Here is a 71,937-nt window from a genome sequence, read left to right as displayed (position 1 = left end):
TAAACATTAAAACAATGAAGTAGCAAGATATTAAAAGAATATAAACTCTGTGTACATCGTGGTTCACGGTTCTAAAATTACACAGAGACAAAGACTGGAATGGAAGGGGGATAGGTTTACAGATACATTTTTTATTTTTAGTTTTTTAATTTTAAATATTACTTCTCTAATGTATGATTTGACTAACCAGATAATTCGAGCAAAAAAAAAATCAATTATGCCTATAGATAAATATGCACATAATCCTTCTCTCTGATGCCAATGGAATTAGTTTGGATCTGGCCCACAGTCTTCAATCTTTTAATTAAGACACAAAAACCAGGGCCGGGCGCGGTGGCTCAAGCCTGTAATCCCAGCACTTTGGGAGGCCGAGACGGGCGGATCACGAGGTCAGGAGATCGAGACCATCCTGGCTAACACAGTGAAACCCCGTCTCTACTAAAAAATACAAAAAAAATAGCCGGGCGAGGTGGCGGGCGCCTGTAGTCCCAGCTACTCGGGAGACTGAGGCAGGAGAATGGCGTAAACCCGGGAGGCGGAGCTTGCAGTGAGCTGAGATCTGGCCACTGCATTCCAGCCCGGGAGGCAGAGCCAGACTCCGTCTCAAAAAAAAAAAAAAAAAAAAAAAAAAAAAAAAGACACAAAAACCATCTGTCAGGCTAATAGAAAAAAAAAAAGATTTATAACCAGGAGCCCAGAAGAAAAGGACCTGCTATGTATCACAGCGTCTCTCCACGCCTCTCCACCCCGGACAGTGCTCCCTCTTTCCCCATTTTCATACCTACAGCACAAAGCACTTAGTAAAGAACTATCTCAATTCACGAGTCGCACAGCACAAAGGTCCGATGTCGCTGTCAAACATACCCTGCAGCCCCAAAACGAAGCGGCAACCCCCAGTGAAGGAAGAATGAGAGGCTGCTGGTTGTAATTTTAAATCTCGCAACTCAATGTCTGTGCACTTTCCTGCTTTGTTGGTTTCAAGGACTTATTAAAATTAACCCCCCTACTGGATATTGAAGAAAGAAAGCAGGATGGTTGTGCAGGCTCTGAAGGGGCAGAGACCTCGCTCCGCGGCCACCACTGTCTTTCTACCCACAGCAGACGGGTTGACCAATTAGTCTCCCTTAGAGGGCGCTGTTTATGATCATCGCGAACAAATGGATGCAATTGCTTCTTTTGAGATGTAGCAAGTTCTGGGACCTCCGCAGAAAAAAATAAAAAATAAAAGGCACTGGCGCGAGAGTCGTAACCTCTGCGTGACACACACACAGAAGGAAAATTAAAGCCCTTGAGGCGGAGGCGTTCGGAAAGGGAAGGTGGAAGCAGGAAGGACGCCCACAGAATAGAGTGGTCAGAAACCGACCACGTCACTAAAGGGCGCCTTAGACGGTCCAGAGGACAAAATGTCCCTCTTTCCAGGGTAAACACCCATTTGCCAAACAGCCAGTGACGGCAAGCAGGAGTTTGCTTTTTTTTTTAAGGCGTCGAAGAGCAAGAAATGAGCTTAATAATGGGACTGACAGGGCCCTGGACTGGTGACTCAGCTGATGTGCACAGCATCAAAACCCAGGTTCCTCAGTGCGCTCCCTCTGCAGTTCAGGACAGCACTACAACTCACCCCAAAAACCACTGCTTAAAAAAGCAGTTCTAAAAAAAGAGACGACCCATTTGAAAGCAGCTGGAGGAGGAAGACAGAGAGCGACTCGCAGAATCCAACCGCTTGTAGCTTCGGAACCATAACAAGAATATGAAACTAGCCGGTCCAGTGTGAGGCAGAACAGAGACGCCGTCACGGCTCTCAAGTGGCTGAACGGGAAGCCCATGGCTCAGGCCCCGCAACGCCCTAATGGTGCCTGGAGCAGCCCACAGGTCTGTGTCCTTCGTGTGGGTTCACCTTCCTAGTTTCCTGGGTAAATTCAATGTACAGCATTTATTCGCCAAGAAAAGAACATTCAAATCAAACTACTGTCATAACTCTGAAGGACTCTTAACACTCCAGTCCACACGTTCAAAAGCCCACAAATATCAGTGCTGCCACTGTGCAGGTAACAATGTTTTGGATGCATCATGCACGTAACCAGTAAGGATGTTTTCATGTTTTCCGTAGCCATCTCATTCAGGATACATAAATATCTGTGACGACTTGACACTTAGTTATCTGTGACTTTCAGATAGATTTAACAAGTCTACCTGACGGAGAAGGCCTCACCCTCCTGATCCCGGGCACAGGCGACCCTACGTGCCCCCTGTGCCTGGGGCGCGCACTCTCCATCACCTCCCGCTCTTCAATGTTAAATGCCCTCCCGGCGCGCCCGCGTCGTGGCCCCAGGCTCGGGCCCCTCCTGGAGAGCCGCTTCCACATTGCAGGGCAGGGGAAGCCCAGAGCCCGCGCCGCGGCGCCGCTGACGTCCCGGAGTCCCCGCTTCCTGGTCCTTCCGGTCCGCGGAGGCTGGCGGGGGGGGGGCCTGGGACCCACTTTCGTTTTCAGTTTTGTCACGAGCCGGAAGGCGACAGCACATGCGAGCACAAGAAACCCTTTTTGTAAATCTTCCAGCGGGAACGCGAGGGGCTGCCGGACCGCCTCCGAGACGACAGGCGGGAACCCAGAGCACCCCTGCCGCGTCCTGCATTGCAGCAGCCGGGACCCCGCCCACACCGCGCGGGGCACGAGGCTACAGGAGGCGTGCGGGGACCCGGCCTTTTCTTCCTCGACATGCTGGGTGGTGGCGTGGGGCGGAGTTGGGGGGCGGGGGACCACTTAGGAAGTGATCGCGCTGTACCCTCGCTTCGGAGGGGAAGCCCGGCCCAGTCCTACAGCTCAGAGGCAGAACCACCCCCGAGGGCGCTCCAGGCGACCCCTCTGCCAGGTTCAATTTAAAACATAAACCGGACGGGATGGAAAGCTCACTATCTTTCGGATGGAGGTTCCTACCGCCATGTCCCTTCCTCCTCCGCCCCACCCGGCAAGGACCCCGGGGCTGCCTTGACGGTTCACGCTGCCCCGCAGGTACCCCTGCCCTGCCGCCCCCGGGCACCGGCTTCGACCCAGTTCTCCCGATCGCTTCCCCGCTCTTCTCCCCGGTTCTTCCCATCGCTTCCCCATCTTTCGCCGGGTCCTCCCATCGCTCCCCCCCTCTTCTGCCCTATCCCCCCATCCCCTTCGCCCTGTTCTCCCTCTCTCCGTCCGTCCCGACCTCGCCGCCTGGAGGAGGGCGCGCACCTTGAGCATCCCCGCCACTGGTCAGCACGCCGATGGCCTTGCCGGCCCCGGAGAGGTGCTCCAGGAACTTCCGCAAAGAGCCCTTGGGGGCCCGGGAGTCGTCCGCGTCCATGGCGAGGAGTCCGAGGGTAGTCGCTAGTCCGGGTGCGCGGCAGGCAATGGGGACCCTACCAGCGCGCGCCGGACTCGGAACTGCTGCCCCGCCCGCGCCCCCGCCTGGCGCCAGCGCCAATGGGCAGTGACGGGCGGGGCCCGATCGCACCGGAGGGCCTGCGGGGGCGGGGTCGCGGCTAGGGGCAGGAGCAGGGAAAGGGGCAGGGAAAGGGCAGGGGCTGGCGGGGAGGGGGCGTGTGTAGGCAGGAGCACCTAGGCGGGGGTCGTCGTAGGTAGGGGCCGCGCTAGCGATGGGGGAGGTCGCAGATGCGGGGGTACCGCCACAGGTGGGCGGGGTCCCTGTGGGTGGGGTCGCGTTGCTGGTGCGCGAGCCTCGCGGGTGGGTTGGAGGACTCTGGTTGGGGGCTTTAGAGATGCCCGGAGCGCCACAGGTGGGGGCAGGGGCAGCGTCCGGGGAGGGGGAGACCGCAGGGGGGCGAGGTCATAACGTTTGCTGGGCGCCCCAAGGCCGGGCGGAATAGAACGCGGGGAGCATCTCCCAGGGGGGCAAGGGAGACCGTGAGTGGGCGCGAACGCCGGGGCGGGTGGAAACCCCGCACTTGCTGGGAGCGCCGATGGCGGGGCGGGATAGCATAGGGGCGCGGAGACCGTACCTGGACGCGGAGGCTCGCAGCAGGCCCGGCCGCTCCTGCTGTTGTCGGCGCCTAGCCCGGCCGCTCGCACAGCTTCTTGTTGCCCGCAGGATTCCTCTGGGGGCTGCGCTGGGAGCCCCGGGACGCGGCTTCCTCGACCCCCGCCCCCAAGTTTTCTCTGCAGCCTGAGGTCGGGAAGGACGCACGGAGAGTGGATCATTCAGGTGGCGAGAAAAGCTGAGCGCGGCGGGCTTAGCTATGACGAAGCTGCGATTTCCCGGGCCCACGGGGGCTGTGGCGCTCCTGAGCCACCAGTCCGGCCCTTTGGGAGAAGAAGCCTTAGGGTGGAGGAAGGTATCGGGGCGCTACCCTCAGAGACGCCTGGGCGCGCGGATGTCAGAGTGGGGCAGGAGGAGGCGCAACAGGACTGGCCTGAAGGGGAGGCGGGACGACCCTTCCTCCACACGGACACGCGCGCTGCTGTACGCTGTGCTGACCTCGGCTGACTTCACTGGCCAACTCCACGTACTGAAATACGCACACCCGATGGGATGTGCGGTTGTCCATGCACAGCTTAACAGCCTGGTGCCGGTTACCCTGCGACGGCAGAGGGGGCAGCCCCCACAAAAGCACGGGCTTATGGGGCCCCGGTTCCTTCAGTGCTCACCCCACGAAGTAGGGCTGCCAAACGGCCCCACTCGAGGGCTTACCGAAGGATGGTCCTGCGCAGTGGGTGTTTGTTGAACAGATAAGAGACAACAAAAGAGACTAAGAAGAGGTTTGTTCTATGAACCGGGGAATACGAAGCAATCGCAAAGGAGAGTCTCGCCAAAGGGCAATCCTGGGGAACAGATGGAGAGGCATGGATTTTTCTTGGATGTGTGTCTCATCCTGGGGCTCATCCCGCTGAGCATCAAATATTCATTGCAAAAGAGGAAAAAAAAAATATGCTGCGGACAATGCTGGATGGTCTGATCTCTCCCTTGGCCAGAATGAACGGGGAAATTCCTAACCCCTCGTGGTCCTCAGAATCACCTGTCCTATGCACACCCCCACTAAACCACTGAAATCCAGTTTCTGCCAGCGCAGCCAGGGAATGTATATTTTTAAACAAACCACCTAGGTTACTCTGATGAATGCAAAGTCAGAGAGCGCTGCTCTCATGCACTGAGCCTGAGCATTATTCTATTAATAAAAAACGAAAGGAGAATCCAGGCTGTCTTCAGGTGGCAGTTGAGTGGCCTTTGCCTTCTGGCGGGCAGAAGAGCAGACCGAGGCTCTGAGCACCTGCACCCACCGCTGGGCTCAGGATCTGTGCTGGAGAATAGAAGGGCTAATTTAATTATTCATGCCTTTTTAGAGCATATTACATGTGGAGAAGGTGGGGCACACTGAATTTTATTTCAGCCAAATACCCCTTATCTCCTTATACAATTGATATTTTTATATTGAACATTAGGGGATGGGTCATTTGTCATCAAATTGTCTATAACACAGAAAACCATAGACACAACCTAACAGTTCAAACATGGTGAGTTAAATAAATGATGGTAAAAATAGACGCTGCAATAATATTTAGTTGCTGTTACCGCTACGAAGATAAGTGTCTACTGACACGGAAATATGTTCAGGACATACAAATAAGTGAAAAGGCAGGCCTAGACACAGTGCGAGCCTGTGCGTGCGAGTGTGCGAGTGTGTGTGTGTGTCTGCATATATATGTAAATGTTTCTGAGGATTTTATTTCCTTTCTTTTGCTTAGTATAGGTAATGCCATTTTTTCTCTCCGATGAACAGGTATTGCTTAGGGAATAGAAATAGTTAATTAAACATAATAAAATTTAGAGTGTCAAGACCCCCAAGGCTACAGATTATGTTCAAAAGTTTGTCTGTGTATAAGGGCTGGGGTCAGGGTGGTCACTGACGGTCCTCACACATCTGTTCTTATGAGTTTGGCCCATTGCTCAGTCAGTCAGGGAATTAACATATATTAATATATACCTGTAGGTAAGATGGAAAAGAATGGCTATGGCTCTTTTTTTTCTTTTTTTTTTTTTTTTTTTTTTGCAAGTCATGTATTTTAATGGTGCTACAATTAGAGGTTCTCTTTTTTTAAAAAATCTTTGGCCTTAACAATGAATCTTCTAATTCAACTGGAAGATATTGTCATGCTCGTCCCTGCGAAGAGACCACCAAAGAGGTTTTGTGTGAGCAACATGGCTGTTTATTTCACCAGGGCGCAGGTGGGCTGAGTCCGAAAAGAGAGTCAGCAAAGGGAGATAAGGGTGGGACCGTTTTATAGGATTTGGGTAAGTAAAGGAAAATTACAGTCAAAGGGGGGTTGTTCTCTGGCTGGCAGGAGTGGGGGTCACAAGGTGCTCAGTGGGGAAGCTTTTTGAACCAGGATGAGCCAGGAAAAGGAATTTCACAAGATAATATCATGGCTTAAGGCAAGGACCGGCCATTTTCACTTCTTTTGTGGTGGAATGTCATCGGTTAAGGCGAGGCAGACCATTTGCACTTCTTTTGTGATTCTTCAGTTACTTCAGGCCATCTGGGCCTATACCTGCAAGTCACAGGGGATGCGATGGCTTGGCTTGGGCTCAGAGGCCTGACAGATATTACATGCCATGCTGACCGTACAGCTTCCACCCAGTAGGACCTGAGGTGTGTGTTTGTTCTTCATTGTCCCTTGACAGGTTACTCCAAACGGTGGCCCACACCAGCACACAGTTATACCCCAGGAATGATTACTCCTTGGGCAGGGAGTTCAGGCTTCACTGGGCCCTCTGCCCCAGGGGCTCTCCGCGGCTGCAGCAGATGTCTGCCCAGGGCTGCTGTGTCTTCTGAAGGCTCAGGCTCATCAGGGAAGGAGCTGCTTCCACGCTCGCTTCTGTGTTGCTGGCAGGATTCTATTGCTTGCAGGCTGTTGGACTGAAGGCCCCAGTCTCTCCGTGGCATCAGCTTAAGGCCTCCCTCTGCCCTGGGCAGGTGACTGGCTATGCCAGAAGTAGCACCTATGAAGACCCAGGGGGAGAGTACCAGTGGATGGAACCTGCAGCCCTCCCAATCCAATCTCAGGAGAGATCGCCATCTCTTTTGCCTGGTTCTATTCATTAGAAGTGAGCCGCTGAGTCCAGCCCTCTTCGAGGGTCTGGCTGTGAACACTAGAGGCAGGGGCCAAGGTGAGCCACTTGGGAGGGGAGGTGCTGCCTGGGACCTGCCTAGGACCAGGTGAAGGAGAACATGCATAGGGACAGATGTCCTTCCCGCTTCCCCTCTGTGGTGAGCGCAGGAGATGCCGATGTGCTCTAAAGGAGTTGTGGCATCCCAGGAGGGAAGCAGCTCCCAGCCATGAGGGCACCATGACCCAGTGCCCCAGGATGTCGGGCTGCACGTTCCAGGGCTACCTGAGCTGCAGCCTCTTCCCCTTCCCTGCCGTCTCCGCCTGTGCATGGAGTGGGCATGTCAAATCTGCAGGGGCCAAACTGAGCTCAGGCCTCTGCACCCCCGCACAACCCCCCACCACTCAGTCTTCCTCACCTCAGCTCCTGGTGACTCCATCCTCCCAGGGACTCAGGCTGAAGCCTTGCAGTGCTCCTCCGCCCCGGCATCTAAGTCCCTCAGGAAAGTCCCTCTTGGCTCTTCATTGAATCTGGAGCCACTGGGGCCAAGTCACTTCCTCTGACCTGGACCGGAACAGGCTCCCTCCCCATCCCCTGCTCTGCCCTCACATCCACCCCACCTCCATGCCTCGGGTGTGCTCAACTTCAAAGTCATGGTGCACCTATCAGGAGGTAATTCAGGCATCTTCTCTGCTGACTTGGAGTCACAGGCCCCACACATGGCACACTGGCCTGTCCTCTGGTCCCTTCAGATCCTGGTGTTGCCCAGAGGCCGATGCAGGCACCCGACAACCTCAGGCCCAGCCTGCTCTTTCCTCAGCCCAGGCCCTCCTCTCCCTACCCACTCTGCCCACCTTCCTCAGGTCTGTCCTGCAAGGTCTCCTGCATGGTGAGGCGTCCCCAGATCACCCTCTTCGAAATTCTGGGCTCCATGCACACTCCTGTTCCCTCCCTGCTTCTCTTAAAACATCCTCATCAGTGTCACACATGGGGCATTTCACCTATCTACTGGGCTTTTCCAGAGGTCCCCCTGCTGAACTCTGAATGCTGTGGATTCGGAGATCTTTGACTATTCCCTGCTGCAGGCCCAGGGCAACAGCAGAGCCCACGACAGAGTGAACCTGTCATGGATGCTGCTGAATGAATGAATGAAGGAGTGAGTGAGTGAGTGAAGGAGTAAATGAGAGAGTAAATGAGTGGATGGGTGAGTGAGTCAGTCAGTCAGTGAATGAGTGAGTGAGTGGATGAGGGAAGGAGTAAATGAGTGAGTGAGTGGGTACATGAGTGAATGAGTGAACGTGAGTGAGTGAGTGAATTGCTAAGTGAGTGAATGAGTGAAAGAGTGAGTGAGTGAATGGGTGAGTGAATAAGTAAGTGAATGAATGAGCGACTTAGTGAATGAGTGAGTGAATGAGTGAGTGACTGAGGGAATGAGTGATGAGCGAGTGAGTGAGTGAATGAATGAGTGAGTGAATGGGTGAGTGGGTGAATGAGTGAGTGAACAAACGAGTGGGTGAGTGAGTGAATGGGTGAGGGAAAGAGTGAGTGAATGAGTCAGTGAGTGAACAAGTGAATGAGTGAGTGAGTGAATGAACGAATGAGTGAGTGAATGAGTCAGTAAATGAGTGAGTGTGTGAGTAAAGGGTGAGTGAATGAGTGAGTGAGTGAGTGAATGAATGAAGAGGTGAATGAGTGAGTGAATGATTGAGTGAGTGAATGATTGAGTGAATGAATGAGGAAATGAGTGATTAAATGAATGAGTGAGCGAATGAGTGAATGGCTGAGTGAGTGAATGAGGGTATGAATGAGTGAGTGAATGGGTGAGTGAATGAGTGAGTGATTGGCTTAGTGAATGAGTGAATGAGTGAGTGAATGGATTAGTGAATAAGTGAATGAGTGAGTGAATGGGTTAGTTAATGAGCGAGTGAATGGGTGAGTGAGTGAATGGGTGAGTGAGTGAATGGGTGAGTGAGTGAATGGGTGAGTGAGTGAATGGGTGAGTGAGTAAGTGAATGGGTTAGTGAATGGGTGATTGAATGAGTAAATGAATGAGCGAGTGAGTAAAACGGTGAGTGAATGAATAAAGGACTGAGTGAGTGAATGAGTGAGTGAGCGAGTGAAGCAGTGAATGAGTGAGTGAGTGAGTGAATGAGTTAACGAGTGAGTGAATGAGTGAGTGGGTCGCTCAGCGGAGATGAGGACCGGAGCTGCCTTCTGACTGCTACAGTAGACAGGAGCTGAGGGAGGAGTCTGAATGGTGGGATGTGCCCACTCAGTACATATACCCTACTCCACACATCCCCAAGAAACCCAATCTCACCAGAGTGGTCTCTTGAGAATTATTAGTAATAACCTTTTTTCCCAATGTTTCATATATGCAGGATGATTTCTTACTTTCCTTAAAATGCCAATCGTTTTTTGGACTTGGAATTCTCCACTGCTGGTCCATGCCACTGTATTCTCCCAGAGGGGCATCCCCCGAGTTGGAGAAAGAGTCATTCCCAGGAATGGATAAAAGCCAGAAGGGCATCATCAGATGGGGCACCTTCTCCTATCATCCTCTCCTTCCTGCTTGGGTAACCCTGAGTGACTTGGTTTGGAGGTCTACAAAATGCGGACATACCAAATTTGGATAAAAGCCTAAGCAGTTTAAGAGGTTGCAATGCTAGCAGGAAGGTCTTTGGCTCCCGGCACCCTCCTCCCCTCCAGTCTCTGCTGGACCCAGGACCCTGTCTCTACCTTCGGGCTTGGGAATTTCCTTCCTTCCTTCCCAGCCACTGAGCCGCCTTGGGCTAATCTGCAACCTCAGAGGCGCAGCCCTCCTCCTTTCCTCCCGCCTCTTCCTCCCTTCTCACTTGCCTTCTGCTTCTTTCGGGACTTTGGAAAGTCCAAGAATAAGCAAAACCGTAGACCAAAAAACGCTGCCTTCAGCCCATTCCCCTCCCACAAGCTTCCCTTCAGATTCCTTGATCTTTAAACGTTATTTTGCTTTGTATCTGGATGCTAAACTTTATACAGAAAACAGGTGGAGCTGATTTCTTGGCCAGGTACAGTGGCTCACACCTATAATCCCACCGATTTGGAGGCCAAGGCGGAACGATTGCTTGAGGTCACATGTTTGAGACTAGCCTGGGCAACACAGGGAGACCTCGTCTCTACAAAATTAAAAAAAAAAAAATTAGCCTGGAGCGATGGCACATCTGTAGTCCCAGCTACTTGGGAGGCTGAGGCAGGAGGATCACTTGAACTCAGGAGTTTGAGATTACAGTGAGTTATGCTTATATCACTGCACTCCAGCTTGAGTAAGAGAGTGAGACACTATCTCTTAGAAAATAAAAATAAAAAGTGCTGGAGTTCATATCCAAGCCCACAGTCAATTGCGACATATGGATCTTTTATTTTTATAATCCGCCTCTCTTGTCTAAGTGCCAAATGACACTCACATGGTGTGTAACTACTTCCACCTTTGTCTGGCTTCTATTTCCTTATGTATTAAGAATCAGGTCGCATAGTTCTGAGAAAATAAATAAATAAATCAGCTGTGTGCCGTGGCTCATGTCTATAATCTCAGCGCATTAGGAGGCTGACATAGTATTGTTTGAGACCAGGAGTTTGAGACCGGCTTTGGCCACATAACAAGATCCTGACTCTACACAAAATAAAACAATAAAAATAAAACATTAGCAGGACATGGTGGCACACCTGCAGTCCCAGCTGCTCAGGTGGTGGAGGCCTGAGGATTGGCTTGAGCCTGGGAGGTTGAGACTGCAGTGAGCTGTGATCACACCACTACACTTTGGCCTGAGTGACAGTGAGACTGTATTTCTAAATAAATAAATAAAATAAAATAAAATAAAATAAAATAAAAACAGGTGGAAGCTTCCCAAGACTTTGATGCAGAAACAGGTTGCCCTGAACCAATTAATAGTAATATCTAAAAACTGGAAAGAAACGAAAGAAGAAAGTTGCATTATTTCTGTAAAGTATGAGGCCATTACAAGTTTTACTTTCTCTAGGACATTTTCTCAGTGGTGTTAACTGAAGTCCACTTCACAGAATGACTTCATCTCCTGAGCACCTTGGAGAACGATGATTAAAGAGACTTCCTGGCACTCCTGATACTTTTAGTGTCACATGGAAGCAGCAAGAGTCATATGTGTGAAATGGGTGGTATTACAGCGGAAGACATTGGTTTGTTCTTTCACGAACATCATCGGAACATTTCCCTAATGACTAGCGTTATGTCAGAAAATGGAGGAGAGAGATGGTTCTTTATTGGCAAATCAGTTACATAAATTTCCCAGTTAGAAAAACAATCATGATTTTAGCCATGTCAGATGAGGTCAGATATGCCCTATGCTTCAGTTATGGAATGCTACCTCTGAATATTGATTGACAGGCATCTTCCACAGACCTGTGACCTGTCGCTGTGTACAAGCTTGAATTCGTAACTACCAGTCCTTGACGCTCCCTTGCTGCCCACGCTGAACTGAAGTGGCTCCCGACAGAGGCATTCAAGGGAGAACTCACTGAAATATTTGAAACCGCCGCCATGAACAAGAATACTCTTCCTGTGTGCCAGGATGTACACCCACAGTGTTATCTTGTTAGCTGTATATGCCAGCATCCTGCAGGAGCTTTTACCTTTTTTTGGGTGTCAGCATTGAGATTCTCAAGTAAGCCCCACACCTCTTCCTCTGCCTGCAAGCATGCCCACCCACAACCACGTGTTGCCTGGGTTAGAGAACTCCTGAGCCTGTGGCCGCGGCCGCCTACAGGAGGAGGAGTGAAGCCCAGACCAGGGACAGGGTCAGAGCTGCGGTCACTCATCCAGGAATGGACAGCTCTGCATTCTTGGGAGGACCCAGATACCTCTTCTCTTGGAAGGCCAAGCCCAGAGCCTAGGTGATCTTTGAACCCAAATAGACTTTGTGGTCTAGGGAATGAGAGCCCCACTCACCAGGTGAAGAAATTGGGGATCTTGGTCCTGAGTTTGTGGGGCAGACTTTTGCCATTTTCCGCCCCCTTTCCCTGCCATGCCCTAGTTGAAAAGAAGTCACTTCCATTTCAGTGAGCCAAGATCAAGCCACTGCAGTCCAACCTGGGCAACAGAGTGAGACTCTGTCTCAAGAAAAAAAAAGAGGTCACTTCAAAACTTCCCTGTTCAAACAGTTGACCCTTGAACAACAGGGTTGAAACCGCGTGGGTCACTTACTTACACTTGGACTTTCTTTCACTTCTGTCACCCCTTAGACAGCAAGACCAATCCTTCCTCCTCTCCTGCCACCTCCTCCTCCTCAGCCTCCTCAATGCAAAAATGAGGAGAACAAACTCTATGATGAGCCACTTAATGAATAGTAAACACATTTTTCCTATGATTTCCTCTAGCTTACTTTACTGTAAGAATACACTATACAATACATGCAACACACAAAATGTGCGTTAACCGACTCTCTGCGTGATCACTGAGGCTTCCACCCAAGAATAGGCTATTAGTAAATTCCTTTTGGTATAGCCAAAAGTTATTGTAGAAATTTCAACTGTGTGGCGGCTTGGTGCCGGAATCTCTGCATTGTTCACGGGTCAATTGTATTGCTTAAGAGGTGGTCATTGGAACACTCCTTAGGGGCTATTTTTTTTTTTTTTTTTTTTTTTTTGAGACGGAGTCTGGCTTTGTCGCCCAGGCTGGAGTGCAGTGGCCGGATCTCAGCGCACTGCAAGCTCCGCTCCTGGGTTTACACCATTCTCCTGCCTCAGCCTCCCGAGTAGCAGGGACTACAGGCGCCTGCCACCTCGCCCGGCTAGTTTTTTGTATTTTTTTAGTAGAGACGGGGTTTCACCGTGTTAGCCAGGATGGTCTCGATCTCCTGATCTCGTGATCTGCCCGTCTCGGCCTCCCAAAGTGCTGGGATTACAGGCCTGAGACACCGCGCGTGGCCCAAGGGGCTATTTTTTTTTGTTAAAAAAGTTTTTGCCACAATGAGCCACTCATTTAAGGCCCTAGGATTCCTCACTTCTGAGCTCCTGCTGCCATAGACCAAGTGCTGGTCATTTTTGTTGCTCAACATACTTGTCACTTCCATCCATCACAGGACCCACTCTGACCTTCCAGGACTGCTCCTTCCACTGCCTGTGATCCTGAGGGTCAGCACGTCCAGCCAGGCCAAGTAGCGAGATCAGTCCTCTCCTCTGCCCCAGTTCATGGATGGGTACAGGATGCGGGTGGTGGGGGTAGTCCACCCGGTTCCTGCTAATACTACTGGATCATCAGGTGGGGAAAGTCAGCTTGCATAGTGAAACCAAAGAGAGCTGCGAGATGGAGAGTGAGAGTGAGAAACCAAGAGAGTGAGACACACACACACGCAGAGAGAGAGAGAAAGAAAGAAAGAAAGAAAGAAAGAAAGAAAGAAAGAAAGAGAGAGAGAGAGAGAGAGAGAGAGAGAGAGAGAGAAAGAAAGAAAGAAAGAAAGAAAGAAAGAAAGAAAGAAAGAAAGAAAGAAAGAAAGAAAGAAAGAAAGGAAGAGAGTGAGAGAGACAGAGAGAGAGAGACAGAAAAAGTCAGAGAAGCAGAGACACAGAGAGACATGGAAAGATGGAGAAAGAAATGAGGGGAAGAGAGAGACACAGACACACACAGAGTCTTGAAAAGAGACAAAGAGAGACAGAGCAACCAGGAGAGAGGCACAGAGAGGGAGAAACAGAGACAGACAAAGTGAGAGGCATAGAGAGATGGAAAGAGAGATGGGGAGAGGGACAGAAAGAGGGAAGCAAAAGCACAACATTCCTTGAATTGCTTCTGCCTGAAGTCATCATTCTATTTCTGCACTTCCAGTTGCCACCAAGAATCTTTCTAAGTCACCTGTCCTCCTTCCTTGCCCATCTTCCTCACACACTCTTACGAAAGCCTCCTGAAATCTGCCTTCCCAATGACAACTCCTCCTTGAAATGTCACCACTGACTTCCAAACAACCAACAAATAAAAAAGGTTTTTAAAACAATTACTTCCACCAGTTTCTCAGTTTAACTAAAGTTATGGTGCTGTTTCTTAATACCTCTCTCAAAAATCTTTTGCTTTGTTTTTTATTTCTTTGCATAAAGTAACATGAAAATAGAGCACAACATATTATAGTGAATATAGACTATAAATGATGTTTTGTGCATATCTTATTATTAGTGATAAACACTGTCTAAGTAATTTATTTTTGCCATTTCTTTCTTACTATGGCTTGAAAGTGTCCCCCAAATTTCAAGTGTTGGAAACTGAATCCCCCATGCAGTAGTGCTGTGGGGAGGGATGTTTAAGGGGTGATCAGGTCATGAGGGTTTCGCCCTGGTGAGTGGACTAATGTTGTTCTTGTGGGAGTGGGTTCCTTATCACAAGAATTGGTCTGTTACAAAGGTGAGTTTGACCCCTCTTACTCCTTCATGCTCTCTTGCCCTTCCACCTTCCTGTGGGATGACACAGCACAAAGGTCCTTGTCAGATGCCCACCACCCCTTCACCTTGTACTTCCCACTTCCAGGACTGTGAGAAGTGAATCTCTGTTTTTGTAAATTACCCAGTCTCAGGCACTCTGCTAAGAGAAGCAGAAAACAGGCTAAGACAAAATGTTTTAGGATTCTCTTCCCTCACAGTTGCAATGAGAAGTTTATAGCTTTGTTTTGCTTTGTGCAAGATAAAATGCTAAATAATAGGCATCATTTTGAAGGTTTCTCCTTCCATCCAAATATTTTATTCATTTTAAAATTTCTATGACACTGAGTTGTTGACCCTTGCTTCTGATGCCTCAGAGATGTCTGGAAGAAAACCACGGAGGAAACCTTGAGTGCCATGTAATCCGTCTTATCTAAGTGCCCTCTGGACTTCAAGAAGGCTCTTTCTGTGAAGCAGAGAGCTAACAATGTAGCCCAGCTCAAGACAGTTTCCTGGAAAAGCTTTCAGAACACAGCCATTCCTGGGGAGCATCACAGCTTTTAGACTTCACAACAGGCACCAGAGAGCAATCAGAAGACCATGGGATATTTTGCCTGAATTCCTTCCAGCATTTTGTTCCAGGAACCTTGAAACTCCCTCCCCCTGCACTTGGGTCTTAGGTTTCTCTTTCCCAACCCAAACGGACTAGTGTTTAAACAATCCCCAAGAAGACGACGTCTCAGCGTTACATATAATTGAATTGTAAATCCTCTAAATTCAGAAAGAAAAAGTATGGAAATAATTCAGAAGCCCTTGAGTTTTTAGCAAGAAGAATCTGCAGTGAGGGGGAGACTCTTTTTATCCTCCGAATTCCCAGCGTGCTTCTTCCACACACGATCCTTGCTTGTGTCTCTCTCCAAGCCTGTCTGTGAATAACCCACTCATCCTTCCAAGCTCAACTAAAACGCCATGTGACAGAAACAGTTGGTTCAACATCCATTTCTTCCTCCTCTTCTGACCAAGGCTCTGCACTAAATGGTTCGTTTCCCAGCTGTCTTTGTGCACCCATGTGGCCATGTTGGTGCATTCTGGCCCATGTGATATAAGTGGAATTGTTGAGTAAGACATCCAAAAGGACTTAAAAGAAGCCAAACTACTGAGTACGACATTGTTTTATTTTTTCTTTTTCCTGCTGCTTTGAATGCAGCTGTGATTGCAGGAACAAAGCTGCTCTCTTGTGGTGTGAGGTGATCTAGAAGATACAACCACCTTCAGTCAAAGCGCCTGAGGGAATGATAGGAGAAGCTGGGCTCTCTGATAAGATCACAGATCCAGTGCACAGGGGAGGACTGCCTGCCCTCAGATTCCTTTCATGTGAAAAGACAGACCTTTCAATGTGTGAGCCTCTGTTAGCTTGTGTCTTCTGTTTTATGCAGCCAAACTTAACCCTAACTGCCACACACCGTCTACTTCTATTTTTAGGATGCTCTCTCTAATCTCTTAGGTAATTGTGTCCCCCCAGAAACCTATGGAGAGCTGAAGGGGTTTTAGGATCATGGAATTCACCCTCCTCCTTTGGTAAAAGAGGACAAAAGCCAGGGAGCTGTGTGATGGCTGAGGCATGCGATTGTAAACCAAAAGGTACCTGAGACCAATCTCAATCCATTTAAAAGGTAATTCTGCCAAGGTTAAGGACATGCTTGGAAGAAAAAAACCCGGAATCACAGAAACAGTCTGTGGTCTGTGCCTTCCTCCCAAGATGATTTTGAGGGCTTCAGTAGTTAAAGGGGAAGGGTGGGCTGGAGGGAAGGGTGGGCTGGAGAGAAGGGTGGGCTGGAGGGAAGGGTGGGCTGGAGGAAAAGGGTGGGCTGGAGAGAAGGGTGGGCTGGAGGGGAAGGGTGGGCTGGAGAGGAAGGGTGGGCTGGAGGGGAAAGAGGGAGCCTGTGGTCGTCCTCAGGTTGCAAGAGAAAGAGAGCAGGTGGGGAATGGTCAGTTATGTCTTCATCTCACATGCAGTAAATCAGTCCTTTACATAAGATAAGGTGAACATAGACCAGCTTCCTGTGGAGATATGTAACCCTTTATCTGTAGCTATCCGCTTAGGAACAAAAGGAAAGGCACTTTCTTGCATGATTCAGCTTCCAGCTTAATGCTTTTTTCTTTTTGGCTGTGAATTGGGGTCCTGAGGCTTCATTTTGCCCTGCACACTATATTGTATGTGAAAATTGTTGTCCAGGACCTAAAGTTGTTTACTTACTCTAGCTACATCCCTTAGCTCAATTTCCATTTAGAGTGGCTTCTGGAAGGCTGGAATTGAAATCCACCAGTGCCCATTTCAAGGTGTTCCCAACATCGCCTGGAAAAAAGGAGCCCAGATATGCTTCCCTGTGGATGCAGGTCAGTCATCATAATGCACAGAAAGAGCATTGACCTCAGCCTGGAGCCATTGTCCTGAAAGGGGATTCTTCCCAGCTCAGGCCTGAGACTGATCCCTGAGAAGCGGCCGCTCCATCCCTGAACCCTTCCTGCTTGTGTCTCCTCACTTCCTAGTGATCACGGCATTCAGGTTCAGAATGCCACAAGCCCATCCCACTGGAAGCTGCCGAGGTGCCTCCTACCACACAGGACACCCGGCACGGCAGCAGCATCAAGGGACGAGCAGGGAAGAGGCTGCAGTGATTTTGGGGAACAGCCTGAAAATCACCTGGAGCCTGGTGGCAGATGGTCCCACCTCCTCCCCAATATTGGTTCCCAGAGAAAATGGCAATATGAGCAGCTCATGTCATCATTATTAGCAGAGTCTTTTTATTCTTTCCTTAAATTTTGCCATTAAATTGAGCTCTATAATAGGCCCATTTTCTTTTCTTTTCTTTTCTTTTTCTTTTTTTTTTTTTTATGACAGAGTCTTGTTCTGTTGCCCAGGCTGGAGTGCAGTGAGACAATCTCAGCTCATGGCAAGCTCTGCCTCCTGGGTTCACGCCATTATCCTGCCTCAGCCTCCTGAGTAGCTGGAACTACAGGCGTCCGCCACCATGCCTGGCTAATTTTTTGTATTTTTAGTAGAGACGGGGTTTCACCGTGTTAGCCAGGATGGTCTCGATCTCCTGACCCCGTGATCCTCCCCCCTCGGCCTCCCAAAGTGCTGGGATTACAGGCGTGAGCCACTCCACCACGCCTATAGGCCCATTTTCTGCTTTTAATGCCACCAATACATGAAATTCCAGAGCTGCTTCTGTAAAAAAAGTTTCATTTTCATTATTTTATTATTCATTACATTAATTCTATTCTTTTATTCTCTTTGTTTTTTTTAGAAGAACTTCAGCGAGAGAGGGGCTATCCCTGCTGCCTTGTGGCTGCAGAAGGAGAGAGAAGGAGCCTCTCCAAAAAAGGGTTTCATGAAAGCCCTGAGGCGAGATACTCACTTCAGAGGGTTCAGGACAAGGACACTCACTTTGTTCTGTGCGGTGTGGAGACACGGGTGAGCGTTTCTCAGTGGCACCAACTGGTTCCCTCTCGTCCTCAGCTGCCAGTGCCCTGGGGCATGTCATTTGGACAGAACACTTTTCCATGTCCTGCCATCCATTCCACGGAGGCTGGAGAAAAGGGTCTGGAGGCAGGAACATAAGGCCGATTCACCCTGACTTCGGAGAACCAAATCAAATGGAAACTCTTGAGCTATGACAGGAAATATCCTCTCCATTTACACAGGACATACACCGAGTACACGACTTTGTAATTGTACTTCCTCCTCTTCATTTACATAGGGTGCACACCAAGTAACCAATGGAAACCTCTAGAGGGGATTCCAACCCCACAGACTTCAGTAACGGGCTCCCTGTGCTCAGGCGCTCCCACCCTGTGGAGTGTGCTTTCCTTTTCCGTCAATCTCTGCTTTGCTGCTTCATTCTTTCCTTGCTCCATTTTTGCGTTGTGTCCAAGTCTTGGTTCAAGGCACCAAGAACCTGGACACCTTCAACCAGTAACATTATCTTAATATCTTGTTTGAAAACTGAATTCTGTTTTTCATCTGTTCACCTAGTTTTCAGAAAATGACAGTGAAATACAATTTGGAACTTACCACAGCTTAATACGAGGGTCATTATGAGCTATACAACAGGTTTGATGTTTAAAAGTTTGCAACATTTTTGTTGCTCTTTCATTTACAAACTACAGTAAATATTTTATTTTTTATGTTTAATTATGAAATATATGACACGTAAGAGTCTATAAAATTTGGGTGGGCACGGTGGCTCATGCCTGTAATGGCAGCACTTTCGGAGGCTGAGGCAGGTGGATCATTTGAGGTCAAGTGTTCAAGACCAGCCTGGCCAACACGGTGAAACCCGTCTCTACTAAAAAAATACAAAAAGTTGGCTGAGCATCATGGCAGGCACCTGTGATCTCAGCTACTCGGGAGGCTGAGGTGGGAGAGTTGTTTGAACCCAGGAGAGAGGAGTTGCAGTGAGCTGAGATCATACCATTACACTCTAGCCTGGGCTACATGAGCAAAACTCTGCCTCAAAAACCAACCAACAAACAAAACTGAATGCATAATACCCAAGATTAATAATTGCACTGATGTCATCATCCATTAGCATCAACTGTCTTGAAAGGCTACAATATGCCCTTCCTTGATCACCTGGGTCTCCCTTCTTCACCCAGACATAGGACTAATGTGTTAATGTTTGTCTTGCTTTTCATAAGGTTTATCATTTCTGTGTATATTATTAAGCAATGTCATATGTTATGGTTTGTGAACTGTATATGGAATAGCAGTGTATTTTTCAGTAATTTCCTTTGTTTACTCTAATTTTTCATTGTTGATGCTTCTAACTGCAGTTCATTCTCATAGCTGTATCATATTCCACAATATGACTATGCCAGCTTTTTTCCTTGATAGAGGTGTGTTTGGATGGCTTTCAGGTGTTTTCTATTTCTACAATCACTGCCTAAATATTCTTGCCCCGTACGTGTCTCTTGGAGAAGACAGTGCAAGGGCATTTCTGGGGCAGACATACTTGAGAAGGCAAGTGTGAGGCCACAGAGGGGCGTGTTTACTTTTTTATGAAATACAGTCTCTTAACAGGAGCAACAGCAGTGGATCCTTTGCCAGCAGTTGATCTTTTCCACCTTTTGGATTTTTGCGGCTCTGCTGAATTTGTTTCTTGAATTATTGGATGTATCCACAGTACTTTGTTGACTTATATTTTGTAACTTTTTGCACACGGACTTATCTTCCTTGGAATTTTATGTGGGGAGATGTTTTGAGGACAAGGTTGGATTGTTTCAGAAAAGATGTTCACTCACATGGGGTAGAGGTGAAGTGAGCAGCCGCCTGGTGCCACGTCGATTTCACCCATGCTCTCCGGGTCTTCCAGCATGAACTCCTGGAGGACTGTTTCTCGTCGGTTCTCAGGGTCAGGGTTTTCCCTCCACCCAGCAGCAATGCAGGGACAGCTGCTCTCCTTGCTGCTCCTGCTCTGAGGTGGGCTTTTATTTGAAGTCTAAGATGTCAGATTTCTGACCTCATTTTGGAGAGACATACAGTTTTGTTTCTGATGCCCCATCCTCTGTGCAACTGTCTAAACAGAAAAAAAAAATGCCACTTTGGTTTCTGCCAGTTCTTTATTGACTGCTGTGGATTCCATCCTTCAATGCCAGCTCAGTAATACACTTACAAAGATGCATTTTGGTAGGTTTTACCCAACATCTCAGTTGTTTTCGTTGGGAAAGCTATTTAGTGTCCCTTATGTTGAAAGTTGGAAGCACCTGGCAACACCATAGGTGAGAGAACTGCTCTTACCCCTTTTCATCATCTTCGTGCTGGGTCCGGGCCTTCTTTTCCTCTGTGATTACGCTGCCACAATGGGCCGGGTACTGTGGCTCATGCCTGTAATCTTAGCACTTTAGGAGGGCAAGGTGGGTGAATCACCCGAGGCCAGGGGTTCAAGACCAACCTTGCCCACGTGGTGACAGTCCGTCTCTACTTAAAGTACACAAAATTAGCCCTGCATGGGGGTGCATGTCTGTAATCTCAGCTATTCGGGAGGCTGAGGAAGGACAATTGCTTGAACCAGGACCCGGCCGGTGGAGGTTGTAGTGAGCCGAGATCATGCCACTGCCCTCCAACGTGAGATACAGAGTGAGACTCTGTCTAAAATATATATATATATATATATATGTATATGTATATGTATATTTATGTATACATATATATTTGAAGTATTATCCAATGAGAGCAAGTGTTCTGGAAGACCTCATTTAAATACAGAATCTGAATGGGGGCCCATGTCACACATGCCAATTTTTTATCTTTGCAGCTGGGCTCTTCTCCTCTTCTCTGCTGGACTCTGCTGTTTCTCACAAGGTGTTCAGAGAGTCTGCCCTGAATCCTACAACCAGGAGATGAGAAGCACAGAGTGACACCAGCAGGAGAACATCAAGATGTGGTGACAGTTGTCCTCCTCCTGCAGAGTCCAGAGCAGTGCACTCCTACTGCTGGTGACCTAGCTAAGCCTGGGGGCCAACATGCCCGATGATAGTCTGAGAGGGCTGCAGTCAGGGTCCCCAAAATGGGCACCCAGCCTGTGCCCTTGCACTCTGCATGAGCGTGACCATTGTCACCTCAGAGCCCCAGTGTACAGATCAATGCATCCTACCAGAGCTGCATGTGAGGAAGGACCACGTGAGTCCTGGGAGAGAGCTGAGGCCCTGCAGGGGGAGGTGGCCAGGACCGAGACCTGATGCCTGTCTGCAGAATCGTCTGTGGATGTGAGTGGTACTGTGGGGTCAGTGCCCGGGTTCTGCTGCTCCCCCTCCTCAAAGATCAGGACCCAAGCAGGGGCTGGCGTGTGTGTGGCACCTGGAACTGCAGGGCCACCACCCATGTATGAAGCCGTCACGGGGACCTGAACACGGTGTCACGTGCAGACCCCACCCATCCACTGGCCCCAATTCCTGGCCAGCTTCTGCCAAGGTGAGAGGGTGGAATTTGGAAGGTGGGTGCAAGCTGAAGCCTGTTCCCCGGTGGCTGACGTACAGTGGTGACACTCTCTGTGTGGGGGAAAGAAAGAGAGATCAGACTGTTATTGTGTCTATAGAGAAAGACAAAGACATAAGAAAGTCCATTTTGATCTGTACTGAGAAAAATTCTTCTGCCTTGAGATGCTGTTAATCTGTAACCCTAGCCCCAACCCTGTGCTCACAGAAGCATGTGCTGTATTGACTCAAGGTTGAATGGATTTAGGGCTGTGCAGGACGTGCCTTAGTGAAAATGTGTTTGCACCTCCTGGGCTCCAGGCTGCCAGCTGCCTGCCCAGGGTCTGAATGTCCTACTGTGACCTGTTTCCTCACCTGGCCCAAAGGACAGATAGGGAAGGCTTGTTTTGAGGATTAGGCAGGGTAATCCCAGTCAGTCCTCATTAGCTTGCCTATCCTCCAGGTCTTTTTGATTTCTTTTTTCTCTTCTTTGTTAGGAAACTCTGGAGAACTGTCCGGCAGCCTGTCTTCAGCTGGGGAGGTGGAAAGACTGGACCATGCCCTTGACTTCAGGGCCCCTTCTAGGTGCCCCCTCCTCCTAGGGCTTTTAAAAACATATACTTAGCAACATACGCTATACCTGAGAGAGTTAAAGAGAACCTCCTGCGTGTCCAAACCAGAACACTTTGTTCCCTGACCCCAGGCCCTCATCACACCCCAAAGCCCAAATACTTTCAGGTGGCCAACTTCAGACAAGAGTCTGAATTCAATGCTTGTTTTCTGGGGTCTACACAGGCCTGTATGATGGGGCTACCTCCATTCTACCCCTGTGCTTCTCCCAATCCATTAGGGACCTCAACTCCAGTGATCCCTAACTGGGAGCAAGGTTCCCCAGGCAACGAATGCAGCCCTCCCCAGGATGCTGGCCTGGCCATGTCCCAATGGACATCAGTCCTGGAGCAAGAGGTCCAAGACAGGGAGTTTCACGGCCCATTTCACCAGGTGTGGTGACCTTTCTGGGTTCCTAGTCTTCAAGATGGGATTTTTACACTGCCACAGTGGGGGAAACCGAGACACAGGGCCGGTGAGCGATAAAGAAAGAAAACCTCTGTGACTAGGAAATGTGTCCCTTGCCCAGCACAGCCACTCCAGGATAGCACCCTTTGGGATGTACCGCTGAGCTGTTCCTGGCACGTGGCATGGCACTGTGGTGGAGGTCAGCAGCTTGTGGAGTTGGGGGTGGGGGTGCTGGCAGGAACAGGTAATCTTGGACCCACCATGGGAAGGAAGGGGACATTGCCCCTTTCCCCACACCTTGGGCACAGCAGCAATTTTCTCTGATGTGTGTGGGCACCAATGCCTATGTGGATGTGGGCGCGTCCTCTCCTTTTGTTGATGAAGAACCTTCCTGCAGCCATTGGGGTGGGTATGGGCACCACACATGCCTGGCAGCAGGGTGGTGCCTGTGGAGGCTTGGCTACTCTTTGTCTCACTGCCACCTCCCCAGGGGAAGCAGACCCTGTGCCCTAGTGCCCCTCATACCCAGTCCCTCACAGTCTTCACTTGGCATCTCCCTGCCTGATTCTCCCAACTCAGCCCCTGCCAGGTTTCTCCAGGCCCTGTGGGCCCTGGGATGGGATCAAAGGAGGCAGCAACTGTGCTGTCTGCCTCTGCCTGAAGTCAGGGATCCCTGGCCGCTACTGACATCTGGTGGGCAGGGTAGGTGGGGAGGTCAGGGGTCAGCTTTTCCACTCCCCAGCCTGCACTGGCTAAGTCACCAGGTGTAACTGGTCTGGAGGCTGATCTGTGTCCTCCACAGTCGCTTGATGCATTATATTGAAGCCAATCCTTGTGTGAATGACTTCACCTGTTGTTACCGCCCAGATCAAACCAGAACCGGAAGACTGTTGCACTTGGGCCCGGAGTCTGGGACAGAGACTGCCATGACCGCTCTGTTCTCTTCCTTCTGTTGCGCTTGGGCGCAGAGCCTGGGGCTGAGGCTGCCATGGCCACCCTGTTGTCTTCCTTTTGGGGTCCCCAGGAGGCTCCCAGGACTGAATGATTCCCATAAAACACAGTGGCCAGGATGGGAGGGCTGGAGGTCAACACCCTCCCACCCCTGCCACCACAACCAAGAAAACCCCATGGAGGTTGGCCCCGAGATGTGGGTCCCTGTGGGATGCAGGCTCCCACAGATACTTCAGGGGATGAGCACGGGTCCTCCTGGCTGACAGGAGCCTGGTGGGCACTGGGCGTGTGGGACCTGTTTAAGTGGGTTGGACAGCACTGGGTCTAACCAGGGAGCCAGGGACTGGTGTGGCCAAAGAGGGCAGCAATATGTTGCCAGAACCAAAACTACAGTGCCACCAGCCCAGCTGGTAGGGAGAAGGAGGCCTGGCTAGCAGGACCACCCACCCCATCCTGGCCCCAAGCCCAGACTGCCTGCCTGTACTGGACATTGCCTGGTCCAGGAGGCCTGGGCATAAGGGTCAGGTGGTGTGTCCCTGGGTTCCAGGCCTTGGTGGTCCCTTGGGAGCTGAGCATCCTCTGGGCAGGAGGAGGGCCCGCGGTCCACTGTTTGCATCGGCCCCTGGGGGTGTGCCCCCACCCCAGCTTCTCAGCGCACAGGGGGACGTAGCCAGGGCTCCTCCCCTGCTCTGTGGCTCCAGCTCTGAGCAGCTCACTGGGTGACTCTGACAGCTTCCTCCCCAAAGCTTGGGTCCTCATCTGTGGGAATGGGGTGTCCCAGGCCCCCTGCAGGCAGGAACCCACCCCCAGCAACTCTGGTGGGCCCTCCTGGGCTTTCTTACCTACTGGCTTGTGAGACCCGGTTGGCCAAACTTGGTGTCCTATTTTTATTTTGGCCTTTTTCTTAGTGTGTGTTTTCTGGAACTACTGCTCTGTAGATCTTCTATTTGACTTTTAGGTAGAGAATCTTGCCCACCCAGAGGTCCCCCACCAGAGAGCCTCCACTTCGGTCCCCCGGGCTGGTCCTGCCTGTGCTCCGCTTGGTGTGAATGTTGAGTGTGATGGATCCACACGGCTGCTTGACCCTGCATCTCCTTCCTTCTTGTTGCTGAGGCCGGTTCTGTTCTCTTTCTCCACCTGAACTGCACTTGAAGCCAAGACGAAGGATGAGAAGTGGTTGCTATGAAGGACCCTCCTGCAGCGAATCCCCTGTGAGTAGGCTGCGCTGGCCCAGCCTGTCCGTACCTTCTCTAAGCTCATTCCAGAGGTCGGCAAGGGGCAGCCTGTCCCTGCCTGTTCTTGTGGCCCGTGAATCAAGAACAGATTTTACATTTCCAAATGGTTGAACAAATAAAAAACTAACACTTCATGACACTGAGAAATTTCCATGTCCATAAGTAAAGTTTGATGGGGGTGCAGTCATGCCCATCTCTTCACAGGCCACCTGCAGAAGGCAGCTGTCGTGCAGCCATGGCAGAGTTGCATCCTGGAGGCAAAGATCAGTTGGCAAAGCTGAAAATACTGACTCCTGGCTCTTTAGGGAAACAGTTTCCAGTCCCTGGTTTAAGGGCTGTGTGGCAGGACCCCAGGATCTTGGTCAGATTGTTCCTCTCTCAGGGCCTGCTGTGGCCTTTGCTTGTATGTCTGCAAAGTCTGCGTGCTATGGTGCCTCTCATGGGGCGTTGAGCTCTGTTGTGCTAGATTTCAGGGTGTCTGCCTCATGGTCATCTGTCTCACCAACAGAGACCCTGTATCCAGATTCAAACTAGCAGGAGCAGTTGGTCTTTGGCAGCAAGGATACCTTAGAGCTGAGCTGCCACCCACCCTGAGGTGGTCCCATGACACCCACTGTCTGGGTCAAGTTTGGGGCAGGGCTGGTGTCCTGAATTGCCCTGCGATGTGGATCGTAAGAGCCAGTGGGGAGAGGGGGTTGATATTACTCCCCATATAGTGGGGAGTTCCTCACCCCTTGCGATGTGGATCGTAATAGCCAATTACTCCCCCCTGCAATGTGTGTCCATTACTAGCAGTTTCTTTTGTTCAGGATATTAGGAAGAATTTCACAGGTTGTGTGTACACAGCCTGCGACAGGAGAACGAATACCATCCTCTACACCTCCGGATATTAGCAACCATATCACACAATGGGTCTACGCTTTTTGGGAGATTTGGGGTAATGTCCTCCTGTGTTTCCCTGAATATTCGGAGACATATCACAGGGCGGCTGTACACCCACTACTCTCTTGGCAGGAACATTGTACTTTACCTACTGGAAATTAGGAGCAATATCACAGACTGGGTGTCAAGCCACTGTCATACTGGAAGTAATATCATGCTCTCCCCCACAGGTTATGAGGAACAATATTACAGGGGGGTATGTACCTCCTCCGGTAGTGGGAGTAGTATCATCATCTCTTCCTTTAGATAACAGGAACAATATCACAAGGTGGGTGTACACCCCGTGAGTTTTTGGAAGCAATGTCATTCTGTCTTCTTCTAGGTTTTACGATTCACATCACAGGCGGGGTGTACACCCCTTGTTATATTGGATGGAATCTCATCCTCCTTCAACCTGTATCTTTAGAACAATATCCCTTGGGGGCTGTACATCACTTCAATATTGGTAGTAATACCATCTTCTCCTCTCCTGGATATAAAAAACAATATCACAGGAGGGGTGTACACCCCTTGCAATGTTGGTAGTAATATCACCTCTCCCCTGTGCTTATTAAGGACAAAATCCCAGGGTGGCTGTACGGTTCCTACTTTTTTGAGAGTAATATCCATTCACCCCCTGGATATCAGGAACCATATCACGGAAGAAGTGTCCACCCCCTTCGATATTGTCAGCCATGTCATCTTCTTCCCGCTTGGATATTAGGAACGATACCCTGGGGTTGGGGGCGGTGTACACCCACTGTGATATCGAAAGTAAAATCAGCCTCTTTCCCGCTGGATATAAGGAACTCTATCACAGGTGTGTGTGCACCTTCTGGGATATTGGGAGTACTATCAGCCTCTACCCCGCTGCATATGAGGAACAACATACAGGGGGCAGGGTGGTTACACCCCCTGCGATATTGACAGCAATATTCTTCTCTTTCCCCTGTACATTAGGAACTACATCACAGGGGTCTGTACACCTTCAGTGATATTGGGATTCAGGTTATCCTCTCCCCAACTGAATGTCAAAAACGATATCACAGAAGAGTGTTCACCCCCTTCAATATGGCCAGTAACATCATCGTCTCTACCTTTGGATACTAGGAACAACATCACAGAGGGTGTGACACTGCCCCGCGGTATTGGGCATAATGTTATCCTCTCTTCCTCTGGATATTAGGAACGATATACCTGGTGGTGGGAGGTGCAGTACATTAAGAACAATATCAGGCCGGGCGCGGTGTCTCAAGCCTGTAATCCCAGCACTTTGGGAGGCCGAGACGGGCGGATCACGAGGTCAGGAGATCGAGACCATCCTGGCTAACACGGTGAAACCCCGTCTCTACTAAGAAATACAAAAAACTAGCCGGGTGAGGTGGCAGGCGCCTGTAGTCCCAGCTACTCGGGAGGCTGAGGCCGGAGAATGGCGTGAACCCGGGAGGCGGAGCTTGCAGTGAGCTGAGATCCGGCCACTGCACTCCAGCCTGGGCTACAGAGCAAGACTCCGTCTCAAAAAAAAAAAAAAAAAAAAAAAAAAGAACAATATCACTGGGTGGGTGTACTCCCCCTGCAATATTGGGTGTAGTATCATCCTCTCGTCCCTAGCATATTAAGAACAGTATCACAGGAGGGGTGTACAGCCACAGTCTCTGCGCTATTGGGAGCAATAGCATCTTCTCCCCCTCTCTATATAAGGGACAATATCCCAGTGTGGGTGTACATCCCCTGAGATATTGGGCATAGTGCCATCGTCTCCCAAAGTGGATATTAGGCATAGTGTTCTGGGGGGTGTATGCCTTCTTCGATATTGGGAGCAATATCATCCCCTCCCCTCAGGATTACAGGCAAAATATCAAAGGGGTTTTACAACTCGAGCGGTATGGGCAGTAATATCATCCTCTCCCCACCCAGATGTTAGGAACTATATCACAGGTGGCTGTACACTTCTTGCGATATTGGGAGTCATATCATCCTCTCCCATCGTGGATATTAAGAACAATATTACAAAGTAGGTGTACACCCCCTACGATGTTGAGAGAAATATGATGCTCTCCCCTTCGGGATATTAGGAACAATATCGCAGGAGGTGTGTGCAACCCCTGCCATATTGGCAGTCGTATCATCCTCTCCCCCTGAATATAATTCCCTCTGGATATTCGGAACAATATCACAGTGGGTGTGTACACCCCCTGCGATATTGCCACTGGCATCATCGTCTCCCTCCCAGGATATAGGAAACAATATCACAAGGTGGTGTACACCCCCTACAATATTGGGAGTAATGTCTTCCTCTCCCCTGCTGGCTATCAGGAACAATGTCACAGAAGGAGTGAACACCCCCTGCTCTATAGGGGGTGATATCCTCTCCATCGCTGAATATTACGAACAATATCACCCGGCAGTGTACACCTCCTGCAATATTGAGACAATTTCTCTCGCTGGATGTTAGGAATCATATCACAGGGGTGGTGTACACCCACTGCGAAATGGGAAGAAATATCATCCTCTCCACCTTTGGATGTTAGGGAGAATATCACGGGGGAGGTCTACACCCACTGCGATATTGGGAGTCATATCATCCTCTCCCACCCAGAATATAAGAAACAAGACCACTGAGGGGATAGACACCCACTGTGATAGTTTCAAAAATGTTATCCTATACCTGCTGGCTATTGGGAATAACATCATAGAGGGGTGTACACTTTCTTCGATGTTGGGAGTAACATCATCTTCTTCCCGCCGGATATCAGGAATAAGTGTATTAATTATTAATATTAATAAATGTAAAAATTAATAATTATTATGGATATTAATAATCATAATAAAGATATTAAAAATTAATACTCGTTACAAACTTTAATTATTAATATTAATAATTAATACTAATATCATTATTAATAAAATAATGATATCAGCAATTAATCTCGCTGAAATAATTACTAAGAGATGTTGGTAATAAAATAATGATTCTTATTAAGAATTAATAATATTGTTAAATGACATTAATATTAATAATTAATTTTAAGCGTGCATAATCATATATATAAAATGGTTATCCAAAATTAATAATGGTATCTTATTAATTAATAGTGTCATTGATAATTATTAAAATCGATCATTGATGTTTAATAATTCACCATATTATTACTGCTAATACCGCAAGGGGTATACACCTACCTGTGATGTCGTTCCTAATATCAAGGGACGGAGATTATGATATTAGTTTTCATAACGCAGTAGGTGTACACTAACGGTGTGATAATAATCCAAAATAACTATGGGGAAAGAGTATGACATGACACCCAACATGACAATGAACGGACAGCCACCTGGTGATATTCATCCTAATATTCACGGAAGAAGCGTATGATATCACTCGCAATAGCCCAGGGAGGGTACAACTTTTCTGTGATATGGTTCCTAGTATCCGGAGGGGGAGAGGATGATAATAATTCCAGTATCACAGGCTGTGTTCACCCGAAATGTGATATTGTTATTAATACCCTGGAAGGGAGAGGATGATATGACTCCCGATAGAGCAGGAGGCGTACACCCAGCCTGGGATAGTGTTCCTAATATTCATGGAGAGGAGAGGCTGACATTACTCCCAGTATGGCAGGGGGGGGAGCCACCCCCCGCGAGGTGGGGACCAATAGCCACCCCCTCTCCCCCCCTTGGCTATTGGGAGCCACCTCGCAGGGGGGTGAGCCACCCCCCGCGAGGTGGGGACCAACAGCCACCCCCACTCCCCCCCTTGGCTATTGGGAGCCACCTCGCAGAGGGGTGAGCCACCCCCCGCGAGGTGGGGACCAACAGCCACCCCCTCTCCCCCCCTTGGCTATTGGGAGCCACCTCGCAGGGGGGTGAGCCACCCCCCGCGAGGTGGGGACCAACAGCCACCCCCTCTCCCCCCCTTGGCTATTGGGAGCCACCTCGCAGGGGGGTGAGCCACACCCCGCGAGGTGGGGACCAACAGCCACCCCCTCTCCCCCCCTTGGCTATTGGGAGCCACCTCGCAGGGGGGTGAGCCACCCCCCGCGAGGTGGGGACCAACAGCCACCCCCTCTCCCCCCCTTGGCTATTGGGAGCCACCTCGCAGGGGGGTGAGCCACCCCCCGCGAGGTGGGGACCAACAGCCACCCCCTCTCCCCCCCTTGGCTATTGGGAGCCACCTCGCAGGGGGGTGAGCCACCCCCCGCGAGGTGGGGACCAACAGCCACCCCCTCTCGCCCCCTTGGCTATTGGGAGCCACCTCGCAGGGGGGTGAGCCACCCCCCGCGAGGTGGGGACCAACAGCCACCCCCTCTCCCCCCCTTGGCTATTGGGAGCCACCTCGCAGGGGGGTGAGCCACCCCCCGCGAGGTGGGGACCAACAGCCACCCCCTCTCCCCCCCTTGGCTATTGGGAGCCACCTCGCAGGGGGGTGAGCCACCCCCCGCGAGGTGGGGACCAACAGCCACCCCCTCTCCCCCCCTTGGCTATTGGGAGCCACCTCGCAGGGGGGTGAGCCACCCCCCGCGAGGTGGGGACCAACAGCCACCCCCTCTCCCCCCCTTGGCTATTGGGAGCCACCTCGCAGGGGGGTGAGCCACCCCCCGCGAGGTGGGGACCAACAGCCACCCCCTCTCCCCCCCTTGGCTATTGGGAGCCACCTCGCAGGGGGGTGAGCCACCCCCCGAGAGGTGGAGACCAACAGCCACCCCCTCTCCCCCCCTTGGCTATTGGGAGCCACCTCGCAGGGGGGTGAGCCACCCCCCGCGAGGTGGGGACCAACAGCCACCCCCTCTCCCCCCCTTGGCTATTGGGAGCCACCTCGCAGGGGGGTGAGCCACCCCCCGCGAGGTGGGGACCAACAGCCACCCCCTCTCCCCCCCTTGGCTATGGGGAGCCACCTCGCAGGGGGGTGAGCCACCCCCCGCGAGGTGGGGACCAACAGCCACCCCCTCTCCCCCCCTTGGCTATGGGGAGCCACCTCGCAGGGGGGTGAGCCACCCCCCGCGAGGTGGGGACCAACAGCCACCCCCTCTCCCCCCCTTGGCTATTGGGAGCCACCTCGCAGGGGGGTGAGCCACCCCCCGCGAGGTGGGGACCAACAGCCACCCCCTCTCCCCCCCTTGGCTATTGGGAGCCACCTCGCAGGGGGGTGAGCCACCCCCCGCGAGGTGGGGACCAACAGCCACCCCCTCTCCCCCCCTTGGCTATTGGGAGCCACCTCGCAGGGGGGTGAGCCACCCCCCGCGAGGTGGGGACCAACAGCCACCCCCTCTCCCCCCCTTGGCTATTGGGAGCCACCTCGCAGGGGGGTGAGCCACCCCCCGCGAGGTGGGGACCAACAGCCACCCCCTCTCCCCCCCTTGGCTATTGGGAGCCACCTCGCAGGGGGGTGAGCCACCCCCCGCGAGGTGGGGACCAACAGCCACCCCCTCTCCCCCCCTTGGCTATTGGGAGCCACCTCGCAGGGGGGTGAGCCACCCCCCGCGAGGTGGGGACCAACAGCCACCCCCTCTCCCCCCCTTGGCTATTGGGAGCCACCTCGCAGGGGGGTGAGCCACCCCCCGCGAGGTGGGGACCAACAGCCACCCCCTCTCCCCCCCTTGGCTATTGGGAGCCACCTCGCAGGGGGGTGAGCCACCCCCCGCGAGGTGGGGACCAACAGCCACCCCCTCTCCCCCCCTTGGCTATTGGGAGCCACCTCGCAGGGCGGTGAGCCACCCCCCGCGAGGTGGGGACCAACAGCCACCCCCTCTCCCCCCCTTGGCTATTGGGAGCCACCTCGCAGGGCGGTGAGCCACCCCCCGCGAGGTGGGGACCAACAGCCACCCCCTCTCCCCCCCTTGGCTATTGGGAGCCACCTCGCAGGGGGGTGAGCCACCCCCCGCGAGGTGGGGACCAACAGCCACCCCCTCTCCCCCCCTTGGCTATTGGGAGCCACCTCGCAGGGGGGTGAGCCCCCCCCCGCGAGGTGGGGACCAACAGCCACCCCCTCTCCCCCCCTTGGCTATTGGGAGCCACCTCGCAGGGGGGTGAGCCCCCCCCCGCGAGGTGGGGACCAACAGCCACCCCCTCTCCCCCCCTTGGCTATTGGGAGCCACCTCGCAGGGGGGTGAGCCCCCCCCCGCGAGGTGGGGACCAACAGCCACCCCCTCTCCCCCCCTTGGCTATTGGGAGCCACCTCGCAGGGGGGTGAGCCCCCCCCGCGAGGTGGGGACCAACAGCCACCCCCTCTCCCCCCCTTGGCTTTTGGGAGCCACCTCGCAGGGGGGTGAGCCCCCCCCCGCGAGGTGGGGACCAACAGCCACCCCCTCTCCCCCCCTTGGCTATTGGGAGCCACCTCGCAGGGGGGTGAGCCCCCCCCCGCGAGGTGGGGACCAACAGCCACCCCCTCTCCCCCCCTTGGCTATTGGGAGCCACCTCGCAGGGGGGTGAGCCCCCCCCCGCGAGGTGGGGACCAACAGCCACCCCCTCTCCCCCCCTTGGCTATTGGGAGCCACCTCGCAGGGGGGTGAGCCCCCCCCCGCGAGGTGGGGACCAACAGCCACCCCCTCTCCCCCCCTTGGCTATTGGGAGCCACCTCGCAGGGGGGTGAGCCCCCCCCCGCGAGGTGGGGACCAACAGCCACCCCCTCTCCCCCCCTTGGCTATTGGGAGCCACCTCGCAGGGGGTGAGCCACCCCCCGCGAGGTGGGGACCAACAGCCACCCCCTCTCCCCCCCTTGGCTATTGGGAGCCACCTCGCAGGGGGGTGAGCCACCCCCCGCGAGGTGGGGACCAACAGCCACCCCCTCTCCCCCCCTTGGCTATTGGGAGCCACCTCGCAGGGGGGTGAGCCACCCCCCGCGAGGTGGGGACCAACAGCCACCCCCTCTCCCCCCCTTGGCTATTGGGAGCCACCTCGCAGGGGGGTGAGCCACCCCCCGCGAGGTGGGGACCAACAGCCACCCCCTCTCCCCCCCTTGGCTATTGGGAGCCACCTCGCAGGGGGGTGAGCCACCCCCCGCGAGGTGGGGACCAACAGCCACCCCCTCTCCCCCCCTTGGCTATTGGGAGCCACCTCGCGGGGGGGTGAGCCACCCCCCGCGAGGTGGGGACCAACAGCCACCCCCTCTCCCCCCCTTGGCTATTGGGAGCCACCTCGCAGGGGGGTGAGCCACCCCCCGCGAGGTGGGGACCAACAGCCACCCCCTCTCCCCCCCTTGGCTATTGGGAGCCACCTCGCAGGGGGGTGAGCCACCCCCCGCGAGGTGGGGACCAACAGCCACCCCCTCTCCCCCCCTTGGCTATTGGGAGCCAACTCGCAGGGGGGTGAGCCCCCCCCCGCGAGGTGGGGACCAACAGCCACCCCCTCTCCCCCCCTTGGCTATTGGGAGCCACCTCGCGGGGGGGTGAGCCCCCCCCCGCGAGGTGGGGACCAACAGCCACCCCCTCTCCCCCCCTTGGCTATTGGGAGCCACCTCGCGGGGGGGTGAGCCCCCCCCCGCGAGGTGGGGACCAACAGCCACCCCCTCTCCCCCCCTTGGCTATTGGGAGCCACCTCGCGGGGGGGTGAGCCCCCCCCGCGAGGTGGGGACCAACAGCCACCCCCTCTCCCCCCCTTGGCTATTGGGAGCCACCTCGCAGGGGGGTGAGCCCCCCCCCGCGAGGTGGGGACCAACAGCCACCCCCTCTCCCCCCCTTGGCTATTGGGAGCCACCTCGCAGGGGGGTGAGCCACCCCCCGCGAGGTGGGGACCAACAGCCACCCCCTCTCCCCCCCTTGGCTATTGGGAGCCACCTCGCAGGGGGGTGAGCCACCCCCCGCGAGGTGGGGACCAACAGCCACCCCCTCTCCCCCCCTTGGCTATTGGGAGCCACCTCGCAGGGGGGTGAGCCACCCCCCGCGAGGTGGGGACCAACAGCCACCCCCTCTCCCCCCCTTGGCTATTGGGAGCCACCTCGCAGGGGGGTGAGCCCCCCCCCGCGAGGTGGGGACCAACAGCCACCCCCTCTCCCCCCCTTGGCTATTGGGAGCCACCTCGCAGGGGGGTGAGCCACCCCCCGCGAGGTGGGGACCAACAGCCACCCCCTCTCCCCCCCTTGGCTATTGGGAGCCACCTCGCAGGGGGGTGAGCCACCCCCCGCGAGGTGGGGACCAACAGCCACCCCCTCTCCCCCCCTTGGCTATTGGGAGCCACCTCGCAGGGGGGTGAGCCACCCCCCGCGAGGTGGGGACCAACAGCCACCCCCTCTCCCCCCCTTGGCTATTGGGAGCCACCTCGCAGGGGGGTGAGCCACCCCCCGCGAGGTGGGGACCAACAGCCACCCCCTCTCCCCCCCTTGGCTATTGGGAGCCACCTCGCAGGGGGGTGAGCCACCCCCCGCGAGGTGGGGACCAACAGCCACCCCCTCTCCCCCCCTTGGCTATTGGGAGCCACCTCGCAGGGGGGTGAGCCACCCCCCGCGAGGTGGGGACCAACAGCCACCCCCTCTCCCCCCCTTGGCTATTGGGAGCCACCTCGCAGGGGGGTGAGCCACCCCGCGCGAGGTGGGGACCAACAGCCACCCCCTCTCCCCCCCTTGGCTATTGGGAGCCACCTCGCAGGGGGGTGAGCCACCCCGCGCGAGGTGGGGACCAACAGCCACCCCCTCTCCCCCCCTTGGCTATTGGGAGCCACCTCGCAGGGGGGTGAGCCACCCCGCGCGAGGTGGGGACCAACAGCCACCCCCTCTCCCCCCCTTGGCTATTGGGAGCCACCTCGCAGGGGGGTGAGCCACCCCGCGCGAGGTGGGGACCAACAGCCACCCCCTCTCCCCCCCTTGGCTATTGGGAGCCACCTCGTAGGGGGGTGAGCCACCCCGCGCGAGGTGGGGACCAACAGCCACCCCCTCTCCCCCCCTTGGCTATTGGGAGCCACCTCGCAGGGGGGTGAGCCACCCCGCGCGAGGTGGGGACCAACAGCCACCCCTCTCCCCCCCTTGGCTATTGGGAGCCACCTCGCAGGGGGGTGAGCCACCCCGCGCGAGGTGGGGACCAACAGCCACCCCCTCTCCCCCCCTTGGCTATTGGGAGCCACCTCGCAGGGGGGTGAGCCACCCCGCGCGAGGTGGGGACCAACAGCCACCCCCTCTCCCCCCCTTGGCTATTGGGAGCCACCTCGCAGGGGGGTGAGCCACCCCGCGCGAGGTGGGGACCAACAGCCACCCCCTCTCCCCCCCTTGGCTATTGGGAGCCACCTCGCAGGGGGGTGAGCCACCCCGCGCGAGGTGGGGACCAACAGCCACCCCCTCTCCCCCCCTTGGCTATTGGGAGCCACCTCGCAGGGGGGTGAGCCACCCCGCGCGAGGTGGGGACCAACAGCCACCCCCTCTCCCCCCCTTGGCTATTGGGAGCCACCTCGCAGGGGGGTGAGCCACCCCGCGCGAGGTGGGGACCAACAGCCACCCCCTCTCCCCCCCTTGGCTATTGGGAGCCACCTCGCAGGGGGGTGAGCCACCCCCCGCGAGGTGGGGACCAACAGCCACCCCCTCTCCCCCCCTTGGCTATTGGGAGCCACCTCGCAGGGGGGTGAGCCACCCCCCGCGAGGTTGGGACCAACAGCCACCCCCTCTCCCCCCCTTGGCTATTGGGAGCCACCTCGCAGGGGGGTGAGCCACCCCCCGCGAGGTGGGGACCAACAGCCACCCCCTCTCCCCCCCTTGGCTATTGGGAGCCACCTCGCAGGGGGGTGAGCCACCCCCCGCGAGGTGGGGACCAACAGCCACCCCCTCTCCCCCCCTTGGCTATTGGGAGCCACCTCGCAGGGGGGTGAGCCACCCCCCGCGAGGTGGGGACCAACAGCCACCCCCTCTCCCCCCCTTGGCTATTGGGAGCCACCTCGCAGGGGGGTGAGCCACCCCCCGCGAGGTGGGGACCAACAGCCACCCCCTCTCCCCCCCTTGGCTATTGGGAGCCACCTCGCAGGGGGGTGAGCCACCCCCCGCGAGGTGGGGACCAACAGCCACCCCCTCTCCCCCCCTTGGCTATTGGGAGCCACCTCGCAGGGGGGTGAGCCACCCCCCGCGAGGTGGGGACCAACAGCCACCCCCTCTCCCCCCCTTGGCTATTGGGAGCCACCTCGCAGGGGGGTGAGCCACCCCCCGCGAGGTGGGGACCAACAGCCACCCCCTCTCCCCCCCTTGGCTATTGGGAGCCACCTCGCAGGGGGGTGAGCCACCCCCCGCGAGGTGGGGACCAATAGCCACCCCCTCTCCCCCCCTTGGCTATTGGGAGCCACCTCGCAGGGGGGTGAGCCACCCCCCGCGAGGTGGGGACCAATAGCCACCCCCTCTCCCCCCCTTGGCTATTGGGAGCCACCTCGCAGGGGGGTGAGCCACCCCCCGCGAGGTGGGGACCAATAGCCACCCCCTCTCCCCCCCTTGGCTATTGGGAGCCACCTCGCAGGGGGGTGAGCCACCCCCCGCGAGGTGGGGACCAATAGCCACCCCCTCTCCCCCCCTTGGCTATTGGGAGCCACCTCGCGGGGGGTGAGCCACCCCCCGCGAGGTGGGGACCAATAGCCACCCCCTCTCCCCCCCTTGGCTATTGGGAGTCATTGTGGTCTCAGAGCCTGTTTTGCATAATGTGAGTAGTATCGTCTCCTCCTGTGGAAATAGTAAACTCTTCCACAGATGGGTTTGCACCTTCATTGTATTGCTCAGGTAACAATGATATAATTAATTATTAAACATCAAGAGTCGATGGTAATAATTATCAATAATACTGTCAATTAATATTTTCCCATAATATTGATAATTAGTTTAATTAGATTATGATGTATGGCAAAAATTAATTTTTAATAATTATGTCATTTATTAATATTAATTTTTAATATTAATGATTGCTTTTCTGCCAGCCTCAATTACTATTGTTTTGAGTAACATTAATTGTTGATATCATTATTTTATTATTAATAGTGTTATTATTATTAATACTAATCATTAACTTTTTAAAGCAGTGTTAATGTTTAGTATCTTTCTTGTCATTGTTAATGTCGATTATTAATATTAATTATTATTATATATATTAATATTAATAATTAATAGACTCATTCCTGATACCCCGTGTGGAGAAAATGATATTCCTCCCAATATAGCAGAAAGTATACGTTCCTCTGTGTTGTTATTCCTAATAACCAGGCGGTAGAGGACGACATAATGGAAACTACCGCAGTTTGTGTACATCCTTTCGGTCATCTTGTTCCTTCCATCCAAAGTGCGAGAGGATGATATTACTCCTAATATCGCAAGGGGCGTGGACCTCCACTGTGATATTTTCCCTCACATCCAGCTGGGAAGAGGAAGATATTATCCCCAAGATCACAGGGTTGTACATCCCCTTGTGATACTGTTCCTTATATCCAGGGATGGGGAAGATAATACTAGTGGCAACATCGCTGGGCTTTTACACACCCACTGTGCTATTGTTCCAAATAACACGATATGACGCCCAGTATCACAGGGTTGGTACATCCTCCTGTGATATTGTTTCTTATATTCAAGGAGAGAGAATGCTATTACTCCCATTATTTCAGGGGTTGTACACACGTCCTGTGATATTGTTCCTAATATCCCGAAGAGGAGAGCATATTACTCTCAATATCTCAGCGGGTGTACACCTCCTTTCTAATATTTTTCATAATATCCAAGACGGGAGAGGATGATAAGACTCCCAATATGCCAAGATGTGTACAGCCGCCTGTGATATAGTTCCTAACATCCAGGTGGGGATAGGATGATATTACTGCCCATATCGATATTTAGCCTACGATCCTGAGGGGAGTGAATGATATTACTCCAAATATCGAAGAAGGTGTACACCCCCCTGAGACACTACACCCAATATCCACGTTAGTACTCCCAATATCCCAGAAGGTGCACACACACCTGTGATAGAGTTCCTAATATCCAGCGGGAAAGAGGCTGATTTTACTTTCGATATCGCAGTGGGTGTACACCGCCCCCAACCCTGGGGTATCGTTCCTAATATCCAGGCGGGAAGAAGATGACATGGATGACAATATCGAAGGGGGTGGACAACTCTTCTGTGATATGGTTCCTGATATCCAGGGGGTGAATGGATGTTATTACTCCCAATAACGTAGGAACCGTACAGCCACCCTGGGATTTTGTCCTTAATAACCACAGGGGAGAGGTGAGATTAATACCAACATTGCAAGGCGTGTACACCCTCCTGTGATATTGTTTCTTATATCCAGGAAAGGAGAAGATGGTATTCCTACCAATATTGAAGAGATATACAACCCCCATGGGATATTGTTCTAAAGATACAGGTTGAAAGAGGATGAGACTCCATCCAATATAACAAGGGGTGTACATCCCACCTGTGATGTGAATCGTAAAACCTAGGAGAATGACATTGCTTCCAAAAACTCACGGGGTGTACACCCACCCTGTGACATCGTTTCTGTCATCTAAAGGTAGAGATGGTGATACTACTCCCACCACCAGAGAAGGTACACACCCCCCTGTGATATTGTTTCTCATAACTTGGGGGAGAGCATGATATTACTTCCAGTATGACAGTGGCTTGACACCCAGTCTGTGATATTGGTTCTGCACATCAACTCTGTGCCCCTCGTTTCCCATGCGTCCTCCCCACACTTTTGGAACCTCGGGGAAGGCTTTGTCTTTGGGTACAGATGAAGAGACGAAGGGTCTGAGAGGTGAAGCAAGTTTGTTACTGGAAAGTGGTTCCGATCCAGACCCCAAGAGAGGTTTCTTGGATCTCACAGAAGAAAGAATTCGGGGCGAGTCCATAAAGTGAAAGCAAGTTTATTAGGAAAGAAAAGGAATAAAAGCATGGCTACTCTGGCCGGGCGCAGCGGCTCACTCCTGCAATCCTATAACTTTGGGATGCCAAGGCAGGTGGATCACCTGACGTGGTAAGTTCGAGACCAGCCTGGTCCAACATGGCAAAACCGTGTCGCCACTAAAATACAAAAGATTAACTGGGCGTGGTGGCAGGTGTCTGTAATCCCAGCTACTAGGAAGGCTGAGGCAGGAGAATCACTTGAACCCAGGAGGTGGAGGTTGTAGTGAGCCAAGATCACGTCACTGCATTCCAGTTCGGCCAACAGAGCAAGACTCCATCTCAAAAAAAAAAAAAAAAAAAAAAAAGAGAAAATAAAGAATGGCTGCTCCATAGGCAGAGAGACACCAAAGGTCGCTGGTTGCCCATTTTCATGGTTATTTCTTGATCATACGCTAAACAAGGGTTGGACTATTCATGAGTGTTCTAGGAAAGGGGTGGGCAATTCCCAGAAATGAGAGTTTCTGCCCTCCCTTCTGAGACCATGTAGGGAAACCTCCAGATGTTGCCATGGCATCTGTAAACTGTCGCGGTGCTGGTGGGAGTGTCTTGTAGTAGCTAATGCGTTATAATTAGCACATAATGAGCCGTGAGGACAATCAGAGGTCACTCTTATGGCCATCTTGGGTTTGGTGGGCTTTGGCCGACTTTACTGCAACCCGCTTTATCAGTAAGGTCTTTATGACCTGTATCTTGTACCGACCTCCTATCTTATCCTGTGACTAAGAATGCCCAGCCTCCTGGGAATGCGGCCCAGCAGGTCTCAGCCTCCCTTTACCCAGCCCCCATTCAAGATGGAGTCGCTCTAGTTCACGTGCCTCTGACAAGTTGGCCTGGGTTGAGTGTTCCCTAGTGTGTGGTTGTTGGAGCTGTTCCTAGGAGTAAGAGGTATTGTCAGTAGGAAACAGGCCTCTGTTAGCCCGGGGGCTGGCACTCTGCCCCATTATATCGGCCTCATTTTAGTGGTGACAAAACTGGGGCTCAGAGACATCAACTCCCTCATCCCGAACCCCCAGACTGTCAGTGGTAGGCTGGGGTTTGAATGTGGGGCTTGAAGACCCATCATCTCCTCTGGTCCCCCAGACTCTGCTGCCCAAGAGGAACAGGATCCCAGGATCCAGGCCCCTCATGGCACCAGCCAGGGTGGGCGTAGATGGAGAGGCAGAGTTCCAAAGCCCCCCGGACTCTGAAGCAGGTCAGGGATCAAGAGCAACCCGGACCTACGGGCCCCACCCCGAGAAGAATGGCTTCAGGCCCGGCCCAGCGGGCAGGAGGTCTGTGTCCTCAGTCAACGTGACGGCACTTCCGGCTGCTCCAGCCAGGCCGTGCTGTCTTCACGTTTCCAATCATGCGGCCTCCCTCCAATTCCCAAACCCAACCCACAGAGACAGCGATCTGGGGTCCACGTGAGGTTTGTCAGCAGCTCTGACCCGCTGCTTCCCGCCAGCCCCGCGGCCGGTTCTGGAAAGCTCTCTGCTGCCCCCTGGTGGGGAGGCTTAGGGTAGGGCTCTGGCTGCAAGCATGGGGTCCCAGAACCACCTGGCTCTGTCACTTCTGCTGGGTGGAAAACCAACCCAGGACTGAACCAGTGACACCTGTGGCGCTCCCAGAACCTCCTGGCTCTGTCACCTCTGCTGGGTGGAAAATCAACCCAGGGCTGAAGCAGCAGATGGTTGCCTGATTCCTTATTATCAGAGCTCCGTCCACTGGCAAGTCTCTCTCCGGGCCTCAGCTTCCCCTTCCATTAAACGAGAGGCTTCGGGATACCAAGGAGGGGTAACTGCTTAGTGAGGATGGGAGGTTTCTTCTGGGGAGATGAATACATTTTGAAACGAGATGGCGTGGGTGGTTGCACAGGACTGTGAATGTACAAATGCCACCACATTATTTGCGTTGAAATAGTTAATTGCATGCGATGTGAAAGTCACCTCATTTAAAGTGTTTAAAAGAGGGGTCTGGGAGAGTGCAGTGTATGTGAGAATCACGTGGGACACCCACAGTCTCTGAACGTCAGTTTCCTTGCGTAAACTGGCAAAGAGACTGTGTGAACTGTATTCCCTGGGGCCAAGAGATTCCAAGAAGGAAAACCTGGGATTCCTGGGACTGGAATGACGGCCGGAGGCCGGAAGGGGAGGGGGTTGGTGGGGACAGCTGGGGGGCAGCCCAGATAAGGCTTTCAATACTGGGTAGCAGCGTCTACACAGGCGGAGATCCCTGCATATCCCTTCCCGCAGGGCTGACCAGTGGCCAGAGGTGGGACTGGCCAGGCTCGGCCCAACCAAGTCTGGGAGCAAAGGACACTGAGTGAGGGATCCCCGGGGCCACCCTCACTGGCCTTCGGCTCTCCTGACACCACGAGAGAGCTCCAGGAGCTGACCTTGGGTCCTAATGGGGGACACCTTCCTGGCTCCAGGCTGGCAGGGTGGTGTGGTGGTCAGTGTACTGGGCTCTGCGTGTCCGCCTCTACCTGCTGTGTGACGGTGGGCCAGACTCCTAACCTCTCTGTGCCTCTATTTCTTCAATGGCGAACAGGGACACTAGCAGCCCCCACATCCGGGCACAGTGGCCTGAAGGTTAAAGGCAAGGGCGGCACGAGATCTACAGCAAGAACTCTGAGCAGGGAGAGCAGGGAGCTGCCCAGAGTTCAATCACCATCTCCCCTTTGGCCGCCAAGAAAACCGAGGCTCATGGTGACCTGGCCCAGGTCTGTTGGACTCACGGTCCTTCTCATCCCCAAGATCAGAGGGCTGCCACCAGGGAAGGAGCTGTCCCCTAGACACAGCCCAGGAAGCACACAGGGAAGGATGCCATGGGGACTTCGGTATGTTTTTGCAAAAAAAAACAACATTTATTGCTATTTGAACCCTGCTTTTATGCTTCCATTACCCAGAAAACGAGCTACGGGAGACACCAGGAGAGGCAGGAGATCATCCTCCTTGCACAAAACCCACTCCCTCGGATACTGTCCTCAGCGAGGGTGGCTGGAGGCCAACCAGGGGGCCCACCCGCAGAGTGGCAGAGGAGGTAGGTTGACCCTGTGGACGCTGAGCTCTGTGGCAAAGGTCCTGGCCTTCTGGTAGAAGAAGAGCCACTTCTCGCAGTCCAGGAGGAAGTTGTGGGAGATGGTGATCGGCCGCGTGTAGATCTTCAGCTGTACCTTCTTGTTGCCCAGGTCCACGGCGGCTGCCAGTGCCAGCTGGTAGTACCCGGCTACATCAAATGGATCCTGAAGGGGACAGGTCATGGTCAGCAAAAGGGGGACTCGGAGCCCGTCTTCCCAGAGGCCGTTCCTGTCTCCAGGTCATTCCACATGTCCATCCGATGCTGGCTCACCCCATGAGCCCCGAAGCCTGTGACACTGCTGTGGTCTCAGCTGCAGGAGGTGGGGACGACCCTGACACCCCTGGAAACCTTCCTGACTGTCCCTACGCCCCACTCACACCAAGCCTCCTGCCCCAGTGCCACCCTCTCCGCAGGCAGTGGCTGCTTTCCCCATGGGCTGAGGTCAGGGCAGATCCTGCCTGCTCTGAGAGTTCCATGCAGGACCCGTGGCTCCAAGCCACAGCAGGGCCACTGCGTTGAGTGACCCAGGCTCCCTTCTGGCCCCTGTCCATGCTGACCATTTCCAGGCCCTCCACGGGCCAGGCCAGGTACAAAACCATGTCACAGGTGTCCTCTCTGGCAATGTTCCCTGAAATATTGACGGAGTGTGACTCCCCAGACATCCACTCCCATTTTCAATGCGTCTTTGGCTCAAACTCACCATCCCTGGGTTGGGATGCCGCCTCCCAGACCTCCTCCTTGACCCTCCCATCCCCCACCCGGCTTCTCCCCAGGCACCTCCTCCACATGGCGGTCACCCAAGGGACCTCTCTAAGACCCATGCCTGGCCTGTCCCTCTTTACCATCTCAAGATGGCTCCCAGGGCCAATGACAAAGTCCAAGATGCAGCAGTCCATTCCCTCACTGCCCCGCCCCACACACGGAGCAGGGGCGTGAGAAGGCCCCGAGTCACCGCCACCGCTCGTCCAATGCCCCCTGGCCCAGCCGAACAATGGACTCTGTGCTGGGTGCATGGTTGAGCCTAACGTCCTTGCTTCCAGTCTGAGGGACCTGGGAGTGAACACTGACCACACAGGGTGGCCCGGGCTGTGGCAGAGGGAAGCCCAGGAGGCCCCAGACTCAGCCGGGTGTGGAAGGCAAAGGCTTCCTGAAGGGGTGGGGGCTTCCCAACTAAACAGGAAGGAGCCAGCCAATGCATATGTCTCTGCATGTGCCTGTGCATGTGAATGTGCGTGTTTGTGTTCCTGTGCGTGCATGTCCCTGTGTGTGCGCCTGTGTGCATGCCTCTGTGTGCACGTCTGTGTGTGCGCACCTGTGTGTGCGTGTGCCTGTGCCTGTGCGCATTTGCGTGTGCATTTCCATGTGCCTGTAGTGAGTGACAGCCTGAGCCAGTAAACACCTAATCCACCCTATTCCAGGGCTCACATGTGTAGACTAAAGGGGACCCCATTTTAGAGGCAATTGGCAAAGATGCCCATTTACCCCTGCTTCTCTGCCAGCCTTCCAGGTCCCATCCAGCCCGGCTTCTTCTCCCACTCCTCTGGGCCCTGGGTCCAGAGCCTCCTATACATAGAGGAGGGTGTAGCCTTGGAAAGACACCGCCCTTGGGGAATTCTAAGGGGGCCTCCCTGTGGGAAGCTGGCCTGTGCTGACAGCATAGTCACGATGAGGCCCAGAGGGCTGTGCATGGGAAGGAGGACTGTGCATGGGAAGGAGGACTGTGCATGGGAAGGAGGACTGTGCATGGGAAGCAGGGCTGTGCATGGGAAGCAGGGCTGTGCATGGGAAGGAGGGCTGTGCATGGGAAGGAGGGCTGTGCATGGGAAGGAGGACTGTGCATGGGAAGGAGGACTGTGCATGGGAAGCAGGGCTGTGCATGGGAAGCAGGGCTGTGCATGGGAAGGAGGGCTGTGCACGGGAAGGAAGGCTGTGCACGGGAAGGAGGGCTGTGCATGGGAATGAGGACTGTGCACGGGAAGGAGGGCTGTGCATGGGAAGGAGGACTGTGCACGGGAAGGAGGGCTGTGCATGGGAAGGAGGACTGTGCACGGGAAGGAGGGCTGTGCATGGGAAGGAGGACTGTGCATGGAAAGGAGGACTGTGCATGGGAAGGAGGGCTGTGCATGGGAAGCAGGGCTGTGCATGGGAAGGAGGACTGTGCATGGGAAGCAGGGCTGTGCATGGGAAGGAGGACTGTGCATGGGAAGGAGGACTGTGCACGGGAAGGAGGGCTGTGCATGGGAAGGAGGACTGTGCATGGGAAGCAGGGCTGTGCACGGGAAGGAGGACTGTGCACGGGAAGCAGGGCTGTGCACGGGAAGGAGGGCTGTGCATGGGAAGGAGGACTGTGCACGGGAAGGAGGGCTGTGCATGGGAAGGAGGACTGTGCACGGGAAGGAGGGCTGTGCATGGGAAGGAGGGCTGTGCATGGGAAGGAGGACTGTGCTACTTGGCGCTTTCCTTTCTCCTGGACAGGCGGAGGGGGCGGCAGGCTTGACCAAGAGAGATAAAGGCCTCTTCTGGGAGGCCCGTCCCCCTGGGTCCCACGCGTGCCCCTGAGCGGTGAACAGCGTCCCCCTGGGCCTGACACTTGGCACCTCCCTATCTGGCTGGGACTTGGGAGGCCACAGAAATCACGTCTGACCACCAGGTGTCGCCAGTACTGGGCGGGGGCCTCCCGGGCAGCCCCAGGCCTGCGGTGGGGTATACGGGGCAGGGTCTTAGGGCTGCCCCAGCTCCTCATGTTGTTCTAAGGCCCCCAAGATCTCGGCCCCTGGACTGGAGTGCCCTGGCGCCTCAGCCCGTAAGGAGCACTGACACGAGGCTGGTGTGATGCTAAGGAGGGGCGGTGCCCGCTGGGCAGATGGGTGGAGACACCACAGGTCTCAGTCTGCCAATCCCAGCTCTCCACCCCTGCAGGGCTGGGGGCAGAGGGAGCACAGCACCTCCCCTCGAGACACACCCGACCTAACAAGGCCTCAGCCTGGCTGGCTGGGGCCCCGCCCCACTGCACCTGCCCTGAGCTGGGGTTTCCCTGTCTGTGAACTCAATGGTAAGATACTGGTCCCACCCCACCCTTCCTGGGTGATGTGAAGATTCAAGGTGTCTCGGGACTCCAGGAAGGAATTGCTCAGTGCAGGCTGGCACCCTGGGCAGGCTTCCTAGAGGAGGCGCCAAGATTTGGGTTGGATCTTGCAACGTGGATTCAATGTGAGGATGATGGCGTCCTCTGAAATGTCACTCTCCCGACCCTGTTTTCTTTGTTAAATGCACCTTGACACTTGACTGTCAAGACTCAGCTTTGGTGTCACCTACTCCAGGAGGGCCCCCTGACTACAATCCCCCTTCTTTACCCAGAGGCCACCATTGCCCACTCATGTGTCAGCCTCCCTGGCTGAGACTGAGTTCTTGAGGGTGGGGCCTGGCCATCTGGGGAGCTGGGTTTTACCTGCTAACCTTGCCGGCTCCTCCAGCTGGGTGTAGAGCTCCAGGGAGGCCACTGGGCCATTCCTAAGAAAGGCTGGAACCCAGGCCTCTGGGGTCCGGATGGAGATCCCACTCCAAGGGGGCCAGGAACACCCCGAGCCCTGCCCCTCCCCACCCACCTTCAGGTCGTAGAAGATGATGTCACTGAGCACCAGGTACACCTTCACGTAGTAGAGGGTCTCCTGGTCGAACTCCAGCGGCGAGTTGCAGAGCTAAACGGCCTTGAGGTAGAAGTGCTCCCCCAGCTTGCCATGGCCCAGCCGGTGGTGCAGGGCGGCCAGCCGGTGGTAGGCCACACGCTCGTTCGGCCGGTCCCCTGGGGTGCAGGCCAAAGGGGCAGGTGTGAGGATGTGGCTCTCTGGGGCAGGGAGGGAACATGCCCCGCAGGAGCAGGTATACAGACCCCCAGGCAGCACACGTGGCTTTTCTCCAGGCACCTGTGGTCACCTGGGCAGCTCTGGCCATTCCCTTCCAGGTTCCCAGACTCACTTTTCCATCTGCAAAGCAGAACTAATAAGGCCTGCCCCTGTCTACTGAGAGGCTTTGGCAAAGTCGGACTTGGATGGCCCAGTTCTGTGCCTACACATAGCCACCTGCCTTTGCTCACTGCTTTTAACCAGGGGAGCCCAAAAGCCATGCAGTGCAGGTGCTCCCGGGCTCCCCGGCTCCAGGCAACCCACAGACGTGACATCCGACTCCTCCTGGGTGTGTCATGATCAGAGCCCCCTACCTTGGGGAGTCAGCTGCACACCTACTGTGTACTGGGCCATGGGGCACAAGGCGCTGGGGCATGTGGCCTGCCTAGGGTTCCCTGTCTCTGCAGGGGGACAGACGACCCTGGCACAGCACCAGGGGATGCACGGCCTTAAGGGGCAGACTGCTGGAAGGGGAACTGGGATTTTATCAGCCAGAGAGCCGTGTGGTTGATGACGGTGGGAAGGGCACAAGAGAAAGGGAATGTGCCACTCAGCCTGACACATACAGGGACCAACGAGATGCCTGGGATGTCTGGAAGGCAGAGGGCACACTGGGCGGCCCTTGTGGTCAGCAGCGGGAACAGGGAGAGGAAGCAGAGCTCAGTCAGGCAGGGAGCTGTGCACTGCATGAGAGACCTCGGGCTGTGCCCCACAGCCGGACGGGGAAGCCAGTTGGGCAGAGCTGCCTGCCTGGACAGGAGACCAGGAAAATCCAGTAGCTGTTTCAGCTCCTGGCCTGCAGACCTGGAGGCTGGGCTCTGGCAAAGTGTGGGTCCTGGCAGGGCGGGGGCTCAGGGGACGCACCCACAGTGATGCTGAGTGCTAGGGCCATGTAGGCAAACTCCAAGTCCTCCTGGGGCTCCTCCAGTGTGGCCAGCAGTGACACCAGCTTGTTGCACAGCTGTAGCTGCAGCTCCACCTTGCGGTTGCCCGTAGTCACTGCCAGGGGCAGGGCCCGGTCCTCAACACAGGCAGGTGGGGTCAGGTTTCCCGCAGCACCCACCTTGCCCAGCGCCCTCCTCAGAGCTCAAACATGTGCTTGGAGCTTCCCACACCCCAGCTACCCCTGCACCTCGACACAGCTCTGTGCTCTGGGATAACACACAGTTCAGACATCCAAGTTGGGGGCTGAAGAGTCACCTGAGGCCCATCCAGCTACACCCGATAGCCTCAGACCAGCCTCTCCCACCTGGGCACCGGAGGTCTGACTGGGGGGAGCCAGCACTCCTCTCTGCTCTAAAAACACCACATTGATCTGTGCCCAGGGCTGATCCACACCGTGAGCTCAGAGGAAAGGAGAAGCCGTCCCACTTCGGGGTGCATGCAGACCTGGGTCTCCCACTGATATGCTGTGTGTCCTTTGGCATGTCCCTGTGCCTCTCTGAGCCTCAGTTTCCTCATCTGGAAGATGGGGACAGGACTTCCCACTCATGGTTGCTTGAGGTCATCAGGTACAAGGGTAGAGCCATTGTCACGTCCAGGCCCCGAGCGTTTGTCCCAGGCAGGGGCATGGTCAATATCATTCCCGGTGAGACCACTTGGAAATTAATCATGTGCATGGGTGGCCCTGCCTCCATTTGGGAGGCCTCTACCCTGCCACACCTGTGCCTCAGCCCTCCAGGTGCCCCACTGAGGCCCACCCACATCAGCCCACAGGCCAGCTCACCCAGTAGAAGGACATGCCTTCCTCCCGCTCCCAGGCCCCATTGAAGAAGATGTCTCCAGCTGCCTCAAACAGCTCCAGCCCCAGGTTGGGGTCGCCTGTGTACAGGTCCACATTCTGTGCCACCTGAAAGGAGACAGAAGTTCCCTCAAGACCCACACCTAGCGAGGTGGCTACGCGCACCTTTGCCAGGCTCCTTCCTCTCACAGTACAGGTACACTTGAGCATTTTTCAGACCCTGTGCATGAGGGCTGCCCCCACCACTGGCATGAGGACAATGAACTGATGCTCCTGAGTGCCAGGAGGTGACTGAGCAGCTGCAGCCCAGGAGCCCGACACCTGTGAATCCTACCAACAGGGCTAGCCCTAGCCCACTCCCCCTGCACTCAAACCAGTCTCCGTGGCCCCCAGATTGCTGGGAGCCCAGCCCCTGGCTCCTTTCTGTGTTGCCACATCCCTGCCACATCAGCAGTGTTTGTGGGTGGGCCTGGTCCCCTCTTGGCCATGAATGAGCTCTTCATCCCTCTCCTCAGCTCAAGGAGGTATATAGCAGGTGCTCAATAATGAAAGCTTCATCAGGCTCGTGGGCTTCACAATTTGTTCCAGATCACACTGTGTTTGGGAAAGCCTCTGAAAACAGCCACTATGATAGATTCATTGTATAAGGAGATGTGCCACATGTCGCTTGGAGCAAGTTCTTCTGTGTGTTAATTGAGTGGTCACATTATTTGAGCATGTGCTGTATACCAGCAGGTGCTGTGCACTGTGAGGGGCCGCGCCTCTGCCCTCAGGGAGAAGATGCTGGCCACCGGGGGAGGATGTGAGGGAACCAGTTGGAATGAGGGAAAAGGCACACAACAGGTGCTCAGCAGTGGCTTAGGAATGAGTGGATGGATGGATGAATGGATGAGGAGATGTAGACACATGGATGGATGGAAGGGTGTGTGGATAGATGAATGCTTGGATGGATGGATGGATGGATGGATGGATGGATGGGTGTGTGGATAGATGAATACTTGGATGGATGGATGGATGGATGGATGGATGGATGGATGGATGGATGGATGGGTGGAATGATGTGGGTATGTCTGTATGTATGTATGCGTGGGTAGATAATGTATGGATGGGTGGAGGGTAGATGATGTATGTACATGTGGATGGATAGATGGTGGATAGACGAATGTATGGATAAACAAATGGACAGATAGATGTATGGAGGGACGGATTAATAGGTAGATTGGTGGGTAGATGGATGAATGATGGATGGATGAATGGACGAACAGGTGAATGGATGGATGGGTGAAAGGATGGATGATGGATGGATGGATGGATGAGTGGATGGGTGAATGGATGGGTGGATGGATGATGGATGGGTGGATGAATGGATGGGTGGATGAATGGATGGATGATGGATGGATGGAAGGATGAACAGGTGAATGGATGGATGATGGAAGTATGGATGGATGATGGATGGATGGATAAATGGATGGATGATGGATGATAGATGATGGATGGATGGATGATTGATGGATGGAAGGATGAACAGGTGAATGGACGGATGATGGAAGGATCAATGGACGGATGGATGGATGAACAGATGAATGGATGGATAGACCGGTGAATGGGTGGATGATAAAAGGATGGATGAATGATGGATGGATGAATGGATAGATGGATGAATGATGGATGGATGGAAGGATGAACAGGAGGTGAGCGGATGGATGATGGAAGGAGGGATGGATGATGGATGAATGGATATATGGATGAATGGACAGATGGATGGATGGAAGGATGAACAGGAGGCAAGTGGATGGATGATGAAGTATGGATGATAGATGCATTCATAATGGATGAATGGATGGATGGATGGATGGATGGAAGGATGGATGGATGATGGAAGGATGCATAGATGATGGAAGGATGAATGGATGGATGGATGTACAGATGAAAAAGTGAATGGATGGATACACGGGTGAATGGATGGATGATAAAAGGATGGATGAACGATGGATGGAAGAATGGACACGAATGGATGATGGATGCATGGATGGATAAATGGATGGATGGATAAATGGATGGATGGATAAATGGAAAGATGGATTGATGGAAGGATGAACAGATGAATGCATGGATGATGGAAGAATAGATGGATGGATGGATGGATGGATGAAAAGTGAATGGATAGATACATGGGTGAATGGATGGATGATAAAAAGATGAATGATGAATGAATAGATGGACAGGTGAATGGATGGATCATGGATGGATGGAAGATGGTTGGATGGATAGAAGGATGAACAGCTGAATGGATGGATAATGGAAAGATGGATGGAAAGATGGATGAAAGGATGGATGGATGGAAGGATGGAAGGATGGATGGATGGATGAATGGATGGATGAACAGGTGAATGGATGGATGAAGAAGTGAATAGATTAATGAATGATGGATGGATGGATTGATGGATAGAAGGATGAACAGTTGGATTGATGATGGAAAGATAGATGGAAGGATGGATGGATGGATGAACAGGTGAATGGATGGATAAAAAGATGGATGGATGATGGATGATGGATGGATGGATGATGGATGATGGATGGATGGATGATGGATGGGTGGAAAGACGAACAGATGAATGGATGGATGATGGAAGGATGGATGGATGGATGGATGGACCCACAGGTGTATGGGAAGATGATGGAAGAATGGATGGATGGATGGATGATGGATGGAAGGATGAACAGGTGGATGGATGATGGATGGATGGATGGACAGATAGATGGATGATGGAGGGATGGATGGACGAAGGGATGGATGGATGGATGATGGATGGATGATGGATGGGTGAATGGAAGGACCCACAGGTGTATGGGAAGATGATGGAAGAATGCATGGATGGATGGTGGATGGATGGATGGATGGAAGGATGAACAGGTAAATAGATAGATGACGGAAGGATGAATGGATGGGTGGATGGACAGGTGAATGGATGGATAGACGGGTGAATAGATGGATGATAAAAGGATGGATGAATGATGGATGGATGAAAGGACAGATGGATGGATGATGGATGGATGGATGGAAGGATGAACAGGTAAATAGATGATGGAAGGATGAATGGATGGGTGGATGGACAGAGAGTGAACAGCACAGGGGTCCTCCTGCATCCCTTGCCACTCACCTGGATGTACAGGTCCACCAGCTCACTCTGTCGCAGGATGTAATAGATCTTCCCTGCTTGCAGCCAGGCATGTGCCTCCTTCTCTTTCTTCTAGAGGTCAATGAAAATTCCCAGACTTCGTTTGGTGTAGTCCAGAGAGGATTTGTAGGCCGTGGAATCACTGGAATCAGACACAGGTGTCAGAACATAGGGCTCTCATCCTCCTGGAACCAGTCTGCCTCCTCTCGTGGGTCTGGTGACAGATGAATCTGGAATGTGAGGACTGGGAACGGCCCTCTTGTATGTGCAGTGTTCTGCCCTTCCCAGGCTGCTGGGAGGGCCAGGGTGAACACACACGGCATGGAAAAGATGAAGGACATCCTTCTGAGGGAATCGAGCATCATGCTGCCCTGTGGCAGGAGGAAAGTGCTAGTCCATCTCCCCTGCCTCCCAGATATGGCCTGTGTCTTCTCCAGACGCACCAAGAGCCGTTAGTGTTCAGAGGCTATCTAGGCCGATGGTTCTCAAGGTGTGCAGGCATCACAGTCACCCGGAGGCCTGTCCTTATAGCTTGCTGGCCCTGCCCCCAGAACTTCTGGCTCCACAGGCCTGGGGCAGGCCCTAGAACTCCCACTTGCCACAGGCTCCTAGGTGACATGGATGCTGCTCTGCTGGTCCAGGGACTACACTTTGAGAAGCATGGCTCTAGCACACTGGCCCATTTTCCTTCTGTGAACCTGAGGCCAAAACTGGAGCCAGTCTCCCGGGTCCCCATGGAATCTGGCCCCTTCCCTGCTCTCTCAGTAAGTCCAACACTTGAGGGGCTGTGACTGCAGCAATGTCACCAGGCCCTGTGGGTGGGGTGGCCAGGGTCATGGTTACCCCACCAGGTCAGCATGCTCGGGGGAAGCCGAGTGGGCCACATATGGGACGTGAGACCTTGAAACCCTGCCCCGGGGAAGCAGGTGACACAATTGGCTCTGTCTTCTGTGGGAGAGAAGCCACAGGTGGCTGCTGTGGTCACATTTAAGGGGACAGATGAAGGCCAGGAGTCAAGACTCAGGGCAGGCAGAGGTCAGATGACAAAGGGCCACCATAGTAGAAAGAACAGCCCAGAGTGCACGTACTGCCTCTGCTGGGGTTGAGATGACCTTTGACCCAACAAGGGAGACTCAAGCTGGGACTCACAAGCCAGCAGCAGCCCTGGGACGACCCCAGACCCACCAGCTCAAAGCATCTGATGCCAAGGAACCAAATGATCCAAAGGAAAGGGGCTGAGGAGGCCCTGGGCCAGCTTCCCTGTGCCCCCCTCCCTGCCACCCCAACCCCCTTGCTCCCCTCCACACCCCCACCACTGCAAAGCCAGTCCTCACCACTAGGTGCCCAGGGACAGGTAGAGCTGACTGGTGGTCTCCAGGAGCTGCTCTCTCCAGCACCTGGTCGGCCACCTCGCGGGCAAGGGAGAGCTGGAACTCGTAGTAGATGACACACTGGGTCTCGCTGGGCATGACGACGCTGTAGAAGTAGCACAGCCGCTGGACAGCCCGCAGCTGGCCTGGGCAGAAGACAAAATGGAAGACGTCAGCCTCCCAACATCGAAGCGAGGCTGGCTGGGTTCAGAGGCCCCTGCTCTGTGCTTGTCTCTTTCACACCTCTGTGAACCTGGGCCCCATAGGCGGGGAGCCTGGGCTCAGACAGGCCATGCACCTGTGCAAGGGCAGGCGCCGAGCACACCGTGACATGGGCACAGCTTGGTGCACATGCTCATGGTACAGGCCGGCCTTCTTTACAACTCCCAGGGCCGAGGTCCTGGCCAGGCTCGGCCCCTGCACCAGGCCATCTATTTCTGCTTCACAAAGCCCCTCTGGCCAGGACCAGGGCCACCTTCAGCCTGAGATGATGAGACCAGGGACACAAGTAGCCCCTTGTCGCAGATGGAACCCTGAGAGAGCAAAGCCAAGCATCACGTCTGCCACACACGGCATCATGTTGGGGGAATGGGGTTCAAAGCCGGCCCCTGGCATTTCCACACATGCTTCTCTCATGCAACAAGGCTCCAAACCCACAGGTTCGCTGGCCTCTCCCAAAGCCAGGGCGCTGGGAACAGTGGAAAGCTTCTGATTTTCTAGTGTCAGAAACATTCCGAAGATTAACAAAGGAAACCAGGCACGCCGAATGGACATCTGTCACACTCGCCCCCCAACAACAGTTGAATACACAGTCCTCTTGAGCGCCCATGGGACATTCCCCATGACAGACCATGTGCCAGGCCACAAAATGAGCCTCAGTGAAGGGAGAAGGACTGAGACCAAAGCAGAGGTAGGTGTTCTTCAGCTGTACTGGCACGAAACTGGAAATCGACAGTGAAGGAAACGTGGGAAATTCAAAAATATGTGAAAACTACACACTCCTAAACAACCAGTGAGTCAAAGAAGAGACCATCAGGGAAACTGAAAATTAATTTGAAAAGAATACAAACAAATGCACAGCCCGGGCCAGCACGGTGGCTCACACCTCTCATCCCAGCACTGTGGGAGGCCGAGGCGAGTGGATCGCTTGAGTCCAGGAGTTTGAGATCAGCCTGGGAAACATGGTGAAATCCTGTCTCTATAAAAAAAAAATACAAAAATTAGCCGGGTGTGGCGGTGCACATCTGTAATTCCAGCTACTCAGGAGGCTGAGGCATGAGAATGACTTGAACCTGGGTAGAAGTTGCAGTGAGCCAAGATTGCACCACTGCACCCCAGCCTGGGCAATAGAGCAAAACTTAAAAAAAAAAAAAAACACAGTGTATCAAAAACACCAAGATGTAGCTAAGGCAGTGCTGAAAGGGAAATTTATAACTGTAAATGTCTACATTCAAAGAAAGAAGAAAAATCTCAAATCAAAAGCCTAACTTTCCACCTTGAGAAACTAGAAAATGAACTAAACCCAAAGTGAATAAAAGGAAGAACATAATAAACGTGAGAGTGGAAATGGGAAGTAAAAATACAGAGAATGGAAAAACAAAAGAGATAATCAACAGAACCAAAAGTGGGTTTTTTGAAAATAATAACAAAAGTGACAAATCTTTCACCAGACTGACCAAGAAAACAAAGATGGGGCACAAACGACTAAAATCAGAGACTGAGCACCATGGCTCACGCCTGTCATCCCAGCACTTTGTGAGGCCGAGGGGGAAGGATCACTGAGGCCAGCATTCAAGACCCCCCTGGGAGAACATGATGAGACCCCATCTCTAATAAGAATAAATAAACAATTACAAACCCAAGTTTCTAAAATCAGAAATGAAAGAGGAAACATGATTGCCGACCTGACAGAAATAAAAGGATTCCATGAAAACACTACGAACAATTGTACACCAACAAACCAGACCATCAAGACACAACAGCCAAACTCTTAGAAGGACACAAACTACCGAAAGTGACTCAAAAATGACCCCAAGGAAGCATGTGGGGTATCAGCCCCACCCTCGGTCTCCCCGACCGTTCAGCTCAGGGTGGGGAGACAGGGAAGCATGATCCCCGTTCCCTGGCCTGCATTTCCAAGTGTGAATCCCCCAGCACCCAGGGGAGGGCCTCGTAGGAGGAGGTACCACAGGCTATTGTGCCAGGAGCCACCGGAGGCTGCAGTGGGGACTGGGGCGCTGGGTTCCTGGAGGGTCTCCTTCCAGTCACAGAATGTCCCTGGGGAAGAAGCCTGGGTCTGAACCCCCCAACCCTCCTTGGGCAGATGTGTGGGACCGGGGCCCCTTCACACGGTCCTTTCCAAAATCTCATCACTCCTAGGGCCAAGAGTGAGTGCCAGGCCTGTGCTGGGAAATGAGCAGATTCAGATTTGGGCACAGCCCCTGGAGCTCTGGTCCAGGCCACAGGAGGCACCTCTGAGTGGTGTCACTATGCCATGACAAAGCACTGCAAGGCAGAGGGGACTCAGCAGTATCCCTTGTCTCAGCCATTTCCCTGCACTCAACTTCCTCATCTATTCTCTGCGGCCTAGATTTCGGACAGCCCTGCCCACCTACTGTCCGTTCACTGCTCGGTCTGCAGTGACTGTTCGATAGCACTCCGTGGCTCCCCAGTGCTCTTGGGGAAAAGGCCAAGCCACAGTCTGAGGCCCCAGGCCCTGCTTAGCTCTCCAGAAGAGCTTCTCACCATCCAGCACCCAACCCACCCCCCTCCCAACTCTGCACCTCCCTGCATAAGCCCTGTTCACTCACCCCCACTCACACCCCGCTTATCTCCGCTCCCACTTCCGTTCACTCACCCCCACTCACACCACACTCATCCCCACTCACACTCCCGCTCACTCACCCCCACTCACACCACACTCATCCCCACTCACACTCCCGCTCACTCACCCCCACACACCCCCCACTCATCCCCGCTCCCACTTCCGTTCACTCACCCCCACTCACACCACACTCATCCCCACTCACACTCCCGCTCCCTCACCACCACTCACACCCCACCCATCCTCGCTGACTCACCCCCACTCGCTCACCCCTGGGCCTTCACACAGGCTACACCACCAGCCCCTCATCCACACCTATTACTTGACTAAATCCTCTCAACCCTCTGGTCCCAGACTAAAGAGGCTTCCCTAACCCGGGGCCAAGTGCTGCCCCGCCATCACGCCACTCACCCTTTTGTGGCTTCTCTGGCCTGAAGCTCACATTCCCATGCTCAGCACCTCCCTCCCGAGGACCCCACAAGCCCCATTTGTGGGTGGGGCCTGGCACACTCAGCACGAGCTGCTTTTGCGTGAACTGTTCTGTGGCTTTGGCCAATCACCCGCCCCTGTGTCCTCTGTGAAGTGGGATGACCGGTGCACAGGGCTGCCGAGATACCAAGCAAACACAGGAACAAGAAGTGGCGTTCAGGGCCTGGCTCACGGAGAGGCCCCAAGTCCCAGCTCAGCACAACATGCCTTGATCCCAGGGTTATGTCTAGGGATTCCCAGCACGCAGGACTTTCCGTGCTCAAGGCAGGATGGTCCCTGGGCAAACCAGGAAGAGCTGCCTGACTCAGTAGGGCACAGAGGGCCTGGCCCTGCATGGGAACGGCCTGTCTCCAGGGCGTTTGCCAACATCTTCTGCTGGCCATGACTCAGCGCTTTCGATGGTGGAAAAACCACCACTTGTTTCCGAATCACAAACCCCAGGTGTGCCCTGACCCAAGTGGCCCCAGAAGGCGCACAGGAGGAACTGGGGCACTCACTCTCCACGTGGTCCATCTCCACGGCCACCAGAAGGGCCCACTCGTAGTAGCCCTTGCACTGCTGGGCCGGGCCCTGGCGGGTGAAGAGGTAGCCCAGGAGTATGTGGGTGAAGTCCCGGCCACACTCCCCACAGGGAAGCCTCGAGAACAGACGTACAGCCTCCAGGAGGTAGTGCTGGACCAGCCTGCTGGCACCCGCGTGCAGGCACAAGGTCCCAAAGTTGGCCAGCACCACTGCCTGGTTCCTCCGCTGGCCCAGGTCCCAAGCCACCCGTAGGGCGTGGTAGTAGCCCTCGGCTGCCTGCCTCGTCTGGCCCGTCCTCTTCAGAGCCACGGCCACCAATGTGGGCAATCACACCCTCCTGGTCCTCGCTGACCACCACTGCATCCTGGACAGACTGCAGGATGTTCAGGGCCACCAGGCTCTGCCTATGAAGCACATGCAGCCAGGCCAGGGCCACCAGGAAGTCCACGATGGCACGTACTCCGGCAACAGCACTGGCTTCCACCGCCTGCGTCATGAAGGTGATGGCTGGGCCATGGTAGCCATGGTGGCTGTACGGCTGGGCCAGGCTGGCGTGGAGAAGGTCGCACAGCGCCTGGCCTGTGCCCGGGGTTAGGGAGGCCAGCGCTCGCCTGAGGTAGTGGGAAGTCTGGGTGGGGAGGCTCTGGGGCTGGAGGGCGTTCTGGAGCACCAGGTTCACGTTCCTCAGCGAACCAGCCAGCAAGTCCTGTGTCCTCAATGAGGCCACCTTGACACAGCTCAGCACCAGGTGGGGCAGGCACTTGCGGCTGTAGATGTCAGCCAGGAGTAGGCAGCAGTCTGAGAGCCACGCAGCGTCTGGGGCTCCCGAGTCCCTGTGCAAAAACAACAGCTGCTCTAGGAAGGGCAGGGCCTCCTCAGGCTGCTTGAGGTGCACGTGGTGCCTGGCCAGCAGGAAGCAGGCCCGGGCCTAGGCCTGCTGGCTCTGGCCACCCACCGCCCACTGCAGCCCCAGCTGCAGGAGCTCCCCGTCCGCCTCGGTGCTACAGATGTGGCCAGGCGTCCCCAGGAGCAGGGCCATGGCTCTGGGAACCACCTGTGTACACTTCTCCCGGTTCTGCTTCCAGTAAATGCTGGCCAGGTTGGCGTACACAGCCACCACCAGGAACAGGTCCCCGAAGCTGCCCTCCAGGACCCCCAGTGTTTCCTCCAAGTACACCCGGGCCTGGGACAGCTTGAGCCTCCTGCTGCACAGCCGCCCCAGAAGGAAGCAGAGCCTGGCCAGGGCCATGAGGAGGCCACCTTTCTTGGCCGCCCCTCAGGCCTGTGCCAGGCGCCCAGTCAGCTCCTCCTCATCGCTAAAGCTGCTGAACATGCTGCTCAGCCATGGCAGCGCCAGGTTGTACAGGCCACAGAAGCTGGCCTTGAATCCAGAGGTGTTCAGGAACAGCAGCAGTGAGCTCAGGGTCTCTGGATCCTCCCAGTTGTCCTCAGCTTCCAAGCAGAAGGAGGGCTCCTCGGGGTCCTGCAAGCTCACGTTGCTGGATGCTACACAGAGACCCCAGGACGCTGGCTCCTGGGGGCAGCCTGGGCAGGTCTTGCATTGTTCCAGAACATTCTTCACCTTCGGCAGGGTCTCCTGTGGCTCTAGGCCCAGGCAAGGTGGAGGTATTTCTGCAAGTCACAAAAACACCTAGAAGATTAGAGTCCAACAGTGAGTCCTTGGTCCACTTGGGGCAGGATCCCCGCATCCCCGTCCTCTGTGTCCCTGGCGCAGCTTGCCATGAGCCCTTGAGAATTATGCGCAATGCAAACCCAGGGTCTGGAGCACGTACGATCTCCGGGGACACAGAGAACACGCAGGCCCGTGGCCCGACTCTCCTACAAAATCACCCTCCTGTCCTGCTTTGTCGCCACCTCACAGCATGGTTTTAGGAGACTATGTCAGCTCAGTGATCCCTCAGAGATGCCTTTCCCTTTAGATAGAATCAAAGCCTTCTAACTGGACCCATGTATATGCAGCACTACAACTACAAATTTAACTTTTGTCAGCATATTGGGCCCCCCGGTGGGGTACAGGAATCCATGAAATCCTCAACAGCCAATCAGAGCTATTGATCAGCTCAAAAGCTGCTATGCAAAATTGGTAAAGCCACCGACGGCACAGGACAGGGGTGTTGTACCCATGTACCCAGCTCCGTGCAGGGAAACGGACCATCCCTGCAGGAAGGATGGGAAAGCTTCCAGGCCCCTGTGGCCACCTTCACCTTGGATGGTCTGAAAACCTGAAGCCCTCGGTTCCTAACAAAGGCCAGCCTGCTCAAGCAACCCACTGGTGTCTGCTGGCTTTGGTGGATTCCTAGCCAAAGCCCCCTCCCAGAGGTGAGCAAACAAGCGCATTTCCTGTTGGAAAACCTGGGATGAAAGGAGGCATTACTGGAAAGGAAAAAACCTAGATTTAAACAGACCCTCTGTTTCAAGCTCACACGCAAAAACTATTTTCAATACAAACTGCCTCCTTATTCATCTGTAAAGCCTTGGCATTAAAAAAAAAAATATGATTTAGAGGCAAATGTGACTTGACTACACTAGATGAGCTAAGAAATCTCCCCCACCCGGCAGAGGCCCACAGCCCCTCCCAGCCACTACCCTGGCCTCCGGGGCAGCTGGAGAGCCACGTGCCTTTGCTCCAGAGACTTTGGCAGAGGGTGGAACCAACCCCTCCCCGAGGCAAACATACAACAGCCTTCCCTTCCCCACTGGCTTCCCGGGCCTCCTCTGGGACCTTGTGCCTGCATCCCGAATGTACTGGGATGGATCCCATTCCCAGGGAACTTCCAAGGGCCCTTGGTGCATTCACATCTCCAGGCTGTCCACATGCGGGCCCTGTGTGAGGGGAAGCGACAGAGCCGCAGAGGGGAGATGGGAGAGCCTCCCTGAATCAGCCCCTCAGGAAGGAGCAGACCCTTCAGGGACCTCAGTTGAGGCCCCTGCAACCTAAGGCTCTGAATTCTGCTACCCGCTGAGGGCTGTGTGGCCTCCCATCTCTGAGGCAGAGCACAGGGCAAGCTGCAGCTTCTCCAGGTCATGAAAAAGGAACCCACAGCTACATGTGGGCCCCAGCAGTGGAAAGGATGCCCCACCTCGGTCGGGGACCAGGCGGGGGTCAGCATGTTCATTGGAAGAAGTGTGGGACCCCACAGCCTCCAGTGCCAGAGTAGACGGGAGGTTCAGGCCCACCTCAGGCGACGTCCCCCAAGCCCCCAGCCCGCACCACAGAGGGGTGACTGTCGCATCCAATGCCCACTGTACTCAGCTCTGTCCCCTCCCCCGGTGTTACTCCAAGGCCCAACTCATAACCAGAGGAAGCCTGAGCCACTGGCAAAACCCACCTTGTTCCTGCGGCTGCTCGGTCACAGCTTCCTCTACTGAGTCTGCCAAGGGAGAAAAGAGAAGCAATGACACCCCCAGCCAGCACCTCTGCTCCCATGTCAGGTTGAGCTGGTGTCGGTGTTGCAGGGTGAGAGCATTGCAGGGTGCAGGGGTTGAAAGTCACATCATCCTCTTCCCTCCTGGATCATGGGAACAACATCACTGGGGGGTGGACACTTTCTGCGATACTGGGAGTAACATCGTCTTCTGTGCCTTGGAATATTAAGGGCAATATCATGGGGGGCCGTGTACATCTTCTGCAATATTGGGAATAATATTATCCCCTCTCCCCATGCATACTAGGAAAGATATCAGAGTGGGTGTTCACCTCCTGCGATATGGGGATTAATACCATCTTCTCCCCTTCTGGATATCAGGAAGAGTATCACACGGGGGTGTACGGTGTCTGCGATACTGGGAGTAATATCAACCTCTCAGCCTTGGAATATTAAGAAGAATATCACAGGGTGGATGTACACCCCCTACCATATTGGGAGTAATATCAGCCTCTCCTCTCCATGGATAATAGGAACAATATCCCAGGCTGGATGTACGCCTCCTGCTCTATGGGGAGTCATATCCCTTCCAGGGTACTCATAACAATATCACAGGGCGGGTGAACACAGCCTGCGATACTGGAACTATTATCATCCTCTCCCCATCTGGATACTAGGAACCATATCACAGAAGAGCTGTACCCTCCCTGCGATATTGGGAGTAATATCATGTGCTTCTTCCATGAATATTAGGAGGAATATCACCGGGTGGCTGTCCATTCATTGCTATGTTGAGAGTCATGTCATACTCTACCACCTGGATATTAGGATCAGTGTCACAGGGTGAGTGCACACCTACTGCGATATTAAAACTAACATCATGTTCTCTGTCCCTGGATATTAGGAACAACATCACAGGTAGGTGTACACCCCCTGCAGTATTAAGAGCAATAATATGATTAATTAGTAAACATCAATGATCGATTTTAATAATTACCAGGCCGATCTCGAACTCTTGACCTCAGGTGATCTGCCTACCTCAGCCACCTAAAGTGCTGGAATTACAGGCGTGAGCCACCGCGTCCGGCCAACACTTCTTGACATCTCTTTTTGGACCTCAAATTTAGCATGCCGAAAACACATTTCTGATTCCCCCTGCTATAACCCACTCCTCCCATAGTCTTCCCGATCCCAATAACAGCATCTCTAGTCTTCCAGTTACTCAGGCCAAAATCCTTGACATCATCCTTAAAACTTCTTTTTCTCTCTCTTGTCATCCAACCCATTTAAACTCTCCTTTCAAAATATATGCCAGACCTAACCACTTCTCACCTTCCTCATCATTTGCAACCAGGTCCAGCCCTCATCATAGCACTTTGAGTTACTGCAAAAGCCTCCCAATCGTCAGGCACAGTGGCTCATGCCTATAATCCCAGCACTTTGGTAGGCCAAGGCAGGTGGATCATCAGAGGTCAGGAGCTCAAGACCAGCCTGACCAACATGGTGAAACCCCTCTACTAAAAGTACAAAAAATTAGCCGAGCATGGTGATGGGTGCCTGTACTCCCAGCTATTCGGGAGGCTGAAGCAGGAGAATCACTTGAACTCAGAAGACAGAGGTTACAGTGAGCCGAGATTGTGCCATTGCACTCCAGCCTGGGTGACAAGAGCGAAACTCCATCTCAGGAGGTTAAAAAAAAAAAAAAGCCTCCCAACCCACCTCTCTCCTTCCGCCTTTCACCCTGCCCTGCATTCTACCTTCCTCTCTCAAACATTTCAGAAAAAAAAAAATTATATCCACAGAGAGAGAAAGTACAAATGGGGTGAAATGTTTGGGGAATCTGAGGGAAGAGTATATGGGAATTCTCCGTACTATTTTTGCAACTTTTCCATAAGTCTGGATTATTTCGAATTGAAGAGTTAAACAAAGAAAAAACAAAAAACAAAAACACTATCTCCCTTTGTGAATCCATCCTGTGTTTCCCCTGGCAACTTAAAGACGCTCTCAACTAACACATCTATTTTTTCATAAACACTAAAAGAACTGTTACCTAGTTTTGATTTTCTGTGCTTGGCAGTAGAAGTGTGTGTGTGTGTGTGTTTCATATATGTGTGTGTGTATATATATGTGTGGGTTGTATGTGTATATAGAGAGGGAGAAATATATATGTGTATATATATAAATATATATTGTATATTTACAATGGTAATGTGTATATATATAAATATATGTGTGTGTGTAGATATATATAATACATACCCCATAGCCTGTTCTTAACCAGTTCTAAACTTAGTCGGAAAAACACATACCTAAGCAGAGAATTTCAAAACAATATGATGAATATTTTGATAGAGGGATGTGTTGCTATGGAACACGTTGCTAAGACACAAAACCTCCTAGATGGGGCAATGAATGAACGAAGTTTTCCACCTATAGGCACCCCCTCTGATATCCCCTCAAACCTTTATAGTTATATGAATTTGCTTCCCCCAGGACCCTCGTTTCATAACGGTTAGTCCTAGAGCCTAGCAAGTTCCTACTACAGCTGGCACACATATGCCATTCAAGAAACAGTGGCGGAGTGAATGACGAGTTAAGAACCATTTGTCAGCCCGTTCTCAGCAATACAACATGCACTGGTATGCAAATTATATTTTTGTTGAAAGCAACAGCAGGATCACAAATTATCTTTCCAGAGAAAGCAAACCTCAAAAGCTTCTTTACCCTACTAAAGCACATTATAAGAAGCTCCGCTTATATAAAAGAAAACCTCCTCATTCGTTATCAGTGGCATGTAAACCTAATAAGCCTCCGCCTCTGATGACATCTCTTCCATCCCCAGGGCTAGATAAAGGAGGTTCCGGAAACCCTGGTAGTTGTGAAGGTGGCTCCCAGCTCTGACAGTCTTGAACCCTGCGTGCGTGGAGGTCACACAGCAGAACAACAACAGAGGGAAGCATCATCAGACTTCGAATATGTTTGAACCAGAGATAGCAAATAGGCTGCAGCCAACCGAAAACACCAGAGATTCATGGTGGCCACCTGAGGGGTTGTGCTCTTAAAAAACAAAAATAAAAAATAAAAATTAAAAAATTAAGAAAGGAAGGGGTCAAGAATCCATCAGGTCTGACTGAGACGTGTATCAGTGACTAACACCCCGTATGGCAAAAGTACTCCGGTGCGCTTTGGGTACTCACAGCTTCAGCAGTATTCAAAGGCGTGTGCTTCCCTAAGACTAAGCCACGGGAATACCCCCAGCAACACTGCCGGGAGAAACGTCTCCCATGGATTTGGCTAGAAATACAGTTGTCTTTAACAAATTAACACTGAATAAATCCTGACTTATTAGAGCCTATGAGAATGACATTCTCAATGATAAGTTATCACTACAATCTCCAAACATCTGCGATCCTGCAGGGAGGAGCTGTGACAGTGCAGGCCACAGGCCACATGTCGAGAATGCTTCCCAGACTGCCTGTTACAGAATAAAAGAAATGAATCCCCCCCCCCAAGAATGTCTTCCCTCACATTTAGCCAGTTGTTCCTTTGTGTGCATCTCTGTGCTAAAATGGCCATTCTTCCCCACAGCCTGAAGTCATATGCTAAAATAAATGAGACTCACATGAAGTCAGAACCATGCAGATGCGAGGAAACCACCACAAATGAAATGGGCTGGAGAGTGTGGCCAGGAGGATGGTACTTCCCAGGAAGCAATTACTTCATCTCTGCCCATGAAGCAGGCAGCTGTTATTGTCCCCCAGGCCCACGCCAGCCACTCAAAGTAGGTTCTAACCAAACTACCTCCAACAATCAATATAAATACACCACACAATTGGCTTCTGAAAGGACACCTTGTAACCAACAAGAAACTGTTAGCACAACTTTGACAAACTGTACAACTAAAAATCTTGGAAAGGGATAAACACTGCCACATTTTGACTCAAATACTGCTACGTGGTAGCACCGCAATAATTCACTGAAACAAAAGAATGAATGAGGAATACGTTTATATAGGAATCAGAGGAAGCATGACTAATCATTTAAAGAAATAGGTCAAGAAACTGCTAGGTTCAAATGCTACCGTGTGACATTGTCAGGGCCTTAGGCAAATTCACTTTTCTTGGTCCTGTTTCTAGGTTCATCAAAAACCAACTTTGGACTAGGGAATCTGTTGCTTCCCAAAGCCTTCCTTCTGTGATTCCAGCCCAGATTTTAGGACTGCTCTCCCACTTGGTATATGAAAGCACTTTCCATGTATAACAGCAAGAGTGCATTTCTGTGTTGAATGCGGTTTGGGACCTACTCTATGAGGCAGAATATCATCATGTAACTTTAAACGTGACGACAAGGTGCACTCTAGATAAGGATAACACATAAGATGTGGCCATACACCTGTGCATGCCTGGCAGGGAGATGGGGAAGTCTCATTTAATGAAGCCGGGGTGCCTGTTGCACCTGAACATCCTCAGTCCACCTCAAGTACACAACGTCCTTCTGACATCAAACCACAGGTATCACATACTTTTCCATACTTTCCACCCAAGATTAAAATATGCAGAGCACCGTGATAAAGACGCCTCCATTCCCAGCATGTGGGCTCTCATTCCGTAGAATTACATACTTTCAGTGCAAAATGATGACCAGGTTCCAGCGGCAAGCAAGACTGGGCTCAGTGGGGACAGCAGGCCCTGCAGGAGCCACCACTCCTGTCGCCACAGTCTGATGCAGCTGCAGAGAAGCTGTGGCTGAGGCCATTCACTTTGTGAGAGAACCGCACAGGAGGGAAAAGGTAGGGAAGGTCGGGAAGACGGCAATGTCATGCTTCTGAGCCCAAGCCAAGCCATCGCATCCCCTGTGACTTGCATGTATACTCCCAGATGACCTGAAGTAACTGAAGAATCACAAAAGAAGTGCAAATGCCCTGTCCCACCTTAACTGATGACATTCTACCACAAAAGAAGTGAAAATGACCGGTCCTTGCCTTAAGCGATTATATTATCTTGTGAAATTCCTTTTCCTGCCTCATCCTGGCTCAAAAAGCTCCCACACTGAGCACCTTGTGACTCCCACTCCTGCCCACCAGAGAACAACCCCCCTTTGACTGTAATTTTCCTTTACCTTCCCAAAGCCTATAAAACGCCCCCACCCTTATCTCCCTTCGCTGACTCTCTTTTTCAGACTCAGCCCGCCTGCACCCAGGTGATTAAAAAGCTTTATTGTTCACACAAAGCCTGTTTGGTGGTCTCTTCACACGGACGCGCATGACAGGCAGGTGCAGAGCCAGGGAAGGACCTGTGATGAGAACAGAAAGGAATGCGTCTCCCTGTACACACACTCGGATTTTATGACAATGTGCGCAGGGGGCTGAACTGGATGCCTGAGAACATTCCTCCAAGTTCTTTTGCTGATTTTCTAAATATTGGTGTAAAATCTGAACTCAGACAAAATTTTTTTAAATCGCTTCAATCAACGTCTTTGTCTAGTGCTACATGATCATCTAGAAAACCAACTTCTCTTCTAAGGCTCACATCCTCCTATAAAGTCCCAGGGATTTTACAAGGGAATGCACCTCTCATTCGCATCAAGAACACACACAACTACTGTTAAAGAAATGATTAAATTGCTTACATAATTTTTTAAACACCCAGATTTGAAATACAACAGAGACAACTTTTTGATAGCTCTGCTTTCCAACTGCAAACTGCGAGTGGAGAAAATAACCTACCATGATTTCTAACCAGTCAACAACCTGTCTTCCCTGGCTGCAGTAGGAGCAATCTTTCTGAGCTCAGGAGGAAAAAGAACCCAGCTGGTTAGCGGACAGATAATCATCAGTTCTCAGCGGGCTTCCCCGGTCCCAAATCCCCATGTGATACATGGAAGTAAACAGCTATCATTGACCAACCATCTGAATGCTTATCTCACCTCGCCATCTGATTCTCCTGCCATGCAAATTTAAAATTAATAAGCCTGCTATTAGAGAACAGAGTTGGTGCTACATCTGTTTTCCTAAAATTATGGATAATTACCAGCCCACAATGGCTTCTAATCAGATTTGAGTAGTCCCTTAGACAGGAAGCTAAAGTGCCTCAGCCCTAAACTGAGAAGAAAACAGAAACTGGAATGCTCTAGGTTTGATTTTTTCCCCCTTGTTCTAAAGTTGCTGTTCACGAATCTCCTTCTACTGTCTTGTTTATAAAATTTATGAGAAACAGGGAAAATCAAAGACATGATAGAAATGGCCACGTTTTCTAGGTACAAACTTTGTGAACATTATTTTTAGGTGCTGGGCTTTTTCTCCACAAATTGTGAGCCTGGAGTACATTTTCTCCCTCGTGGTTACACATTCAGAGTCAGGGAAAGTGGCTTTAGGAGTAAAGAGGGGAGTGCAGTGAGAAGTGACCGGACACTGAGAAGGACAGACAGGGACTCTACCTCGGTGGCCTACAGCATTCCTGGGCCTCCGCCTTTACTTTTCTATCTGTACAAGGGATCCAAAGGCCCGTGATTCTAGGCCACGACAGCTCTTCATACACACATACACTAACATCACACGCCTGTGTGAAAAGCTGTGACACTTGGCTGATTTCCTGCAGAAGTTATCTTGTATCATTTCTACTCAAGTACTCCACCTCCTTCCAGACAAGTATCTGAGGATCATGGGCTATCCCACAGCCATGTGTGTAACCTCTGCTGCTTACGATCCCTGTTCACATAGCGTTTTCCAAAAGCATTTGGTGTAAAGTGACAGAAGAAAGAAGAATAAGGTTCTTTCAGCCCATTCATTCATTCATTCAACAAATATTGACTATCTATGTGCCAGGCACTGGTGATATAACAGCGAACATATATTTTTGTAGGTAGCGACAGACAACCAAAAATATGTTAAAGAGTGATCAAGACTGTAGAGGAAAATACACCAGGAAACAGGAAAGAAGAATACCCCTAGCCACCCTACACTGGGGTGACGCTAGTGTTACAAAATGGAAACAGCGGCCGGGCGCAGTGGCTCACACCTGTAATGTCAGCTCTTTGGGAGACTGAGGCAGGCAGATCACCTGAGTTCAGGAGTTCAAGATCAGCCTGACCAACACGACGAAACCTTGTCTCCACTAAAAACATAAAAATTAGCTGGACGTGGTGGCACACGCCTGTAATCTCAGTTACTCAGGAAGCTGAGGCACAAGAATCACTTGAACCTGGGAGGCAGAGGTTGGAGTGAGCCGAGATCGTGCCACTGCACTCCAGCCTGGGTGACAGAGTAAGACTCTGTCTCAAAAAATGTAAAAAAAAAAAAAAAAAAAAAAAGTAAACAGAGAATAAGATACCAAAAGAAAGAACATGAAGGATTAATTGTAACAAAAGCCTTTGTAAGCTGATACTTTCCTTCCTGGATCCTTGTCCCTTACAAATGGAAAAAAAGGGCAGGCAGGGGGTAGCATCAAAATGATGTTTTAAGATGGCTTCGGGTTTCAGATGTCTGACAGCCATACTCATGTACTTCAAGGAAAAAGCTCTAGCTCTATAAGCAGTCTGGGCAATGGTTTAATGATCCTGTAAGATCAGTAACATATTCTCTCATTTTTCATAGATGAGGAAACTGAGGCATAGAAAGGCTAAGTAAATTGTCCATGGTCACAGGTGATTTAGAAACTTTTCTTCAAACTTTCAAAAGTTAACTACTGCCACTATTACACATGGGTTTTTGTTTGTTTGTTTTTGTCTGTTTTGAGACAAGGTCTTGCTCTGACCAGGCTGGAGTGCAGTGGCGTGATGATGGTTCACTGCAGCCTCGACTTCCCAGGCTCAAGTGATTCTCGCACCTCAGCCTCTCCAGTAGCTGGGATTACAGGCATGAGCCACCACACCTGGCTAATTTTTTAATTTTTATTTTTTGTAGGGATGGGCTTTCACCATGTTGCCCAGACTGGTTCCAAACTCTGGGCTCAAGAGATCCTCCCAGGTCGGCCTCCCATAGTGCTGGGATTACAGGTGTAAGCCACTGTGCACAGCCCTACAAATGTGACTTGTACAAAGTCAGAGCAGTGAGCAGGAAGAGAACAGAGACTTCAGCGAGTCTCCTGGCTGTGGCAACGCCATATCCCTCCTCCATACCGTAATGTGTCTACACCCACCAAGCTCCTAGACGTTGAAGGCAGGCCAGCTCAGAGACGACACAGCAGTCAAGAAAGAGAAGATGCAGACATGCGTCTTGATTTCGGCTCGAGCGTGCCTCTCTGCCCTGCAGCTGCACAGGCAGAAACCAGGGGCCGTGAGTCTCAGGCAGTGTGTTTGGTTCCTGGCTGGTAATTTTTTGGGAGACCATCCCATACAATTAGTGTTACACTTCTCAAAAAGGAAGTGTGAGTTTTATAGAAAAATCGATTCCATTTGGGAGAAAGGTCTAATAAAACCACAAAAGGATAACACATTCATACAACAACAAATTCAATTCATCTGTCACAAACTGAAATCCCAAAGCCCTCGGCACACAGCTGCTTTTCTGAGCTGAAATTCAACTCCAGTTGAGAAACAGGTCAACTTTTCTAAAGAGATTTCTTTTTCACATGCCTTCAATAAAAATTCCTTTCCCTCACTTGTCATTTTCCAGATTTAATGGCTCTATTGGTCTTTCTCTCATTTAGGCCGTGAACACTGACTGCATGTCTCATACGGCCAGGACTCCAAGGGAGGCACCCTAGGGAACACAGATGACCGCAGCACAGCGACAACCTCAAGGAGCACACACGGGGAAGGCAAGATGATACAATCGAAGACTTCACACAGAAAAGAACTTGGCATCCATACCCCATCCCATTTCTAGAAAACAACGATGCTGACTTAGGAACATTTACCGAACAGCCTGCAGTGTGGAGGCAGCACGAGGGGGTTCCATGCGGGGAAGAGCCCCTTCAGAAGGCGGCGTGCAAGCAACGTGGAGGCAGGAGACGTCTCCACGCACAAGGGCCAGCCTGGGAGCCTGCAGAAATGGCCATGCATCTGGGAAGAGGGAGAGAGGACAAGATACTTAAATGCTCCAAAATGAATAGAAGCCTCCCAAGAACCTCCCCCGAAATGGGGCAGGGATTTACGAAAGACCAAACCGAGCATGCGCAGTTACCTGAACATAGCGCCACGAGAGCGAGCTATCAAGGAAGAAACAGGGTCACTAGAAGCCTGAGCCTCTGCTCCCAGCTCTGCAACTCATTCACCCGATGACCTTGGTGAAGGCTCTTAGCTTCTGTGAGCCACAAGAGAATCACAGGAAAACAGAAGATATGAAAGTGCTCTACCTTTTTCACAGAACTGCTGAGGGAATAAAATCAGATAACGGATTTTAAAATTCTCTGTGAATTACAAAGCAAAATGCAACCGTATGAAATCATTCTTAACATTAATAACAGCACTGTAAAATTAAGAGAAGAGTTAAGACCACAGCATTTTCCATCCCCCGACTCCCGAGACAAATAGTGAGTCCAGCTGACGTATTTGGGCAACCCCAGTATCTAGGCTTTGAGAGTCTCAAACAGCTCATGAACTCTGACAGTATCACTCCAGCCCAGTGCTCATTAAGTTCTCCAAGACCGCCAACTGACCTAAAAAACTACAGCTTTTTCAGCTGGACTTGAAGCCCTCCAAGCTCACAGCACAGCTCAACAATGAAGAAGAGGTTTTCTGCCACTAGACTCAAAAGCTGGCTTTCGTAGATTCCCATAGAAAGAACATTCAACGCCAGGCATGGCGGCGCATGCCTGTAATCCCAGCAATTTGGGAAGCCGAGGCAGGAAGATCACCTGAGGTCAGAAGTTCAAGAACAGCCTGGCCAATATGGCAAAGCCCCATCTGTACTAAAAATACAAAAATTAGCCGGGCATGCTGGCAGGCACCTGTAATTCCAGCTACTCAGGAGGCTGAGGCAGGAAAATCCCTTGAACTCAGGAGGTCGAGGTTGCAGTCAGCTGAGATCACGCCACTGCACTCCAGCCTGGGTGACAAGAGCGAAAGTCCATCTCAAAGAAAAAAAAAAAAAAAGAAAGAGCATTCTTTTTTGCTGATGTTAAATTTCCTGTGCTTAACACAGAGAAATCATACCACACTGAAATCCTGAAAAACATATCATAAAAAGCATTTAGTGACTAAAGACATTCAATATAACCTGTAACAGTGAGTTCCCCTCCTCTTTCCAGCCAGCTCCACTAACGCTGTGACCCTTAACACAATGCTTTCACTAACACAGAGGAAAATTAATAGGACCACTTACCCCTCTCAGCTGACAGCTAAACCACTGTTTCTCCCTGGGCTCACTAAAGATGACCTTTACCCAAAACCAGGCTGCAACGACCCTGTAGATGTTGACTAACAATTTCAAAATTCCCATATTCTTTGTCCACTCCTAAGGAAGATGAACTGAAGCCAGGTGTCTCCAAGTCAGAACTAACAGAGGCCTTAAACATCAGATGGCCCATTCCCTTCTTTGACAACCGGGGGATCTAAAGCTGAGCTTATGGAAGAAAACAGCCTGTTTAGTAACAAAGCGAAAACCAAACCCTAGTCACCCAACCTCTGGTCCAGAACTCCTGTGACATTCCAGCACCCATACAGGATGAGTCTCCCTAACCAGAAACTCTGAAATCTACAACTTTTGAGTGCCGACGTGACGCTCAACGAAATGTTCATTGGAACAGCTCAGACTCTGGATTTTTGAATTCAGGAGGCTCAACCAGCAAGTATAATACAAATATTCAAAAATCCAAAAATGTAAAGAAATCTGAGACACTTCTGGTTCCAAGCAGTTTGGACGAGGGATATTCAACGTGCATTTTTTTTTCCTCTAATGAAGGAAATTAAAAACGAGGCCCAAGCAAAGTCATTCAATCCATACTAAAGTCATTCAATAGTTTAATTAGTACCCATTTAAAGTTAAGTTCTACCCACAGATATTTAAAAGGATGAATACATACATGCCTATAATTCCAGAACTTTGGAAGGCCGAGGTGGGAGGATCACCTGATGTCAGGAGTCCAAGACCAGCCCGGCCAGCATGGTGAAACTCCATTCCTACTATAAATGCAAAAATTAGCCAGGCGTGGTGGCACACACCTGTTATCCCAGCTACTCGGGAGGCTGAGGCACGAGAATCGCTTGAACCTGGGGGAAGCACGTTGCAGTGAGCCGAGATCACATCACTGTACTCCAGCCTGGACCACAGAGCAAGACTCTGTCTCAAAAAAAAAAAAAAAAAAAAAAAAGGAAAAAGAAAAAAGAAAATTTAAATTGTGTTTTCACATGGAGCCCATGTTCCCAGAACACAAACCCTGCTCTGTGCTCCAAGAGCACACAGGGTGCCCCTTTATCTTAATGTTCACCATATTCCATGGCAGCCATTGGCACGTGTCTGTCCATCGCACTAGACTTCCTGTGCATGAGGCAGGGATCATATATTATTACCTTTCTGTCCCCAGTGTCTGGCCTAGAAGACACTCAGTAAATGATTCCTGAATTAAGTCAGTTACTAACATATGTTAAACTTGTATTAACAAAATTGATTTAATAAGTTTGCCAATGCAGCGTTCATACCACACAGCTTAAATCTCAACCTGTGGATTTATCTTGTGTTCTGCTAGATTATCACCTATTAACATTCAGGAGGCACCTGGTATGTGCTAAGCATTACTAATTGCTGGAGACCTAGCAGTGACAAAACAACATTCCTTGTTCAAAGACAAGTTCTAGTATAAAGAGGAATAGAAGGAACAGGCTAGATTGATGAGAGAGCTAAGAAAAGGACAGGCTGCCATGGGAAGCACCTGGTCTTGTCTGGATGGTACACAGTTAACAAAGTCTGAGTGCTTCATATAGCATAAGATCATCTCCTCCAAAGAAGCGAATGAAGCTTTGATTCCCCAGTACCAGAAGTCACCATAAAGGTGTGCACAGCCACATGCTTAGTGTAGGAAGTGAAACCAAACGAACAAACAAAGCTCCAACTTCCAGAGGCAATGGTCCAATTATGAAATCCTCTGGCTACGTTCAATTGAAATTCAAGGTATTCAAGAGGCCAATATTTAAGGGATAAATTAACCCAACCACTTAAAACTAAAGTAGTCAAGGGGTAAAGGTATAGTACCTTTTACAAATTTATTAGCTCTTAATATTTACATTTAAATATGACGACGATGGTGTAATAACTTTACTAACTAGTTATTATGTGTTAGGCACGAAACTAAGCACTTTACACACACATTTGCACGATCCTGTGAGATGATAATGACCCCTTGTCATCCCATTTCATAGATGAAAGTCAGGTTTATATAAGCTTAAAAACTTACCCCAAATGACACAACTACTTAGCAAAACCCAGGCAGCCTGACTCCATAGGCCTTGTTTAAAGAAGTAATATTTATAAACTGTCCAGCACAGCGGTGGTACAAACAAGAGTTCAATAAATGCCTAAAGGGTACTTCATACCCAAAATCGTTTCCTGCCAATCAAACTAGACTTACTCTGGTTCTGCATAACCAACTGTCAAATTATTGTTCCATGAAGAAAAGGTGGAATGGGTAGAGATCAGAATAGAGTGAATAACTGCTAAATATACTTCATGACAGGATGTGGCATTTAGGCTGTTTCCACATTTGTTTGGGTAACAATTTTTTTTTTCACAGTTCTAAAGCACAAGAGCCATTCTAAGCTGGTGAAAGCATAAGGCATGTCTATGATCCAGGCCTCCAATTCACTGTGGATCAGTGCATCTCAACCTTTACGGTATATCAGAACCAGCTGGGGGTTTTTAACAGCACTAGAGCTGCCCAGGCTCCATTCCTACAGATTCTATTTCAACTGGTCGGGAGTAAGCAAGCATGCTTTCTTCACAGCCATCCAGATGCAGCTACGTTTGCAAACCACTGTCCAAGATGCTCTCACACTTCCACTCAGTTCAACACACACTCACTGAGATTCTAAGCACTATGAATCGGGCTAAGTTAACAAGTCAGGCTCCACTCCCT

The 71,937-nt window shown here is 52.3% G+C and overlaps 1 protein-coding gene across 1 annotated transcript; it reads right to left on the bottom strand.

Moving 5' to 3' along the window:
• Positions 1 to 41,301: 41,301 nt before the first annotated feature.
• Positions 41,302 to 62,568, bottom strand: LOC106995688 (SH3 domain and tetratricopeptide repeat-containing protein 1-like). Its single transcript, XM_077966400.1, is given in 11 exon segments — positions 41,302 to 41,680; positions 45,123 to 45,319; positions 46,284 to 46,440; positions 47,146 to 47,268; positions 50,322 to 50,481; positions 51,677 to 51,726; positions 51,728 to 51,855; positions 55,520 to 55,862; positions 55,864 to 57,176; positions 58,895 to 58,936; positions 62,553 to 62,568. Coding segments are annotated over 11 exon segments (2,787 nt in total). The 3' UTR covers positions 41,302 to 41,422.
• Positions 62,569 to 71,937: the final 9,369 nt, after the last annotated feature.

Source organism: Macaca mulatta, chromosome 15, assembly GCF_049350105.2.
Source record: "Macaca mulatta isolate MMU2019108-1 chromosome 15, T2T-MMU8v2.0, whole genome shotgun sequence".
Classification (NCBI taxonomy): Eukaryota; Metazoa; Chordata; class Mammalia; order Primates; family Cercopithecidae; genus Macaca; species Macaca mulatta.
This window is presented reverse-complemented; position numbering and strand designations above follow the sequence as displayed.